Genomic DNA, 62,080 nt, shown 5'->3' with positions numbered 1-62,080 from the left:
CCTAAAGGCTTGCAGCTGGCACAAGGTCTGGGGCAAGGGATACCCCAAAATTGGCTTAATCCATCCAGGGCATAAGGAATGGGTTTTCCCCTTTAGAATCATGTCAAGGTAGGTAGCCCGAGTAAGGCATAGTTGGGTTTTTTCTCTTGAGACCTTGTATCCTTGAGATGCCAAAAAGTTTAAAAGGGATTCAGTTGCTCTGGAAACAAGAGGCTCAGTGGATCCTCACAAGAGTAGGTCATCAACATACTGGAGAAGGGTAACCCCTGGGTGTTGCCAATCCAGTAAGTCTTTGGTTAGGGCTTGCCCAAAAAAGGTGGGCACTGTCTCTGAAGCCCAAGGCAACACTGTCCATGTCAGCTTTTGTGAGGGATTGGTGGGGTCCTCAAAGGCAAACAAGGGCTGGCTATCAGGATGTAAAGGAATGCAGAAGGCATTCCTAGATACTTTAGATCCTTTAGATCTATCACAGAGTAGTATTGAGCTTCTGAGGGTATCTGGGCCAATAGAATATAGGGGTTTGGGGCAATCGGATGAAGGGGAACAACAGCCTCTTTAATGATTTGGAGATCCCGAACCAATCTCCATTTATTTGGCCCATTATGGACAGCAAGATTAGGAGTGTTATAAGGGCTTGAGCATTTCACTAAAAATCCCTGATGTTTTAGGGAGTTAATAATAGGCAATATACCCTGTCACCCTTCAGGCTTTAAGAGATATTGCTTTTGATGGGAGAACTGAAGAGGGTCCTTTAGCTTTATTTGTACAGGAAGAGACATTTTTGCTCAACTAACAATTGTGCTGTCAGTCCAAACTGTGGGATCTATCTGTTCTTCAATGATGGGGAAACAGAAATATTCCCCGGGGGGAAGTAGAATTTGAACTTTAAGTTGGGACAATAAGTTTCACCCCAGCAGGGATATTGGAGTTTCAGGGACCACAAGGAAAGAGTGACAGAAGTGGAGGTTCCCTTAGGAGCAGACCAGTGGCTGGGTGAAATAACACTGAAGGGGCTGGCCAGATATGCCTTGAATAACTATTTTAGTTTTGGACCTGGGACCTGGAGAGAAAGGGAGGACAGAGAAAAGGGCTCCACTGTCCAGGAGGAAAATGACCTTTTGCTTCTCTATCATGATGGTAACCTAAGTCTCCTCAGTTTCTGTATCAAGGAGTGGAGCCTGGACAGGAGGCTCTGGGACCCATCAATCCAAGGGAGATGGCACCCTGCCTTCATCTGGAGATGGGGGCACTTAGACCTCCAGTGGTTGCCCTTACATATGGGGTATGGCCCCGGAGGGGGCTGGGACTGTCTTCTGGGCTGCTCCCCCTCTTTCACACTCTCTATGGAAGTGTTCTTCCTGTCTGCATTGGTAGCATGTCCTGGGAGTGGGGCTCCATCGGGTGGGGAACTCCCTGAGTGTAGTGATAAGGTCCTGGTGTTTTAAATCCTCCTCTCTCTTTTTAGTTAGGCCCTGGTTGTATTACACCAAGGTGGCAAGCTTCACCAGTAGGTCCAAAGAGCTTTTTCCTTCAGCTACCACCTTTTGAAGTTTTCTATGGATGTCAGGTGCTGATTGAGTTAAAAATTTATCCTTGAGGAGAACCTCCCCCATCTGTGACTCTTGGTCCACAGTGATATGTTTTTTAATTGCATCCTTAAGATGCTGTGAAAAGGCAGAGGGAGATTCATCAGGGCCCTCTGTACAGTAGCCACTTGGGAATATTTTAGTGGCTTGACCTTGGCCCTTTTTAGCCCCTCCACTACTAGGTAGATAAAGTGGCACCTCCTCCATTCATCCCCCAGATTGTTTGGGTCCTAGCAGTGGTCTGCTTGGGGAACCGCTTGTGCCTCTGTTGGTATTTGGGACATCTCTGTTCCCTCATTCTCTGGAGCTCGGGGTATAGGGGCCTGTTGGAGGTGGAAATCATCTCCTATTTGGGTGGCCTGGGCCAAAACTTGCTGCTTTTCAAGGGAGGTAAGGGTTTGTTCCAGTGAGAGCATGACATCCTTCCAGGCCAAGTCATAGGTTTGGATTATGGTGATAAAGGCCTGGATGTATTGGTAAGGATTGTCTTTAGAGTTGCCCAGGTCCTTCTTAATTTCTTTTAGGACTTACGGTTGGAATGAAACATAGATCCTACCTCTCCCTGCCACTCCCTGTTGTAAGGGATAGTACCCATGTGGAGGCCCAGGATAGCTAGGTGGCAAGGAAGAGGATGTTAATTGGGGAGATCTTTTGATCCCTCATTTTGACTCTAGGGTGTTTGCAAGGGTTTTTGGTCCTGAATTTCCTTAGGGGGCTGGGGACCACAGACCATAGTCATGATCTGGGCATCCAAATGGTACTTGTTGAGCCATTCTGGTTGGTCTCAGAGGGAAAATAAAAGCTGGGCACAGGGAATTTCAGTCCATTTTTCCTCACTTCTACAGAAAAGATATGATTGTAGGATGGTATTATAATGTATAGAGCCCTCAGCGGCCGCCTCTGTTGCTCCCCCAAAGGATATTTGGGCCATGCCTCAGTATAGAGAAAGGTGAGGGTCTTCTGCTTAAGGTTGTTGGGGTCTAGGTCCTTCCAGTGTTTCAATAGGCAAGTCACCAAGGCTGGAAGACTGGAAGGAGTAGGTCTCACAGTCACACCTACTCCTCACAGTCAGAGTTCCCCCTTTATCAGCATCCCAGTGGGGGCTGACTGAAGGATGGCGGGTGTCCCCACAACATTGTGACTCCCTTCTGCCACCCATGGCTAGGACCAAAGGAAATAAAACTGTGACTCAGATTCCAGCCACCCTACTGAAGCCACTAACTGATGAGGTGCCTTGTCTCCTTACTCTGTATCCCAAGCATTTGTGACATTTTCACCAAAAGAAGCAAGCCAATTCAAATAGGATCCTATGAATAAATGGACTGATAACCACCATAAAGGTTCTGTACATGAGGGGAGAGGGCTGATAACACATCTTTCCCCTGGGGAGGTATAGTCCAGGAGGGCCCAAAAGGGAACGTTATACTTAAAAGGTTGGAAGGGGTGCCCTTCTTCCTCCCAGGAGCATTCTCCTAGACAAGCCCAGAGCAAAGGCTGGGCCACCATGGCAATGCCAAATTCCCTAGGCTCTTCCCTAATCATCACACAATCATGATGGTTGGGCCAGGGAGGGTGGTAAAGTAAATCCCAGAGGAAGTCAAAGAGGTCATAGAAAGACAGGGAGCATAGTTCCCATGGGAAAGTAGCATCACAGTAAGGAAAGCCTTGGGGAGGGAGTGGAGGACAGAGACAACATAGGAGGCAGCGAGAGGACTGAGGGAGTGTCTGTTCCCAAAGGTCTGGGAAAAATGTTCACCTCCTCTGGTGAGGACAGAAGGGGTGGCCTGACATTCTAGGTGAGGGAGGGTGAACAGAGCTGAAAGATATGACACACGTTCGAGGGATTAATGATTAGGTGTGCTTTCAGGTTGGAACATTGTCAGCCACACAAAATCTCCACTCTCAGGTCGCTGCTTCTGGCAGAAGGGTGTACCAACAGGTGGGGGAAGAAGAAGAATGCCAGGTACCGAAACAAAACAGGCCTCCTCCAATGTAGCATAAGGTGCACCCAAATCAACCCTGGGCTTGGTCTCGACTTGCCAGGAGGGAGCAGAGAGCACCCCCAGAGCTGGAATTGCATTAGGCTAGTGGTTTTATACTGGGACAGGAAAGTCCCTCAGGAAGACAAGAACAGAGAGAGAGGCAGGGGGAGTGGCACAGGGAAGTCTGCTTTCGACTAGTCCTCAGCAGGGGGATTCCATTGGCAGAAGTATACAGCAGGGCACTGGAAGCTCGTGGTTGCACCTTAAGCAAACTCCTGTTGGTTTGGTGGTCAGTTATACTGACCTTGGTCCAGGAGAGGGGTCTCTTCATGGTCGCCAGAAATGTTGAGGGCCGTTGTCAAGAGTTCTAGCCTTCATGGGTCAAAGAAGTGGCTCATGAGGCAGTGGATTGACTCATGAGACAACAAGGTCAGCACACAAAGTAGGATTTATTAGAGAGAAAGGAAAAGCTGCCCCTAGAGACGGACAGGGAGCCCGGAAAATTGGTAGCTCCCTGTTGTTTACATAGGGTATTCTTAAATTTGTTCCTTTTTCTTGGGGAGGGGAGTCAGGAGTCAGGGGTGGAGTGGTCTTTTGACATATCTCTGCAGGAACTTATACACAGTCCTGCCAAAGCCTCCTGTTTACTGGCCTTGTGGCGTTTTGAGGATCCCCAGGGGGCCATGACTTGTGAAGCCACCTGTCCCTTAACAGAATGTAGGGCTCACAGTGCTTTCAGGGGGGATGGGGGGCACTGGCTCATTTTGTCTTCTGATCCCCTAGATCCAAAAAGTTGACTTTATTTCTGAATTCTATTAGGCTTTTAAAGAGATCTAAAATAATTTTTCCTCTAACTAGCTAAAAAATAATAAAATTAAAAGGGAAAGAGTTCTTCTAAACTCATTCTTCCTGACCAAAATTACCTTGCAAGCAAAGTCAAAATAGGATACAACAGAAAAAAAACCACACTAAAGACCAATATCTGATGAACATAGATGCAAATATCTTGACGAAAACACTAAAATATATAACACTGCGTCAAAAAGGTTATACACCATCAACAAGTGGGATTTATCCTGAGGATACCAGGAAGGTTCAACATATGCAAATGAATGAATTGGATACATCACATAAACAGAATGAAGGTCATTGGTTTGATCATCTCAATAGATGCTGAAAAGGCATTTGATAAAATGAAAAATTACTTCATCACAAAAACACTCAGCAAAATAGATATGGAAGGAATGTACCTCAATAAAATTAAGGTCATTAATGACAAACACACATTTAACACCACACTAAATGCAGAAAACCTGAACACATTTTCCTTTAGGGTATGGGAAAAAAGCAGGGTATTCACTATCAGTATTATTCAGCATAATATTGGAATTCCTAGGCAGAGCAATTAGGCAAGAGAAAGAAGCCATCCAAAATGGGTAGGAAGTGCTGGGGGAGGGGCTCGTGGTAAAACACCTGCCTAGCAAGTGCAAGGCCCTGTGTTCAAACCCCTGCACTACAAAAAAAAAAATTAGAAGGAGGAGGAGGAGAAGATGAAGTCAAACTTCCTCTGCTTTTAGATGATAATATCTTTTTTATTTTGGTGGTCCTGGGCTTTGAACTCAGGGCCTCATGCTTGCTGGGCAGGTGCTCTAACCTCTTTAACCACTTCTCTAACCCTATAATATCTTTCATGTAGAAAAACCAAAAGACTCAACAAGCACCATAAAAAACTGTTAGAACTAATAAACTACTTAATGAACATTTCAGGATACAAGATCAGCATATTTAAAAAAATAATTACTTCATACAATTATAATGAATTAGCTGAAAAAGGAATGAAGAATCCAGTCCCATTTACAACAGGTAAAAAAATATAACCTAGCAATAAACTTAACAAGGGAGATGAAGATATTTACAATGAAAACAATAAAACATTGATGACCAAAATTGAAGAAGACACAAATAAATGGAAAGACTTCCCATGTTTGTGGATTTCAAAAATTAATATCATTAAAATGTCCTTATTACTAAAGCAATTACATAATTCAATGGAAGTTACTATCAAGGCCATCTTCATATAAACAGAAAAAACCCATTCTAACATTTCTTTGGTACGATAAAAAGCCCCGTTAACCAAAGATATCAGCGGCAAAAAGAACAAAGCTGGTAGAATCACATTGCCTGGCTTCAAAATATGCTTCAAAGCTTTAGTAACCAAAACAACATGGTACTGGCATAATAGCAAATGCATAGAACAGTGGAATAGAATAGAAAACCCAGGAATCTATGCATTTATTTCCAACTGATTATTGATTAAGCTGCCAAAAACACACATTGGGCAAAGAACAGTCCCTTTAATAGAGTGCACTGGGAGAACTATGTATTCATATGTAGAAGAATGAAAGTAGACCCTGTTCTCCCAATGTATACTCAAAAATTAATTAAAAAACCCAAGACATGAAAATAGTTTAAGATAACAGAGAAAATGCTTCATGACATTAAACAGAACAATGAGTCTTGGATAGGACCTCAGAAGCACAGGCAGCAAAAGCAAAAAAATGGAATGGTGTTATCTGGGCACTGGTGGATCACACATTAATCTAGCTACTTAGGAGAAGAGATCAGGAGGATTGCTGTTCAAGGCCAGATCAGGCAAATAATTTGTGAGTCCCTATCTCAAAAATACCCAACACAAAAAAAGGGCTGGTGGAGTGGCTTAAGTGATAGAGTGCTTGCCTAGCAAGCATGAGGCCCTGAGTTCAAACCCCAGTACCACCAAAAAAAAAAAAAGAAAAGAGAAAGAAAAGGTGTTATGACAAACTAAAAAGCTCTGCACATCAAAAGAACAGTCTACAGAGTGAGGAGACAACCTAGAGAACTGGATAAATCATTTGAAAACTATGTATTTGATAAAGGTTAATATCCAGAATAAAGAAGGAATTCAACTCAACAGCAAAAAAAACACATAACATAGTCAAAAGTGAGCAAAAACAGTGCTGGCTGCATGACTCAAGTTGCAGAGTGCCTGCCTAGCAAGTGTTAGGCCCTGAGTTCAAGCCTCAGTACTGCAAAAAACATGTACAAAACCCCTAAGCTGACACTTCTGACAAGAGGACATACAATGGACAGTAAGTATATGAAAAAAATCTTCAATGTGAGTTGTCATCAGAGAAAAGCAATCAAGCCACACTGAGATATCACCTCAGTTAGATGAGGCCCTGAGTTCAAACCCCAGTTAGACTGGATATTATGAAATAACAAAGGAAAAAATAATGACAAGGCCACAGAGAAAGGGTAACTTTTATATACTGCAGGTGGGAAAGTAAATCAGTTTTCTGGAAAACTATATTTTTTTAAATTAAGGCTAATGATACAGTAATCCCCCCCACATATATATATAGGACTTGGATCATTTTCACCTCTCCAGTGCCCTCTATACCCTCTAGCTGTTGTTGGTTCCCCACAACAGTTCCCCTTTGATAACCATGTAACATTATCTTAATTTTTTGTATTTTTAAAATGCTATTTTATTTATGCTCATGTATGGAAAATGGCTATACCATCTTGTTTACATACATATTGGAAACAGAATTTGATATCAAGTCATTTAAATTTTATAAAGAACACACAATCACTGAGCCACTGATTGGTTACAGAAGATAGAGCAGGAAGAAATACCATAAACTACAATTTTCTTTTTCATTAAAGAGCAGCACACTCTAAGAAGAATCCATTAGTAATGTTCATCTACACTGCAAAATAATATAAACAGCAAAAATTGAGTGACTGTACTGATTTTATTACTTTTACTAAACCATTTAATCTTCCTTATACCTTATACTCAATGCAAGGAAATAAAATATAATCAGAAATATGTCCTCATTATTATTCATAATAAAAAAACATGTGCTGCATTCTTGCAGGCCTGAAATTACTGTACAACAGGGAGAACTAAGTGGATCATTGTACCATTTTGATTCTGAACCACTACTGACTAGAATTCCATTCATACCTGGCGACTGCACCAACCTCATGGGAGCAGTGGTGGACCTGATCATTTTTTGTGGCATGGCCAGATATCACCAAATAAGAAAAGATGTTACAGAGCAAGTGTAACTGCCTGTCTATAAGTTACATCTATAACTTTTTAAAAAATACTGGAGTTTGAACTTATGGCCTCACACTTGCCTGTCAGGTGCTCTACCACTAGAGCCTCTCCACCAGTCCATTTTTGTGTTGGGCATTTTCAAATTAAAGTCTTGTGAAAAATTTGCTTGTGCTGGCTTTGAACCATGGTCCTTCTTATCCTGCCTCTGGAGTAGCTAGGATTACAGTGATGAGCTACCGGTGCCCAGCAGTTTGTTTCTTTAGTATTGGGGCAAAAGAGGTCCTTTACCTAAGTAAAGGATTACTTTTTCTATCTGGGTCTTTTATGTTTTCATATGAGTTTTTGACTTGATTTTCCTATTTCTGTGAAGAATGACATTGGAATTTTCATGGGAATTGCATTGTATCCATGGATTGCTTTTAGTAGTATTGACATTTTCACATTATTAATTCTGACAATCTGTGAACATGGGAGATCTTTCCATCTTCTAGTGTCTTCTTCAATTTCTTTCTTCAAGGATTTATGGTTTTCATTGTGGAGTTTTTCACCTCCTTTTTAAAGTTTATTCCTAGATAATTAATTTTTTTGAGGCTACCGTGAATAGGATAATTTTCCTGATTTCTTTCTCAGCCTGATTTTTATATGTTGATTTTGTGTCCTGTTACTCTGCTGAAAGTGTTTATCAGCTCTAGGATTATTTTGGGGGAAGTCTTTAGGGTCTTTTAAGATCATATCATTTGCAAATAAGGATAATTTGACTCCTCTTCCTATTTGTATTTTCTTTATTTTTTTTCTCTTGCCTTATTGCTCTGGCTAAGAATTCAAGCTCTTTATTGAATAAGTATATGCAGAATGAGCAAATTGAATTCTGTAACTCTATTATTTATTTAAACTGTGAAAGGGCAATCTAATAAATTTCAAAGGTTGAAGGCTTAGTATTAGTTTCTGGCATTATTCCAAAAACTAATGTGGTTTTGCTAATAAAAGAAGACATACATACCTGTTTTTGATTCCCTGACATTTATCTATCTATCTATCTATCATTATCTAGCTATCTATCAAGAATGGTGAGGGAATGAGAATAAACAGAGAAAGAGATCTTTTTCATATTTTAGAAATTGTGCCAGAGTCTCACTGCATACTATATCTTATTAGTGGTGATTTTAGTTTAAATTGTTTAAAATTAAATACTTTCTAAATGCTCACTGTGTGGCTAGTGCCTACCCATTGAACAGCACAGGTAGAGGATAGCTCCTTCATGATAAAAGTTCTTTTGGACAATTCTGGAGCAGACATTTTTCTTCCCCAAAATAAAAAAAATAGTCATTATTTTTCTTTTCAGAAGGGGATCACTGAAGTTCAGAGAACATATATATATATATATCCAAATTTACAATCATTGTCACTGGTAGACCAAAGACATTCACTCAGTCTTAATGATTTCCAAACCTCTGCTTTTAAATTTAAGGGAAACCTAAATAAATCCTTTAGTTTCACTTGCTCTTGTTAACTTTAAGAATCATTGACCTTGGAGGTCACACAGCTGAGCAATATATTATTAATCTCCTACTAGCTCTGCTATAGATGACACCTCTGTCATGTAGATTATTACAATCATAAAGGTTGTCTAGGTTACTTTCCAGGTACTTGAAGTTTTTTTATTGCTGAGAGCACTGATTCTTCACTTAGGTGTGCAGATGTTTGCTGGGTGACTAAGAGAGGATGGCATTTCTGCCTTCATATTATGTCTGTCTCCTTTGCTACATCTATCTTTGGGTCATATTTCTGCTCAGTTCTGCATATAGACATGCTAGTCACTTAAAGAATGTTTGCCAAGAACTGGCAATGTAAATTGACGTACCTCAGTCTCCCTAATCTTCCTCTTCCTCCTAGGTTGTGATGAGATGAAAGTAATGGAAATAATTTTAAGGTTCATAGGGCATGACAAGCCATATTTATGTGTGTACAAGGAGCCAGATTTCACAATGTCTTATCCCAGTGGGAGTGATGCCTGAAGTCTCCAACATTAGTACTTTTCCCCACCTAAGCCTCCCTTGTTGAAGCATAAAAGGAATTCGAAACTTATGCTGGATTTAAAATGTTCCACCCCTAGGGTGCTAGATTTCAATATTCTTTTTTTTTAATATCTTCAAAATGTATTTTGTCAGATATCTCATACTCACAAATATAAATAAATATTAATGTACACCATTAAAATATAAATATAATACGCATGTAAGTAAATAGTATACAACATACAAATATAAACAAATATAAGCATGCACTGAACTTTTAAATCCAAACATTGATGTCATAAAAGTACTGGAAAAACCCGGAAGACTTAAAAAATTAATTAATTAAAAAATTAGAATGGCATAAAGCCATTTTAAAAAGCCACTTTAAAAATTAATAAATGCAAAAATATTTTCATGGCCAGAAAATGCCCCAAGTAAAATCAAGAAACAAAAGGAAAACATTCAGAGACTAATGTCTCTAACATAAAATAGCTTCTACATGTCAAAACTGAAAAGGTAAATTTACTATTGAAAAAAGAGCAAAGAATGTTGTATCAGTTAGTTATTACCACAATAATGCTGCTTTTTTTTCCTTTTTCTTTTATTATTCATATGTGCATACAAGGCTTGGTTCATTTCTCCCCCCTGCCCCCATCCCCTCCCTTACCACCCACTCTGCCCCCTCCTTCTCCCCCCTCCAATACCCAGCAGAAACTATTTTGCCCTTATTTCTAATTTTGTTGTAGAGAGAGTATAAGCAATAGTAGGAAGGAACAAGGGTTTTTGCTGGTTGAGATAAGGATAGCTATACAGGGAGTTGACTCACATTGATTTCCTGTGCGTGGGTGTTACCTTCTAGGTTAATTCTTTTTTAATCTAACCTTTTCTTGTTTTGCTGGCATTATGAATAAAATGTTTTACTTGCTCCAACAATTTGTCCTCAATTCATTGGGACCCTTTTCAAACAGATACTTTTTCCACTTACTATGTAGAACTGATTGGAGGAAAAAAATGGTTCACTTCAGGAATGGTTACTGGAAATCTGTGCACTAAGCAGGTCACAGACTCCAAAATTTCACCAGAGTTGACATTGTCCCCAGGACACTTATCCTTTTTTTTTTTTCCTGTACTGGGGCTTGATCTCAGGACCTTGAGCTTACTAGACAGGTGCTTTACTGCTTGAGGCACTCCACCAGCCTAGGATTTGCTTTCTTGAGTGGATGAAGGCTTGCCATTCCAGGGGCTGTTGGCACTTAGTACAGGGGAGTTGTTAAAGCTGTTCTCGTCATAATGTCGCTGGCCACATAAACTGGGCATTCTCCAGCCGGGTGATGAAGTTCCGGTCCTTGTCCCAGAACTCCCTGCCCATCGGGGTGCTCCCCCACCCCCACCCCGCGTTACAGCAGGTACCTGGCTGGAGAGGGCAAAGGTGCAGGCTGTGCTCTTCCTGCTGTTGGTGGTGTTTCTGTCCCCAAGCTCATGGTGCTGTGGGTGACATCTTGTTTCCGCTGTTTGCTGGCTGCTGCAGTGCAGGCTCTGTGGGAGGTGCTGCCATGATCTGCCACTTCTAGAACAGGCAGGTGTTGAGGCCGTCGCGCAGGCTGAGGCTATAGGTCTTGTGGCGGGACGTGAGCTCCTGCATGGCTCTAATATCACACAGAGTCGGAAGTAGCTGAGAGTGGAATTGGATAGTTCACACTGGGTAATGTTTTTGGAGAACAGATCCAGTGTCTGGGGGGTACATGAACAGGATGCTCCAGGGGATTGAGCTCACGGTACTGCTGGATGCTAAAGTGCCACGTCTGTTTTTGGTACTGAGGTTTGAATTCAGAGCCTACACCTTTAGCCGCTGCACCAGCACTTTTTCCATGAGTTTTTTTCAAGATAGGATCTCTCAAAGAATTTGTCCGGGCTGGTCATATATGGCCTTCATTGTTTTGCGGTATGTGATTTCTATATCTAATTTTTTGACAGTTTTAATGATTTTTTTCTCTTAAGTACATATTAATTTTACAAAATAATATATTTCATTGTAATGTTTTCATACAAACATATTAAGTATTTTGGGATTTTTGTGTTTGGTTTTGTTTTAGAGACAGATTTTGGTATGTAGCCCAGGCTGGCCTGAAACTTACTGTGGTAGCTCAGGTAAGTCTGAAACTCATGATCTTCCTGTCTCAGCCTCCTCACTGTTGGGATTACAAGGGTGTACTACCACACCCAGCCCGTTATATACTTTGATCACATTCACACCTCTGTTCTCCTTTCTTTTGCCTCCTCCTCATCCCTCTATTCCTCCTCCTCTTTCCTAGTATTTTCCCTGCTATGTTCATGGCCCTCTCCAATTCCACATGTGAGAGAAAACATGTATTACTTGTCTTTTTTTTTCTTTTCTTTTTATTTATTTATTATTTTCATTATTCATTTATTCACATATGCATACATTGTTTGGGTCATTTCTCTCCCCTGTCCCCCACCCCCAACCCCCTCGCTTCCAGGCAGAATCTGTTCTGCCCTTATCTCTAATTTTGTTGAAGAGAAGACATAAGTATAGTAAGAAAGACAAAGCATTTTTGCTAGTTGAGTTAAGGATAGCTACACAGAGAGATTCCTAGCATTGCTTTCACGTACAAATGTGTTACAACCCATGTTGATTCATCTCTAACTGACCTTTGCACTATTTCCTGATCCCCTTCTCGTGTTGACCTGTGTCGCTATAAGGTTTCTGTGTTAGTTTCTCTTGATGGGGACATCAAACACTTTCATGTTTTGGATTTTCTACCTATCCCCATACCTCCCGTATGTCCTCTCCCCTTGTCATGTGACCCAACTCCAACCATATTGCTGTATTTTCCCTAGATCTAAAGTCCACATATGAGGGAGAACATAGGACTTTTGGTCTTCTGAGCCTGGCTAATCTCGCTCAGGATGATGTTCTCCAGTTCCATCCATTTACTTGCGAATGATAAGATTTCATTCTTTTTCATGGCTGAGTGAAATTCCATTGTGTATAAATACCACATTTTCTTAACCCATTCGTCAGTAGTGGGGCATCTTGGTTGTTTCCATAACTTGGCTGTTATAAATAGTGCTGCAATAAACATGGGTGTGCAGGTGCCTCTGGAGTAACCTGTGTTGCATTCCTTTGGGTATATCCACAGGAGTGGGATTACTGGATCATATGGCAGGTTTATGTTTAGATTTTTAAGAAGCCTCCAAATTTTTTTCCAGAGTGGCTGCACCAGCTTGCATTACCACCAGTGGTGTACAAAGGTTCCTTTTTCTCCACATCCTCAGCAACACTTGTTGTTGGAGGTGTTTTTGATGATGGTTATTCTAACATGGGTGAGGTAGAATCTTAGTGTGGTTTTGATTTGCATTTCCTTTATGGCTAGAGATGGTGAGCATTTTTTCATGTGTTTTTTGGCCATTTAAATTTCTTCTTTTGAAAAAGTTCTATTTAGTTCAGTTGCCCATTTCTTTATTGGTTCATTGGTTTTGGGAGAGTTTAGTTTCTTAAGTTCCCTGTATATTCTGGTTATCAGCCCTTTGCTGATGTATAGCTGGCAAATATTTTCTCCCACTCTGTGGGTGGTCTCTTCAGTTTAGAGGCCATGTCTTTTGTTGTGCAGAAGCTTTTTAATTTAATGAAGTCCCATTTGTCTATTCTTTCTCTAAGTTGCTGGGCTACTGGGGTTCTATTGAGGAAGTCCTTACCTATACCTATTACTTCCAGAGTGTTTCCTCTCCTTCCTATACAAGCTTCAGAGTTTTGGGTCTGATATTAAGGTCCTTTGATGCATTTTGAGTTGATTCTCGTACAGGGTGATAAACATAGATCTAGTTTCAGTTTCTTGCAGATGGATAACCACTTTTCTCAGCAACATTTGTTGAAGACGCTGTCTTTTGTCCATCTTATATTTTTAGTGCCTTTGTCAAAAATAAGGTGGGCATAGTTGTGTGGATTCCTATCTGTGTCCTCTATTCTGTTCCACTGGTCTTCATATCTGTTTTTGTGCCAGTACCATGCTGTTTTATGGCTATTGCTTTGTAATATAGTTTGAAGTTGGGTATTGTGCTATCTCCAGCATTGCTCTTTTTGCTGAGTATTGCCTTGGCTATTCATGGTCTCTTGTGTTTCCAAATGAATTTTAGGGTAGATTTTTCAATCTTTGTGATGAATGTCATTGGGATTTTGATAGGAATTGCATTAAACATGCAGATTGCTTTCGGTTGTATTGCCATTTTTACTATGTTGATTCTACCAATCCATGAGCACAGGAGATCTCTCCACCTTCTGTAGTCTTCCTCGATCTCTTTCTTCAGGGGTTTGTAGTTTTCCTTGTAGAGGTCATTCACATCCATTTTAAGTTTACTTCTAGGTATTTGATTTTTTGAGGCTATTGTAAATGGAATTGTTGTCATATATTCCTTCTCAGTTTGTTCATTGTTGGTGTGTAGAAAAGCTAACGATTTTTGTAAGTTGATTTTGTATCCTGCCACCTTGCTGAAGCTGTTTATGGTGTCTAGGAGTTTTTGGCTAGAGTTTTTCAGGTCTTTAAGCTATAGGATCATACTGTCTGCAAATAGGGATATTTTGACAGTGTCTTTACCTATTTGTATTCCTTTTATTCCTTCTTCTTGCCTAATTGCTCTGGCTAGGAATTCCAGTACTATGTTGAATAGGAGTGGGGAGAGTGGGCACCCTTGTCTCGGTCCTGATTTGAGGGGAAATGGTTTCAGTTTTTCACTGTTAAGTATGATGTTGGCTGTAGGTTTGTCATAAATAGCCTTTACAATGTTGAGGTGCATTCCTTCTATTCCTAGTTTTCTTAGGGCTTTTATCATGAAGTGGTGTTGGATCTTGTCGAAGGCTTTTTCTGCATCTACTGAGATGATCAAGTGGTTTTTGTCTTTGCTTCTATTAATGTGCTGTATTACATTTATAGATTTGCATATGTTGAGCCACCCCTGCATCCATGGGATGATGCCGACTTGGTCATGGTGGATGATCTTTCTGAGGTGTTGTTGTATTTGGTTTGCCATTATTTTATTGAGGATTTTTGCATCAATATTCATTAAGGAAATTGGCTTATAGTTCTCCTTTTTGGAGGTGTCTTTGTCTGGTTTTGGGATCGAGTAATATTAGCTTCAAAAATGAGTTAGGCAGTGTTCCTTCCCTTTCTATTTCATGAAACAGTTTAAGGAGGGTTGGAATTAGTTGTTCTTTAAACATCTGATAGAATTAAGCAGAGAATCCATCAGGTCATGGATTTTTCTTTTTTTGGAGACCCTTAATTGCTGCTTCAATTTCATTTTGTGTTATAGATTTATTCAGGGAATTAATATCCTCTTGGTTAGGTTTTGGATGGTCGTAAGTATCTAGAAATTTGTCCATTTCTTCAAAATTTTCAAATTTATTAGAGTACAGGCTCTCAAAGTAGTCTCTGATGATTCTCTGGATTTCTCTGGTGTTTGTTGTTATCTCCCCTTTTGCATTTCTGATTTTACTGATTTGGGTTTTTTCTCTCGTCATTTTAGTAAGGTTTGCCAGGGGTCCGCCAATCTTATTTATTTTTTCAAAAAACAAGCTTTTTGTTTCATTGAGTCTTTGTATTTTTTTTTTGTTTCTATTTCATTGATTTCAGCCCTTATTTTAATTATTTCTCTCCTTCTGCTTGTTTTGGGATTTTCTTGTTCTTGTTTTTCTATGAGTTTGAGCTGAAGCATTAGGTTATTGATTTGAGATCTTTCTAACCTTTTAATATATGCACTCATGGCTATAAGCTTTTTTCATAGGACTGCTTTGCTGTGTCCCATAAGTTCTGGTAGGTTGTGTTTTCATTTTCATTAACTTCCAGGAACCTTTTAATTTTCTCTTTTGTTTCATCAATGACCCATTGACCATTGAGCAATGTGTTGTTCAGCTTCCAATTGTTTGCATGTTTTTCACTGCTGTTTTTGTTGTTGATTTCTAGTTTTAATGCATTGTGGTAAGATAGAATGCATGGGATTATTTCTACTTTCTTATATTTGCTGAGGCTTGCTTTGTTCCCTAAGATATGATCAATTTTGGAGAAGGTTCCATGGGCTGCTGAGAAGAATGTGCATTGTACAGAATTTGGATGAAATATTCTGTAGACATCAGCTAGGTCCATTTGATCTATGGTGTGATTTAGTTCTAAGATTTTTTAATTGATTTTTTTGGGTAACCTATCTATTCGTGATGGGGGTATTAAAGTCTCCTGCTACCACTGTGTTGGAGTCTGTATATGGTTTTAGGTCCTTCAGAGTATGTTTGATGAAATTTGGTGCATTGACTTTGGGTGCATATAGGTTGATAATTGTTATTTCCTTTTGGTGTATTTCCCCTTTTATTAGGATTGAGTGTCCTTCTTTATCTTGTTTGATCAATGCAAGTTTGAAGTCTACTTTGTCCAAGATAAGTATTGCTACCATTGCCTGTTTTTGGGGGCCATTGGCTTGGTGAATCTTCTGTAATGGTGGATTGGTGGTCATACATTGTTTCTGTTTCTGTTTATTGTGGTAAACCAGGCATTGTGGCCAGGGGTTCCAGTAAAGATTTCATAAACATACACATTTTATTTGAAAATATGAGGAGTATTTGTTTACTGAATGAAATGTCTAATATTATCATTTTAATAATGATCATAATATCATTTAAGATGATTCTAATGATCTTAAAATGTCAGTAGTAAAAATATTTTATTCATCAATTTTAAATAAAAAGAGAACGTTGAAAATCATATTTAAAATATCTTATGTTCTGCATGTTTTGCTGAGAATCTATTTTTTTTTGTGGTGCTGGGGTTTGAACTCAGGGCCTACACCTAGATCCACTCCACCATCTCTTTTTTGAGATGGGTTTTTCAAGACAGGATCTCATTAACTATTTGCTCAGGGTTGCTATGAACTGTGATCTTTCTGATCCCTGCCTGCTGAGTAGCTAGGATTACAGGTTTGACACATTGGCACCTGGCTTGTTTTTATTTTTCATGTTTTTTTTTTTACAGTACTGGAGTTTGAACCTGGGTCCTTGGATTTGCTAGGCAGGTGCTCTAACACTTGAGCCATACCTCCAACCCTTTTTGCTTTAGGTATTTTCTAACAGAGCCTTGAGTTTATGTCCAGGCCAGCCCTATGATCGTTGTATTTATAGTCACCACCATGCCCAGTTTTTTGTTTTTAGTGTTTGGGAAAGTATCTCATGAACTATTTGTCAAACCTGGCCTTGATTCATGATTCCTAGATCTGCCTGCTGAGTAGATAGGATTATAGGTGTAAGCTACCGTGCTTGGCTCAAATTATTTAACATTAGATTAAAATACATTGAAAGATCTTGATGATAATATATCTTCTCAAATTTCTTCCTTTTTCTAGTTATTTTTAAATTCAGAGAAGTTTGTGAATGGCAGAGTAAATTTTCTTCCTCTACATCATTTCTATCAGATCCAACTTCAGACTGTCTTAAGATCAACTTAGGGTCTTCTCCCATTTTTGTGTTATTAAAAAACTACAAAATATTGAGACCTTATTTGAAAAATAAATAAGCAAAAAAGGGCTAGGGGCATGGCTGAGGTGGTAGAGCATACCTCTTGGGTCCTGAGTTCAAATACTAGTACTGCCATAAGAGAAAAAAGAAAAAGAAAAGACATTTGGCCTCAGAAGTAAAGCAATGTTATCTTTTCAGCATTCATATTTTTATTATTGTTTTTAGAAGCATTATTAATAGTAAAAAGAGGCTTCATTATGATATTTCCATATGTGCATGTAAAGTCCTAGATCAAATTCACCCCCTCTGTTACTCTTTTATTTTTGAATTAGCATACATTAATAATATAAAAGATTTCATTATGATAATTCCATACATGCATCCAGTGTACTTTGAACAAGTTCACACCTTCCATTATATTTCTATTATCTTCCTCTTCCATCCCCTTTTCAGACAGTTTTTTGTGGGTTTCATCATTCTGTCTTCATTTGTATATATGTAACATACTTCAGTCGCTTTCACCCCTCATTATCTTTTCTTTTCCTCCTCCCCACTCCCACTGACCATCCTTAGATCATCCCTTATATACATTACTGTCTCATTATCATCATTATCATAATCATCATTATTTTAAGTCTAGGTTCCACAATGCATGAGAATATGCAATATTTGGCCCTTTGAACTCACCTTATCCAACTCAGCCTGATGATCCATCCATTTTCCTGCAAATGACATAATTTCATTTTCTTTTGTGGCTGAATAATAATCCATAGTATATATACATATGTTCATTATCCATTTGTCAGTTGTTTGGTCCTTCAGCTATTTCCACAGTTTGAACATTGTGAAGAGTGCTGCTAAAAGCATGGGTATGCAGGTATCTCTCTTGTATATTGATTTATGTATGAGTCATAATGTAAGTCTTTGTGGTACTGGAGTTTGAACTCAGGGCTTTTCATGTGGTAGGCAGGCACTCTACCATTTGAGCCATGTCTCTGGCCCAAAGTAGGTCTATTTTTAGTTTTTAAGGAGCCTTCATACTTATTTCCATAGTGGTGTTGCTAGTTTACATCACCTACCATGTATAAGAGTTCCTTTCTCCACCTATCTTCACCACCATTTTTGTTTGTTTTCTGGTGATAGCCATTCTGACTAGGTGAGATGGAATATCCTTGTCAGTTTGACTGGAATTTCCTTTGTTGCTAAGGATATCTAATATTTCCTCATGTATTTTTGGCCATTTGTACTTTAAGAAGCAGTCAATTCATTTGTCTATTTATTAATTGGATCTTGTTTTTTTATGTTTAATTTTTTGAGATCTTTACATATTCTGTATTTAATCATTTAACCAATGAATAGTTGTGAAAGATTTTGTACCATTCTGTAGGCTATCACTTCATTCTGGTAATTTTTTCCTTTGCTGTACAGAAGCTTTTTAATTTAATGCAATCTCATTTGTTAATTCTTGCTTTTGTTTTCTGAAATATTGGAGTCCTAGTCACAAAGTGTTACCTATTCCTATATCTTCAAGTGTTGTCCCATAGTAATTTAGAGTTTGAGGTCTTACATTTAAATATTTAATTCATTTTAATTATTTTTTTCTACAGTCTGAGATAGGGGTATATTTTCAGTCTTCTACATGTAAGTATCCAGTTTTCACAGCACCAGTTGTTGAAGAGGCTGGCTTTTATCCAATGTATGTTTTGCCACACTTGTTGAAAATCAGATAGCTGTAGCTGTGTGGGCTTATTTTGGGGTATTCAGTTCTATTCCATTGGTCTACATGTCTGTTTTAGTGCCAGTACCATGCTGTTTTTGTTAATACGGCTCTGTAGTATAACTTGAAATTGGGTATTGTGATACTGCCAGCATTTCTGTTTGCTCAGGATTTCTATGGCTATTCAGTATATTTTATATTTTAGTATGAATTTTAAGAATGATTTTGCTATTTCTCTGAATAATGGTTTTCGAGTTTAGATGAGGATTTCATCGAGTCTGTAGATTGCTTTTGGTAGTAGGGCCTATTTCACAGTATTGATTCTATCAATCCATGAGCATGAGAAGTCTTTCTGTTTTATAGTGTCTTCTTCAATTTCTTTATTCAAGGAAAAAAGTGTCATTGTAGAGTCCTTTTGCCTTCTTAGTTAGATTTATTCTTATGTATTAACTTTTGAGGCTATTGTGAAAGGAACCGTTTTTCCTGATTTCTTTCTTAACCTGTTCATTGTTGGTGTATAGAAAAGTTACTGATTTATGTATGATGATTTTGTATCCTTCTGTTTTGCCAAAAGTTTATCAGTTCTGAAAGATTTCAGGTAGAATCTTTAGAGTCTTTTATTCTTTTTTGGTGCTACTGGGGTTTGAACTCAGGGCCTCATTCTTAGCTAGGCAGGCACTCTACCCCTTGAGCCACTCTACCAGCCCACTTAGGGTCTTTTAAGCAGAGGATCATACCTGCAAATAGGAATAATTTGTCTTCTCCCTTTCCTAGTTCTATCCCTTTTCTTTCTTTCTTTTTCATTATTGCTATGGCTACGAATTCAAGTACTATATAGAGTAAGAGTGGACACCCTAGTCTCATGTTTAACTTTAGAGAAAATGCTTCCTGTTTTCCCCTTCTGGTATGAGATTGGCCATAGGTATATTGTACATAGCTTTTCATTATTGTGGGCCATTCCTTCTATTCCTAGTTTCTTCAGGACTTTTATTATGAAGGGATGTTGATTTTGAAATTATTTTCAAATTCAACATTTCTGATTTTGAAATTATTGTATGATTTTTGTCCTTTATTATGCCTATGTGCTATATTACCTTTCTTGATTTACATTTGTTGAACCATTCTTTATCCCTGGAATTAAATCAGTTTAACCATGGTGAACAATTTTTTTTACTGTGTTGTTGAATTCAGTTGATAAGTCTTTTATTGAGAATTTTTGTATCTATGGTCATCAAAGAAATTGGTCTACAATTTTCTTTTTTATCTTGTCCTTATCTGGTTTTGTTATCTGGGTAATATTGAGTTCACAAGATGAGTTTGGTGATACCTCCTCCTCTTGGTTTAATTTTGTTGGATCATATATATCTAGAAATTCACCCATTTCTTCTAGATTTTCCAGTTTATTAGAACATGTTTTTAAAATATACTCTAATGATTCTCAGAATTCCACTGACATTATTTTGATATTCCCTTTCTAATCTCTAATTTTGTGTATTTGACTCTTCTTTTTTCTTTTGATTAATTTGTATAAGGGTTTATCAATCTTATTTGTATTTTAAGAGAAGCTTTTTTTTGTTCCATTGATTATTTGTATTAGTCTTTCAGTTTCAATTTCTTTAATTTCTGCCCTAATCTTTATCATTTATTTCAAGCTACAGGTTTTGGGTTTGGATTGTTCATGTTTTTCTAAGATTGTGAAGTGAAAGATTAGGTTATTTATTTGAGATTTCTCTGATTTTTCAATATAGACACTCATAGCTATATTCTTGCCTCTTAGCAAGGTTCTTGTAAATTTTGTTTTCACTTGCATTCGATTCTAGAAATTTTTTATTTCCTTTCTTATTTCTTTAATACCACTGATCATTCAAATTGTTCATTCTCCATGTGCTTGAATATGTTCTTTAGTTTCCCTGGTTGTTGATTTCTAGTTCTAGTCCATTGTGTTCTCAAAAAATATATGAAGTTATTTTGATTTTCTTCTATTTGTTAGTATGAGCTTTGTGTCCTAAAATAACATCTGTTTTATAAAATGGTCTGTGGTCTGCTGAAGAACTGTGTATTCTGTGGCTTTTGGGTCAGTTAAATACCCTTGAACTGTATTGTCATTTAGTTCTGAAGTTTCTTTGTTGTTTTTCTGTCTGGATGACATATATATTGGTGAGAGTAGGATATTGAAGTAACCCACTATTATTGTGCTGGGGTCTATCCATGCTTTGATTTGCAGTAGTATTTATTTTATAAATTTGGGTGTGCTGACTTTCAGGGAATATATGCTTGTAATTGTTATATCCTCTTATTAGACTGTTCCTTTTATCAATATGAATTGACCATCTTTGTCTCTTAATGACTAATTTTGATTTGAAGTCTGCTTTGCTGAAAAGTGAGTATAGCTACTCCTGCTTGCTTTTGGACTCCATTTACTTGAAATATCTTTCCCCATCCTTTCTCTTTAAGCCTGCATTTGTCTTTGCCAGTGTGGTGTATTTCTTACAGGCAACAAATGGGGCTTGGTTTTTAATCCAATATGCCATCTGTGTTTTATGATTATAACATTCAGAGATATTACAGAAAGGTATGCAGTAATTCATTTGCGTAGTGTTTGATTCTTCCCTATTCCTCATTTGCTAACCTATTTATCTAGTAAGATTTATTCTTTCTCTGTTTTCATGATTTAATTTATCTTCCTCTTCTTTGTGTGTAGAATTGCTTTACATGTCTTCTACAGTGCTGATTTAGTGGTCATAAATTGCTTTAGTTTTTGTTTATCATTACAGGTGATAATTTCTCCTTTAATTATAAAGGATAGCTTTGGTAGGTTGGAAGTCATTTGCTTTCAGGGCTTGAAATACATCATTCCATGCCCTCCTTGATTTTAATGTTTCTGTTTAGAAATATGTTATTTTGATGTATTTGTCCTTATTTGTGACATAGCAATTCTCTCTTGCAGATTTCAATTTACTTTCTATGTTCTGTATATCTAATGTTACAATTGTAATATACCTTGAAATGATTGTTTTCTGGTCTTGTTTGCTTGATGTCCTAAAACCATCCCCTTTCTGAAGGACCATCTTTTTCTCAAGATTGAGAAGTTTTCTGCTATTGTTTTATTAAATGTGTTTTCTGTATCTTTAATTTGCACCTGTTCTATTCTCATGATTTGTAGGTTAATGGTGTCCCAGCGTTCTTGCATATTATTTTCAGTCTTCTTTATTTCTTATTTGAATGTCCTAATACATTTATTTTGTATTCAAGCCCTAAAATTCTGCCTTCTTTTTAATTTAATTTTTTTGGTAGAATAAATTTATTCAATTATTTTTAAAATTTTATTTTATCATTTTTACGTTTACTTACATGTGTATACATTATTTGACCACACTTCCAATCCTCAACTGATGTTTTTATTTGACTTATTGAGCTTTTCATTTTCAGAATTTCAATTTGATTTTTTAAGACTTCCATATCTTTGTAGAATTACTCTTTCATATCCTGAGTTATCTTCCTTATTTCACTCAGCTGTTCATTTGAATCTTCTCAGAATTCATTAAGATATTTATTTAGCTCCTCTGTAATTTTATTAATCATTGCTATAATCATTATTATGAATTCTTTGGTATTTCATCCATTTCACTATAATTAGAGTTTGTTACTGTGGAATTGTTGAATATTGGAGGAGTTATGTTGAGTTGTTTGTTCATGTGTTTCTTGTGTTTTTGCATTTGGACTTGTGCATCTGAGTTTGAGTTGTTCGTTTGAAATTTTAATCATCTTTAGTTTTTCATATGATGTATTCTCAATGTTCAGGCAGGACTCTGTAGTGGCAAGGTTGTGGTGCAGTTTCTCACCACTGGACTGGGGATATACCTCAATGTAGTTTGAATCTCTCACTACTACTTACAGGACAGAAAGAATAGAATAGTAATTTAATCATCAGTTCAAAACAAAACCAGATATTTAAAGGTGGTAAACACAATTGGAAATGTCAACTACATTCCCAATATAGTTATAGAGGAAAGGACATTGGGCTGTCATAGGGTAAACCAGAAGTTTAAAAATTATTAAAGGCATCAGTATTAAAAAATTAAGTAGTAAAAAGAAGAGCTAGGGGTGTTTCTCAAGTATCCTGAGTTAGAACCCCATTACTGCCAAAAACAAGTTTGTCAGAGAAAGAAGAAAGATTAGGGAAGATAGAGAAAATGAGGAGAAAAATACAGAATGAAGGTAAACAATAATGTGTGAGAGTCTAATAATTATAATGAAAGACAAGGCAGTCAGGGAAAGAGAAAATCACAAAAAATAAGAATAGAGAAGAAAGTAAAAAAATAAAAATCTGTACTTCTTCCTTGCTGAGGAGGACAGTGTTTAGCAGCTCAGTTTTGTCAGAACAGTAGGTGTTTTCCAACAATCTGTGGTCCTCAGAGTTCTGTCTGTGAGTCTTCTGATGTGCTCATTCCTGCTTCCCATCAGTGTATGGGATAACTCATGATTCCCCTATGGGGATAGCCTGAGTATGGTTGTTGTTGGTTGTCTAAAGTTCTATGACAAGTGCAGTCCATTATTTTTATTGATACATAATAACAGTACTTATTTATTGGGTAAAATGCAATAGCTCAACTCGTGTACATTGTATAATGGTCAAATCAGGGTAATTAACATATTATTCGTCTTAAACTTTTAATATTTCTTTGTGATGAGTATATTCAAAACCTCTTCTATTTTGAGATATACAATGCATTGCCATTAATTATATTCACCCAATTGTTACGTTAAATACACTATAGCCTTCTTTTCTCTCCCAATGTCCTGGTAACTAATATTATAATCTCAGCTTTTATAAGATGAATCATTTTAGGTTTCACATTAAATGAAATTAGGTGATATTTGTCATTTTGTGCCTGGCTTGTTTCACTTAACATAATGACCTAATTGTCTCAAGTTTCAGGACTTCAACTTTTTTATAGTTTAATGGTATTCCATTGTGTATGTGTGTGTGTGTGTGTGTGATTTTCTTTATCACTTCACACATTTAGGTTCATTCTGTAGATTGGCTGTTGGGAACAGAGCTTTCCAGCATGGGATTGCCGAAGACTTTTCAACATGCTAATTCCTTTTCTTTAAAATGTTCATAATATCCCAAATTATTTACAGATCCAATTCAAAATTTCAATGTCATTATTTACCCAAGTAGAAAAAAATCCTAAAATTTGTATGGAACCACAAAAATCTTGAATGGCCAAAGCAATCCTGAGCAAAAAAAAAGGTATATAGAGGTATTATACTCCCTGACTTAAAATATATATAACATAAGGTTATAATAATTAAAAATGGACAATACTGACCAACACATGGAGACCAGAGGAACACAATAGGAAGCCTAGACATAAACACTCATATGGAAGCCAATTGATTTTTACAAAGGTGCCAACAATACATGAAGGGGAATGGATAGTCTCTTCAAAAAACAGTGCTTGGGAAAGTGGATATTCACATGCGAAGGAAAGAAACTATACTGCGATCTCTCACCTTACCAATAAATAACACAAAATAGATTAAAGACTTCATTGAAAGACCATGAACTATAAAAATATTATCAACAACAGGGGAAATGCTTCAGGACATCAGCTTGAGCAAATAATTTTTTGTATATGGTCCTCAAAACACAAGTAACAAAAATTAAAAATGACAAGTAAGATTACATCGTATTAAAAATTTTTGATCAAACCATAGTACTACTCAACTTTGCTAAGATGCACTTCCTTCATCTAAGACAGGAGACTAGAATAATGCCAGGTTCATGAGTCTGCTTAATAAAAATGCTGCCAATAAATTCTGAAGTGCAATGGAAATCATCAATAATAATTTGAATGTTCTTATACTTATCATTTAAAAATAATGGTTAAATATTAAAATTTATCATTTTGCCTAATTTATTAAAAATGTCATCAATGGATTTTTAAACTTTTATTTTTGACTGACAGAAAATAATTGTTCTTATTTATGGGCACAACATAACACATGAATACACTACATAACGTTCATTTTAGGGTAATTAGCCTACCCATAGCCTTAACCATTTATCATTTCTTTGTTATAAAAACATTTGGAATTCTCTGTTATAGATTTCTTTGAAACAGTCTTTGTTGATGCTAGTTACCCTACTATGCACTTAAATATCAGCCAGAACTTCTTTATTATTTTTTAACCCTTATCTCAATTCACTGACAATGTCTACAGGTACCTATCTACTTAAATATAAAATTCATATCACAATGAAATCTCCTCATATTATTAATATGATGCATAAACAAGATTTAAAAATTAAAAAATGTTCAGAGTCCTTTATATGTTTTTTTGGAGAATAGTAACATAATTACAGAATGTAATTCAATCAGCTTTCTTACTTCCCAGCCAGTCCGCATGTAGAGATATATTTCAATCATTTACAACTTGGTTAAGTAGTACAGCAAAATAATCTTCCAGATTTGTCTGTATTCTTGCCCTCAGTTATTACCATGTATCAAATTGCAAGGAGAATAAAAGACAGGAAGCAAACTGGGGAGCAGATAGTTGTATGATAAACCCGGTGATTCTTATTCACAGTAAAGCAAACTCTGAAAATAAACAGCGAAAATTTATTCATGTTTAATAGGTGACTAAACTGAATCTCAAGGAGTTTGGGTACCTAGGTACAAATCATATAGCTATAAGCTTTAAGACTGGAAGAGTTTAACTGAGCCACCCTCATTTGGAAGAATAGCTTTCAGGGCAAGATATTTCTAAAACTCTCTCTCCTGCATGTAATTACCAGATATTTCTCAATACATGGGTTATTACTAAAGCACATAATTGAATACATTTCCAAGAATGTGATAATTCATTTACTTACATTATTACATTTAATAGTATTAAAAAGCTGGCCTCATGGGCTGGTGGAGTGTCTTAAGTGGTAGCATGCCTGCCTAGCAAGCATGACATCCTGAATTCAAATCCCAGTACTGCAAAAAAAAAAAATAGCAAAAAGCTGGCTGGCCTCAATTTTATATTGGTTATATGCCAAATAGGTCATTTCCTTTAGGGATCAAATATCCTGAGATTTGGAAATTAACTGAAAGGAGCTAATATATGGAGAAACTATTTGGCCATCACTATTCTACTAAATGTGTTCTCACTGAGATTTCCAGAGCAAGGTTAGATGTAATAGGACTATGAACAGGTGCACTTCATTTTAACAAAAGGCCGAAGCACTGGTGAGTTCCATACAGCAATAAATGGGGCAAAGCCATGGAGCATTACGTGTGACCTGAAAAAGAGCTGCTCCTGAGGCAAGTTAGTGCTAAGACCTGCACTGAGTGCTTAACAAAGTAAGATGGTGCTTCCTAAAGCACTGTTGAAGTCTGTTTTCTTTCCGTAATTTTAACGACTATATTATAATTCATAGCATTTTGAAAATGTAGAAATTAAAGTACCTGAATCTCACCCAGTAACCTTGCAAGTATTCTCTTATATTCCCATATACATTTTGTAAAATTTGCAAAACATGGCTTTGCCTCTACCAACAAATATGGTATCAAAGACCATTCTGGTTGTCATATTGTGTGTCATGTGAGCAATTTCATAGTTCCCTAATAGTTTTTCTCTTTATGCACTTTAGAGGAACCTGAAGAAAAACTTTTGTATATATAAGTTGTTTTGCCCTTTCTTAAGTGTTATTTCTTACAATGAAATCCAGAACTTGTATCAACGGTTCCCAGGTACAAGACCAACTCTATATTTTTATCCCATATTTATGAACAGATTATAATTATTTTTTAATTAATTTTCAGTCTATTCCAACAGATAATGCATAGTATAAAGAGAAACTTAAACCTGAATTTGAGCGCACATCGTATTTGTTTTAATCTGTCTTTAAAGTCTACCAAAACTATACATTTTCTGTGCTTATATGGAATAAACTCATCTTACGAGTTGACATGCAAACAATGTAGATGAGGTTTGCAGGACTAGGAGTTAGTCATATCCCAACTCCAAAATGGATGGATGGATTGAAATTCATCATTTGAATTTTCCAGGACCTTTCTCTGGGATCAGTGAGTTTTTCAGTACATGAAAGCAATAGTTTCTACTATTTATGGAGAATGTACTCAATAATAGTAATTGACTAAGCATTCTATGTAAACTACATTGTTTCTGTAATATAGTTAGTGTTCCCACTTGAAAACACTAACTGGAGACCCTTTGGATGTAAGAATGTGTCTGACTTTGCAGAACTTCTAGTTGGTGAAATACAAAGTAGACAGTTCTATCTAAGGCACAAGTCCAAGTATTTGATCTCAACACATTCTGATTAAATGGCAGAATCCCTGGCTTTTATGACCTTTAATCTACAAATACTTGTTGATTCCTTTGGTTAAAATGACACTACTATATTCATTTATATAGATTTCATTTACTTGTGAGTTTTTTAAAATATTGAGGAGAGTGTGATGAAACACACACTTGTAATCCCAGCATTCAGGAGGCTGAAGCAGGATTGTGAGTTCCAGACCAGCCTGGGTTACATAGCAAAATCCTGTTTGAACAAAATAAAACCATAAAGTAAAATGAAACAAAACAAAACAAAAAGTAAAATTATTCCTTCTTTTTTTTCGAATAGGATACTTATAATAGCAAAACGGGGCCTGGACCTGATCCACTCAGAATGATGATTGAGTCAAACATTGAGCCTTACTTGATTAACTTACATGTTGCATGAAAGCTTATCATTTCATTTAGCCTAGGAATTTGAGAGTTCATATTTTTTAAGCTCTGGTGTTGATTTTTTAAAATTCATTTATTCACATGTGCATACATTGTTTGGGTCATTTCTACCCCCTGCTCCCCAACCTCTTCCTCCCTCCCTCCCCCTTGCTTCCAGGCAGAACCTGTTCTGCCCTTATCTCTAATTTTGTTGAAGAAAAGACATAAGCATAATAAGGAAGACAAAGCATTTTTTCTAGTTGAGTTAAGGATAGCTATACAGAGAGATTCCTAGCATTGCTCCCATGTACAAATGTGTTGCAACCCAAGTGGATTAATCTCTAACTGATCTTTACACTGGTTCCTGATCCCCTTCTCATGTTGACCTCTGTCACTTTAAAGTTTCTGTATTAGTTCTTCTGGAGTGGGGAAAGTTCATATTTTATTTTAGTTAGCTTTCTTTAATCAGTATGTCTCTCTTGACACTATCATGATAATAGTTGCAGCAAACCCTGAGAAACAAAAATAAATAAGTGATCCAGGCATGGCAGTGCATTTCTGTATTCCCAGCCACTTGCAGAAGGATCTCCAGTTCAAGACCAGTTCAGGCACAAGTTAATATGAACCTATCTCAAAAACAAAATAAAAACAAAAGTCCTGAGCTGCTTGCAAAAATGCCGTGTTTTTCTTACTATCATTTATGTTTTTTCTTCTACAAAATTGGAGAATAAGAGGGCAGAACAGTTTTGCCTGGAGGTGTGTGTGTGGGGAGAGATAGCCCAAATAATGTGTACACATGTGAGTAAATGCAAAAATTATAAAATAAAATAAAATATATTAAAAAATATTCTTAGGGCCAGAGTGCAAGTGGCAGAGCACTTGCCTAACAAGTACAAGACCATGGGGCATATCACAGTGCTTAAATAAAAATAAAGAACATGGGAAGGAACTTTACTCTCAAGAAATGACTTCTCTGCTTGATTTTCACAGAAAAATTAATTGAAACATAATTTTTAATATCTGAAATTCTAAAATACAAACAAAGTCTGCTTCATTTACTTGTGAAGTTGGATGAGAAGATGTATAACAAAGATACAGTCAGCAGTGCTCAGGGCAATATTTGCCATGATTATTATCATCCTTGTTACAACTCACTTGTACCTCTGTAGCATGGACAGGTGGAGTCAGGTGAGATTTCAGATGTGGCATTCTAAGATCAAAGTGAACAAAACTACCATTCTCAGTCCAGAGCAAATATTGGTTTGCAAGATAGGTAACATGTGCATAGTTGGAAAGATTATCATTTTGCTAAGTCTGTGGAAACCACATTGAACTAGAGATGCAAATGCTACAGTGGATCTGAAGGGCTCTGTAATCAATATTTTCTATAACAAAACAAATGAAGTCAAGCATGGTGGTGTAATCATGTAATCCCAACACTTACGGGAGGCTGAGGCAAGAGGATTAAGAGTTTGAGGCCAACCTGGGATGCACAGTAAGACCCTATACAAAGGAAAGGAAAGAGGGAAGGGTAGAAAAGGGAAGGGAAGAGAAGGGATAGGAAGAAAAGGAAAGAGAAGGGAAGAATGAATTTATTCTGGTTTCTGATGTGTACAGGGTAGAAAACTGGCAATTCTTCTGGCCTCCAAATCTGTCTTGAATTTTGATTCTATGGAATCACATATAATTATGAGCCTGATGCACTGCCTACTGCACTAAGGGGGCAGATGAATCACATCTAGTTATATTCACTTGGGTACAACATCATTTTTGTCATGACAACAAATTATAAGTAAAGATCTTATTGTTTCCAATTTTGAAAGAACTTGCAAATTTATTGGACATATGAATATGTTCATGATATATTAACATTTTGATAGCTTTTAAAGTATGTTAATATTAAATATATAAGAAAAGCTTTTAATGACAATAATAATAAAGAACCTAATACCTTAGATGACTAAATTAACTGTGATTTTGTAGGATTGCTCTATATTAAAAAGAAATTCATAAGATATTGGTGAGTTGAATAGTCCAAAGAGATATTGAAAAATATTGTGTGTTTTATTAAAATATAAGTAAAATTATAGTGCAAGGTAGTTTTGAAATAAAAATATCTTTTTTTTCTTCAAAAATTTTTTAGTAAAAATATTTTTTGTAAGAGGCAGGGCATGGTAGTTCACACTTGTAATCCCAGCTGCTTGACAGACAAAACAAGAGTATTGTGAGTTCAAAATACAAATAAAATGATGAGGTATATCTTAAGTGGTAGAGTGCTCATCTAGCATGTACAAAGCCCTGGTTCAATTCCCAGTACCAAAAAATATTGAGTATGAATCATGTATTTCTGGATAATTATAATTTTTATGTTACTGGGATTGAACTGAAAGTTCCAAACATGTTACAAACTGTAACATCAGTCCAATAGTAATATTTTAAAATAAAAAGTATGGGGAATCTTTGTAGAACTATACCGGCATGTCATACTGCTGATACACATTTAATGTGTGTCTTTTCTTGTAATCATTAAGTAGTCATTAAAGAGGCGGATATTATTATCATAAATACTATTTCTCCCTTTTTCCACATAACAAGTGAGTTTTAAAGTCCTTTGAATTTACTAATTTTATTCAACTACTACTAGGAGATACACATTTCCAGGCCTATGTACCTAAAATCTGTGTTTCTATACTAATGCAGTTAAATAAATAATTCTACTGAGCCAGAGACAGGCAGACAACGAAGACATCCATTCTCCAATCTTTACAAATGTGTATTGTCCAATGAGATGCATTTATTTCTGGATTTTAGAGCTCCTGCTGGTTAATGTCAAATATACAGGTATTTCACATGACACTTCATTTGGAAAGGAAGGATCTGTTCAGTGAACGAAGTGTTCCAACACAGGGGTTGTTTTTCAATGCCATTTATGTAAAATGGTTTCATTCTTCTCCTGTACAGAGAGACTTTAAAAATACATTTAAGATGTTTTATAATCTGAAAATTAAATGGGAAGTAGGCTGTAGCACAGACATTACTTGTTTTGATTCAAGTATGGAATAGAAAGTGAACTCCAGCGGAGGCTCTTGAGCCTGCATTGCTGCAAGACACCCTAGCATGTGCACGAATTTCCAAAGTTTAGAAACAGCAATGGTAAGTCACTAAGAGTGGTAGTGAGCTGGTAAAAATCACAAGAATATGTGCCAATAATTGTGTACAGGACTTCAGTATTTTTATCCTTCACATCTTTATGTTTTTAAACTAAGCTGTGCTTTGTATCACCATCTCCATTGCACTCTGGCTCTGCCTGGCTTAACTGGAGGAGGTTTTCATTTCACTGTCTGTAACTGAGCAGGTTTATAAACATGCAGACCAGTCAGTCCTCACCATCAAACACAGGCCTGTGACTGACCATATCCTTAAACACCCAGAGCTGTCTATCCTCACTTTCCCTTCACTGTGTGTGACTGAGTTGCCCATAAACACCCAGACCTGCTTGTCATCTTCACTTCACTGTCTGTGATTGACCATGTACGTTAACAAGACAGTGGAAACTCACCCTAACTTGTCTGTGACTGCACATGTCCACAAACACATAGACATGTCTTTCTGTGCCTTCATTTCATTGTCTCTTACAATGTTTCTAAACACCTTGACCTGTCTATCATCATCTTCATTGCACTGCTTGTGACTGAGCACATCCATTTTCTCCCAAATCTGTCTATCCTCATTTCAATGCCTGTAACAGAGCACATCTATAAATGCCCAGACCTGTCTATCACATCTTCAGTTCACTGTGTGTGACTACATCTGTCCATAGACACCCACACCTGACTGTTTAATCTTCACTTCACTGTCTATGAGTGAACATGTACATAAATGCCAGGCCATGTATGCTCACTCTCACATAATTGTCTGCGACTGAGCACAAGCATAAAAACCTAGATCTGTCTATCACATCTTCAGTTCACTCTCTGCGTCTAAGCAGAGACCTCATCTTCATTTCACTATGTTAAATAAACCATGTACAAAAGCACCAAAACTGTGGATACTTACCTCATTTAATATTCTGTGACTGAGCACTTCCATAATTACCTGAACTAGTCTATTCTCACCATCATTTCACTGCCTGTGACTAAGCATACACAATCACTCAAACCTGTCTATCCTCACCTTCACTTTTCTGTCTTTGTCTAAGCACAGACCTGTGTACTATACCATCTTTCATTGTGTGCACCTGAGCATGTCCATAAACCCTCAACCTGTCTGTGCACATGTTCACTTCAAGATCTGTAATTGATCATGTCCATTAACACAAGGACTTGTCTAACTTCACCTGCATTTCATGCCTGTTACAGAGTACATCCATAAATATGAAGAACTGTCTATCATACCTCCATTTCTCCATCTGGGACTGAATATGTACATATACACCAAGACTGCGTATCCTCACCTTCACAGAAAGTGAAGTGAGCAAGCATGTCCATAAATACCCAGATGTGTCAATCTTCACCTTCCCTTCACTGCCTGGCACTGAGCACCACCATAAAAACCCAGACCTGTCTATCTTCATCGTAAATTCACTGCCTGTGACTGAGCATGCCCAGAAGCATCCAATTTGTCTATGCTCATATTCACTTCACAGTCTATTATTGTCCAGGTACATAAGCACCAACATTCTGTATGCTAATCCTCACTTAATTATCTGTGACTGAGCACATTCATAAACACCTAGATGTGTCTTTCCTTACTTTCACTTCGTTGTGTCATTGTCTCTCAGTATGTCTGTAAACATCTAGACCTGTCTATCCTCATTTTCATTTCACCTGCTGTGACTGAGCAGACCTGTCTGTTCTCATCTCCATTTCATTGTGTATGACTGAGCCTGCCTAAAAACACCCACACTTGTCTATCCTCATCTCCATTTCACTGTCTATTATTGACCATGTACATGAACACCAAGACTGTGTATGCTCACCCTCATTTAATTTTCTGTGACTTAGCTTGTCCATAAACATCCAGAGGTGTCTATCCTTACTTTCATTTCACTGTCTGTTACTATCCTCATCTTTGTTTCACTGCCTGTGACAGAGCACATCCATAAACACCAAACCTCTTTATTACATCTTCAATTCACTGTGTATGACAGCAAGTTCGTAAACACTCAAATCTGTCTGTCACAACTTCATTTCACCACCTGGGCCTGAGAATGTCCATAAAAACCCACACCTGTCTATTCTCAACTTCATTAACCTGCCTGTGACTGAGCATGCCCATAAACACCCAGCGGTGTCTACTTTTACCTTCATTTCACTGTCTCTTACTATGTCCATAAACATCCAGACCTGTCTATCCTCACCTCCACTTCACTGTCTTTAAGCAAATCCATAACCATCCAGACCTTTCTATCACATCTTCATTTCCCTGTTGTGACTGAACACATCCATAAATGATCACAGATAGATTTTTCTATCCTTTTCTCCCCTTCATTGTCTGTGGTTGAACTTGTCCCTAAATACTCAAACCTGTCTTTCTCCATCTGTTTTCATTCTCTGAGATTGAGTATATTTATCAATACTCAGACCTGCTTTTCCTCATCATTCAGTGAAATGATGAACTCTAATCATGATTTTTAAGGGAAGATATTTCTTAAGAATAGTGTGGATTGATAATCAAAATAATACTAAATTTATGGTGATCATAGTTATAATTTATGTATTGATAATTATTAGCATTATCTCAATACTGTGCATATCATTTAGATGAGAAAATCTATTAATGAAATTAAGTCCTTTAACATTATATAAATAGTAGCATATAGTTTTCCCAAGTATATATAGCATTCATTTTGTAATGATGTAAAAATTTAAAAATGTATAAAATAGGTTGGAAAAAGTATTCACAATGTATGTAAATAACAATATAGATCATTTTGTAAAAATCACAAGATAGGTAAGAAACTTTTTAAAATAGAAAATATGGGAACAAGACCTCATGCACAGTTTACAATGAAATCCAGAGGTCAAGTAATAGAAATTTTTTTGCCTTAGTATCAGTAAGACTCATGTGATTTAAAACAAAAATCACTTTGCTGTTGTATGATTGGTAATTATTATTGCACATGAAAATACCTAACAGTGTGACACAATGAAGGTATTGGAATACAGAACTGACAGCTGATGGTAGTGAAAAAGTAAAGAACTCATTAAGTCTAAAGAAAAAACAATAAGCTGGGCACCAGTGGCTCATGCCTGTAATCCTTGCTTCTCAGGAAACTGAGGTCAGGATGATCTCTATTCAAAGCCAGCCTGGGCAAATAGTTTATGAGACGACATCTCTAAAATGACTAGTGCAAAATGGACTGGAGGTGTGGCTGAAGGAGAAGAGCATCTTCTTGGCAAGTGCAAAGTCCTGAGTTCAAACTGCACTCCAATAAAAAAAAATAACAGAAAAAAAAGAAAAAGACAAGTTTATTTGGGCTTTTGTACTAGAGAAACTCTTGTCACATGTATAGGGCAGACTGTTAAGATCACATTAGCAGTATATAAAAAAAGAACATTAATATTTGTCAATAATTAAGAATCACTGAATATATACAACTAAATACATACATTTATATGCATATATACTTATATATTTAATTAACAGAGTATAATAGAGTAATATGTTCAATATTTTATCATAATAATAACTATTTTTATAAACAGTATACCAAGAACATGGGTGTTATACACTAGCCACTGAAAACTGCTGGTATTTAGTAAGATATGATGTCTACTCACAAATTTAGACTTGCTTTACAATTAAGTGAAAGAAAAACTGAAAAATGACTGAAGTCCACCATAATTCTTTTGGTAATTACTAATCTGTTGCTCTTTCAACAATTTGAATTTGTAATGAAAAGATAAATTTCATGTAACTAAAGAAGAAAGTCTTTTGCCTACAAGTCAGCATCTTACTAATGTGATATTTATAGGAAAGAGAAACAAAATGTACTCACTGATACCTCTTAGTGAGTAGAGAAACTATCTCTGGGATTAAGTGAGATGCTGTATGTTTTGTTTGTAAGTGATGCTAGATATTCACACTAACCTTGTGTGAAGAAATTTATTTGGTCAAGTCTAAATCAACTGATTAGGTTTTGTGAATGTAGGATTACAAGGAATTTATGTTCCTCTAGATTATATTCCTTTATGAAATTATTAAGTTAACTCTTCAATTAAATTTACCATTATTTTTAGTATGTACTAGATATAAATGTAAGTTGTTTTGAGGGATCTATACTGACAGGTGGTACCTCTAATCAAGAAGAGAAGTAGTGATAATCTGAGGCCCATGGTAGTGGGTGTTGTGGAGCAGCGTCTTTGATAACTAGACCCAGGCATAGGGTATAGTTGAGGAATAGGGGAATTCAGTCATGTGTGTTTTCCTTGATGGAAAAATGGCTTTAATAGTCATATATTTTATTTTTCTTGTTTTAATTTCAAATTCTAATTCATAATGACCTTAAATAAATAGGAAATTACATTAACAATGAGAAAAGTACAAAAGTTGTAATTATAAGATCCACTACTATACATGAATTTATAGTTTTTTCAACTGAGAAATACCCAAACTGTTGAAAACTGAAGTTGCATAATACTTGATTATTAAGTTTTGTGTACCACATGGGCAAAGATTTTCTGAGGTAGCAGACATTTTATTTGGGTTCCTACATGTACATTTTATTTACTTTAGTTGTAATTAAAAGCATAGTATAGTAACAACAGATATGGAAATAGAATGCTAGGGCAAACATTTGGTTGGGTAGTGGAAAATGAAAACATTATCCACCATGATGAGACTTTTCTATGCAATTTACCTAAGTATTTTACTTTATTTTTTTGGTAGCACTGGGGTTTGAACTCAGGGCCTCACACTTGCTAGGCAGGAACTCTTGTTGCTTCAGCCATTTCACCAGACCTTTTTTGTACTGAGTTTTTTTGAGCTATGATCTTGTGGCTTCAAACCACAATCCTCCTGATCTCTTCCTCCTGAGTAGCTAAGATTACAGGCATGAACCATTGGTGCTGGGGTTACCTAAGTATTTGAAAAGAAATTACAACCCCCCTTTGTAAGCAGACATCACTTCTATACCATTCTTATGTCTTCCAGGTTTGACTAGAGTCATGGAAAATTCAAGTGACACCACAGGGATGAATTTTATTCTTCTAGGGCTCTTTGACCACACACAGACTCATGTAATCCTGTTTTCTATGGTGTTCATTATCTTCATTGCCTCCCTGATGGGCAATGCCTTGATGATCCTTCTCATCTATGTGGACCCCAAACTCCACACACCCATGTACTTCCTGCTTAGCCAGTTGTCCCTCATGGATGTGATGCTGGTCTCCACCATCGTTCCTAAAATGGCAGTTAACTACCTCATAAACACTAAGACTATCTCCTCTGTTGGTTGTGGCTCACAGATCTTCCTGTTGCTCACTCTGGGAGGGGGTGAGTGCTTTCTCCTAGCAACCATGTCCTATGATCGCTATGTGGCCATATGTCACCCACTACACTACCACATTCTCATGAATCAGAAGCTGTGCTTTCACATGACAGCAGGTTCCTGGCTTCTGGGAGGGGCTGATGGACTGATGCAGGCTGGCGCCATTTTGGGATTCCCTTACTGTCAGTCTCGGGAAGTCAATCACTTTTTTTGTGAGGCACCTTCACTAGTGCGCCTCGCCTGTGCTGACACAACAGTTTTTGAAGTTTTCATGTATGTTTGCTGCATCCTGATGCTCTTGATCCCCCTGTCTCTCATTTTGGCCTCATACAGTTTCATCCTGGCTGCTGTGCTCCGAATGCAGTCCACTGCAGCTCAAAAGAAAGCCTTTTCCACCTGCTCTTCTCACCTGGCAGTTGTGGGGCTGTTCTATGGCACCCTCATATTCGTCTACATGCGACCCAAATCCTACCGTGCAGTGAATAGTGATAAGGTGGTCTCTGCATTTTACACCATCTTCACACCCATGTTGAACCCCCTTATATACAGTGTGAGAAGTAAAGAAGTCAAAGGGGCTTTGAGAAAGTGGTTGGAGAAACTTGTGTGATGTCAACGCCAAATTTGCCAACATGGTACTACCCAAATTAGATGCTGGGTGCACTTACAAAAAATTTAGGTTATTCCTCCTATTGAACTTGTTCTTTTATGTTGTGTCAACTTATTTTTCTCTCATTTTGCTACTTTGACTTCTTAATTTTTTAAAACTTGTTGCTTCAGTTTAAATTATTTTTTTCCTGCTGTCATCCCTTTTGGTGGTATATTTGGTCTGAAATAATGGTCTTAGCAATAAGAGTGAGTGGTTGGAGGCATGGCTAGCACACAATCTACTATACTGCAGACACATAATTTGGTTTTTGTTATATTATGTAAAACATCAGCAGCAATAGAAGCAGTTTATCCAATAAGTGAGTAATAATATTGAAAAAATATAGTGCCCATCTTAATAGTATTATAATGAAATAAATTTGAAATGAAGTAAGTACATGAAAATTGAACATGAATACATAAAATAGTTGCAAAAATATGTCTTCAGTGTTTCTGGGTAGGGTTTTTAGAGGTTAATTGCAATTTAAAATAAATTCTTATAAAATGGATAAGCAGATTTGACTATATACGCACCATAAAATGGGAGGTCAACATCTTTATCAGAAGAAGAAATATAATGAACCCCAGATAATTCAAACATGATGAAGTTTGCCCGAATATGATTATTTGCAATAATATTTAAGCAAACACAAGCATCCAGGTAACATTTTAGCACATGAAAATGAATATCTACGTGTCATTAATTTTTATACAGATGAAAATAAATCATCAGTGATCACCACAAAAATCTCAGAGGCTTTAGATTTTAGCTTCCTGGCAATAAATGAAGAACATTACTAAATGTCCTTTGAAAACATAATACCACCACTGAAAAGTGGCTGGGAGTAGACAAGATCCACTTCATGGCTTTAGTTATTGGAGGGTTTTGCTCCTTGTAGAAAGTCAGATTCTTAAAGTGACAATGCTGAGATAAAATTTTACATCAGACTCTTTTCTGCTCCATTATATTAATCGAATTAAATTGGAATAAAATGAGATAATACTATGCTAATACTATATCAACAGATATTCAAACATCATAATTATAAATTCATACAGACTAGGAACTGATAATATAAACAAGATCAAGGGACATTTTATGCTTTAGGTTTTCATCATTTAAGAAGTATTTATGGAAACTGTTCCAGGAATGGAGGGTGGGGGATAAAGGAGAATAATAGAGAGGGTGAACTCAAGTAAGATATGTTATAAGAACTTTGGTACATGTCACACTGTACCCCCAGTACAACAATAATAAAAATTTTTTAAATAAGTACTTATAAAATATTCTTGTGATATGCAGATGAGAATTTGAGTTTTCATGAAGGAATTGCTGCTTATAAGTACTTATATTTTTATATATAGTTTAGATGACTAATATAAAATTATGTAACATAAATATAATTATAATCTGTAATCTGTCTTAATTATTTCACATAATTTCTATAAAATGTGTGTTCTTCCATGTGCATAACATACACAATATACCTATTGCATAAATATGTAATATATATAAAATACACAAAACCATTTAGGATATAAAAATATTCAACATATAACATATATATGGACTTTTGTATACATATTCTGTATATGTCTATATATAAATGTTAATACATAAAATATTATGAGCATAATTATTTCATAAAATCACAAATTTTAAACCTCAGTTTAGCAAGAAGATACTATTATGCTACCGAGATCGTGTCTTCCCTTAATCCTCACGAAACGACCTCTTCTAGCCTCCTACTTTACTTCTGCAGCTTCCTTGCCCCTTTCAGGCTTCATAGAGTTGAAGAGTCAGGAACATGCTCCAGATTAGACTTCAACTTTAAAGGGAGTGTTGTGGTCAGTTTGATCTTCTAGGCAGACCATGAAACCTTTCTGTATGTCATCATTCATGTGTTCGCTGGAGTAGTACTTTTATTTTCTTTCAAGAGCTTTTCCTTTTCATTCACAACTTGCTTAACTGTTAGGTTGTAAGAGTCTTAGCTTTTGGCCTATCTTGGACTTCAACGTGTCTTCCTCACTAAGTTTAGTCATTTCTAGCATGTGGTTTAATGTGAGAGACTGTGGCTCTTCCTTTTATTTGACACTTAGAGGCTTCTGGAAGGATCAGTCATTGGTCCAATTTCAATGTTGTTCAGGGAGCAAGGAGGCCTGAGGAGAATGAAAGAGATGGGATAACAGCTGGTCAGCAGAGCTGTCAGAAGCTAACACAACATTTATCAATTTTTCTATCTTTCATGAACATGCTTTGTGACACTTCAAAACAATTGCAATAGTAATATGAAAAGTCACTAATCAGACTTTTCACTATGACAAATATAATAGTGATGATATTATTTGAAACACTGTGACTGTTACAAAAATGTGACACAGAGACATGAAGTGAGCATGATACTGGAAAAAATGGCATTGACAGCTTGGCTGGACAGTGTTGGCACAAACCTTCAATTTGTAAAAATGCAATATCTGCAAAGCTCAATGACGTGAAGCACAATAAAATGAGATGTACCTATATTTAGGCAAAATTATGACTTTGTTAGTGCTCAGGAGAAATAGTAAAACCATTGTCTTAGTCTGTTTGCATCACTGTGATGCAATTTATTGTCAATGTGAACACATTTAGAAGCACCCAGGAGATCACTAAAGCATCCCTCTGGGATTAGCTAAGAAGAGAAAACCAGTCCTGAATGTGGGTGGCAGCAGCACATAGAATGGCATAAAAGGGGAAAACAGAGAAAGCCAGCCCACTGCAGTCACCCTCCTCTCTGCTTCCTCGCTGTCATGAGTTGAACAGTTTTGCTCCACCATGGACTGAATTCTATGAAACCATGAGGCAAAATAAATCATCCTCCCTATATGTTTTTTCTGTCAGGTATTTGGTCACAGCTATTGGAAAAATAACTAATACAACCATTGTAACAAATTGCTTAGACTGGGCAGTTTACAAGCAGATTTGGTGAAGGTTGTTTTATACTTCATGAATGACCTTGCAGTTAGCAGAAGAGACAAACAAGCTCCCTTCAACTTCTTTTATGTAAATTCTAATCAATCCATAGGGTTCCCATTTTAATGTTACCACAAAGGGGATTAAAACTTAATACATTAATTCTGAGGGATAAATCACTAAGACATAGCAATAATTTAATATTAAATACCTTTTTTACATAAAGTGAGACATAGACTAAAATATCATTATCAACAAACTTAATAAAATTGGGTATGACTGAAAATGAAATAGAATAAAATTCTGAAGTTCTCATATTTCTTTGGGATTTTCAGGAGACCCACAAAGGAGTTAGAGAAATTATTCTTTTCCTTAAGGTCTCTTTCAGTCTATTTTACTTCAGTATTTAAACTATTGGCTTGGAGAAAGGATTCCAAGATGGTGGCTTGCTGACAAGAACCACCTTCCATGTCTCCACGAACAGAAATAAAACCTCAGATACGTGGCTGCAAGGAGAGGTGGGCAAGTTAGAGGTTGCCATTATAAGGACAGATAGTAGCTAGAGAAAATCAACTCCAACTAAGCCTCCAAAAGAGCCTTATACCATGATCACAGATTTGCTCCATCCTGAGCCCAACCAGCCCAGATTTTTTCAAATGCTCTGGTTTGAATTGCTTCCACTGAGAACCTTGTGTGTGAGCCACCCTGTGAAAAAGAAAACAAATGCACAGAGGAATATGAGCAGGTCAGCAAGCCTTGCCTCAGCTACTGAACAGAAGCCAGCCTGTATCCATACGCCACTGCCCAAGGCAAAAAGACCAGTATGTAATGAGCCAATGGAATAAACAAGAGTCAGGATGCAATTCATGTGACCCCCTGAGAAAAAATTTAAATTATGAAGGGTGATTAAAAGTCCCTATATGTGGCTGTGTACAAGTGGAGAGAGGGTGAAGTCACCTGGCCCAGGGTCTCTAGCCAAAAGAGAGGTGTGGAAGGGTGAAGGCTAGCTAGTTAGCGCTCAATATCTATGTCTCTATTCCAAGACAAGGAAGCCACAGGAGTAAACTGGCCAGCTAGCTAGAACTCTGAAACCACGGCCCAACCCAGTAGAGTATCTGTAAACGCAAGTGAGCTATTCATCCCACACACCCCAAATGAAACATTAAAACAGTAGGCCTAGTTCGGAAAGGGGATTAAAAACTTCTTGTGGACAAGACAGAGCAACCACTGGACTCCCAGAACAGGGAAAAGCATTTCTGGGTGGCAGAGCGCTCTCTGATTGACCGTCTATGCTCAGGGCCCCACCACCTATCCCCAAATGCTTCATTACATCTCTGGAACTTCCTTATTTTACTGCAGCAGCTGCACTAATCCAGAGCCTCCCACCCAGGCTACCTAAGGTTAATCCAGGCCCCCAAATACAAAAGGAGAATGGCACACAGAAATGTGAGGACCAGAGATTGGATGGGAGCTTTCAGTGTACTGAGAGAGTCCAGTAGATATTCACTCTTGAACAAGGCAGAAATACTGACCTTTTAATTTAAAAAAATTTAGTTTGTTTATCTCTTTTCATTGTCATTTCAACCACTTTTTTATTTCTTCCTTTTTAAAAAAAATTTTTATTTTATTCATATGTGCATACAATGTTTGGGCCATTTCTCTCCCTTCCCCCACTCACTCCCTTACCTTCCTGCCCCATCCCTCCCCCCACCCCCTCGCTACCTGGTAGAAACTATTTTGTCCTTATCTCTAATTTTGTTGAAGAGAGAGTATAAGCAATAATAGGAAGGACCAAGGGATTTTGCTAGTTGAGATAAGGATAGCTATACAGGGTGTCGACATGCATTGATTTCCTGTGCATATGTGTTACATTCTAAATTAATTCTACTTCAACTAACCTTTTCTCTAGTTCCTGGTCCCCTTCTCCTATTGGCCTCAGTTGCTTTAAAGTATCTGCTTTAGTTTCTCTGAGTTGAGGGCAACAACAAATGCTATCTAGTTTTTTAGGTGTCTTACCTATCCTCATAGCTCTCGTGTGCTCTTGCTTTATCATGTGATCAAAATCCAATCCCCTTGTTGTGTTTGCCCTTGATCTAATGTCCGCATATGAGGGAGAACATACAATTTTTGTTCTTTTGGGTCAGGATAACCTCACTCAGAATGATGTTCTCCAATTCCATCTATTTACCAGCGAATGATAATATTTCATTTATCTTCATGGCTGCATAAAATTCCATTGTGTATAAACACCACATTTTCTTAATCCATTCGTCAGTAGTGGGGCATCTTGGCTGTTTCCATAACTTGGCTATTGTGAATAGTGCTGCAATAAACATGGGTGTTCAGATGCCTCTGGAGTAACTTGTGTCACAGTCTTTTGGGTATATCCCCAAGAGTGGTATTGCTTGATCATATGGTAGATCAATGTTTAGCTTTTTAAGTAGCCTCCAAATTTTTATCCAGAGGGGTTTTAGTAGTTCACATTCCCACCAGCAGTGTAAGAGGTTCCTTTTTCTCTGCATCCTCGCCAACACTTGGTGGTGTTGCTAATGATGGCTATTCTAACAGCGGTGAGGTGGAATCTTAGTGTGGTTTTGATTTGCATTTCCTTCATGGTTAGAGTTGGTGAGCATTTTTTCATGTGTTTTTTGGCCATTTGAATTTCTTCTTTTGAGAAAGTTCTGTTTAGTTCACTTGCCCATTTCTTTATTGGTTCATTAATTTTGGGAGAATTTAGTTTTTTGAGTTCTCTATATATTCTGGTTGTCAGTCCTTTGTCTGATGTGTAGCTGGCAAATATTTTCTCCCACTCTGCGGGTGTTCTCTTCAGTTTAGAGACCATTTCTTTTGTTGAGCAGAAGCTTTTTAGTTTTATGAAGTCCCATTTATCTATGCTATCTCTTAGTTGCTGTGCTGCTGGGGTTCCATTGAGAAAATTCTTGCCTCTACCTATTAATTCCAGAGTATTTCCTACTCTTTCCTGCACCAACTTTAGAGTTTGGGGTCTGATATTAAGCTCCTTGATCCATTTTGAGTTAATATTGGTATAGGGTGATAAACATGGATCTAGTTTCAGTTTTTTGCAGACTGCTAACCTGTTTTGCCAGCAGTTTTTGTTGAAGAGGCTGTCTTTTCTCCATCATATATTTTTAGTGCCTTTGTCAAAGACAAGTTGGTTATAGTTGTGTGGCTTCATATCTGGGTCCTCTATTCTGTTCCACTGGTCTTCATGTCTGTTTTTGTGCCAGTACCATGCTGTTTTATCATTATTGCTTTGTAATATAGTTTGAAGTCAGGTATTGTGATACCTCCAGCATTGTTCTTTTGACTGAGTATTGCCTTGGCTATTCATGGCCGCTTGTGTTTCCATATAAATTTCACGGTAGATTTTTCAATCTCTTTAATGAATGTCATTGGAATTTTGATGGAATTGCATTAAACATGTAGATTACTTTTGGGAGTACAGACATTTTTACTATGTTGATTTTACCAATCCATGAACATGGGAGATCTCTCCACCTTCTATAGTCTTCCTCAATCTCTTTCTTCAGAAGTTTATAGTTTTCCTTGTAGAGGTCATTCACATCCTTTGTTAAGTTTACACCTAGGTATTTGATTTTTTTGAGGCTATTGTAAATGGAATTGTTTTCATATATTCTTTCTCAGTTTGTTCATTATTAGTGTATAGAAATGCTAATGATTTTTCTATGTTGATTTATATCCTGCTACCTTGCTGTATCTATTGATGGTGTCTAGGAGCTTTTGAGGAGAGCTTTTTGGGTCTTTAAGGTATAGGATCATATCATCTGCAAAGAGGGATATTTTGACAGTTTCTTTACCTATTTGTATCCCTTTTATTCCTTCTTCTTGCCTAATTGCTCTGGCTAGGAATTCCAATACTGTGTCGAATTGGAGTGGAGATAGTGGATATCCTTGTCTAGTTCCTAATTTTAGAGGGAATGGTTTCAGTTTTTCTCTGTTAAGTATAATGCTGGCTGTAGGTTTGTCATATATAGCTTTTATAATGTTGAGGTACTTTCCTTCTATTCTTAGTTTTCTTAGAGCTTTCATCATGAAATGGTGTTGGATCTTATTAAAGGCTTTTCTGCATCTATTGAGATGGTCAAGTGTTTTTTGTCTTTGCTTCTTAATGTGGTTTATTGCACTTATTGATTTTCGTATGTTGAACCACCCCTGCATTGCTGGGATGAAGCCTACTTGGTTGTGGTGAATGATCTTGGTCTATAGTTCTCCTTTTTGGAGGTGTCTTTTGCCTGATTTTGGGATAAGTGTAATACTGGTTCATAAAATGTGTTAGGCAGTTTTCCTTCCCTATCTATTTTGTGGAACATGTTGTTTAAGGAAGGTTGGTGTCAGTTCTTCTTTAAAGGTCTGATAGAATTCAGCAGAGAATCCATCAGATCCTGGACTTTTCTTTTTGGGGAGACTCTTGATTGCTGCTTCAATTTCATTTTGTGCTATATTTCTATTCAGTTTATTAATATCCCCTTGGTTCAGTTTTGGATGATCATATGTATCTAGAAATCTGTCCATTTCTTTAAGATTTTCAAATTTATTTGAATATAGGTTCTCAAAGTAGTCTCTGATGATTTCCTGGACTTCCATGGTGTTTGTTGTTATCTCCCCTTTTGCATTCCTGATTCTACTAATTTGGGTTTTTTCTCTTATTTTAGTCAGGTTTGCCAGTGATCTGTCAATCTTGTTTATTTTTTCAAAGAACCAACTTTTTCTTTTACTAATTCTTTGTAAGTTGTTTTTGGTTTCTATTTCATTGATTTTAGCTCTTATTTTTATTATTTATCCCCTTCAATTTTTTGGGATTTGCTTGTTCTTGTTTTTCTAGGAGTTTGAGGTGTATCATTAGGTCATTGATTTGGGATCTTTCAGTCTTTTTAATATATGCACTCATGGCTATAAACTTTCATCTCAGGACTGCCTTTCCTGTGTCCCATAGGTTCCAGTATGTTGTGTTTTCATTTTCATTGACTTCCAGGAACTTTTTGATTTCCTCTTTTATTTCATCAGTGATCCATTGTTCATTAAGCAATGAGTTATTCAATTTCCAGCTGCTTGCATGTTTTTTATTTTTACTTTTGTTGTTGAGTTCTAGTTTTATTGCATTGTGATCAGATAGAATGCATGGTATGATTTCTATTATCTTATATTTGATGAGGCTTTCTTTGTGCCCTAGGATATGATCTATTTTGGAGAAGGTTCCATGGGCTGCTGAGAAGAATGTATATTGTGTAGAAGTTGGATGAAATGTTCTGTAGACATCAACTAGGTCCATTTGATCTATGGTATATTTTATATCTAGGATTTCTTTATTGAGTTTTTGTCTGGATGACCTATCTATTGATGATAATGGAGTGTTAAAGTCTCCCACTACCACTGCATTGGAGTTAATATATGCTTTTAGGTCCTTCAGGGTATGTTGATGAAATTGGGTGTGTTGACATTGGGTGCATATAGGTTGATAATTATTATTTCCTTTTGGTCTATTTCTCCTTTTATTAGGATGGTATGTCCTTCTTTATCTCATTTGGTCAATGTAGGTTTGAAGTCTACTTTGCAGAGATAAGTATTGCTACTCCTGACTGTTTTCGGGGGCCATTGGCTTTGAAAATCTTCTTCCAGCCTTTCATCCTAAGCCTATGCTTATTTCTGTTGGTGAGATGGGTCTCCTTTAAGCAACAAATTGTTGGATCTTCTTTTTTAATCCAGTTCATCAAATGGTGCCTTTTGATGGGTGAATTAAGTCCATTAACATTAAGTGTTAGTACTGATAGGAATGTGGTGATTCCTGTCATTTAATTGTCTTAGTTGTTTGAAGGTTTGATTGTGTGTACCTAAGTTGAGGTTACTGTCTACTTTCTTGCTTTTTCTTTTCCTGTAGCTTGGTGCTTTCTGCCCTTACATGGTTATGTTGGGTTTTACTTTGTGTGTGCAGAATCCCTTGAAGAATCTTTTGTAGTGATGGCTTTGTGGTTACATATTGTTTTAGTTCTGCTTATCATGGAAGACATTTATTGCTCCATTTATTTTTAATGATAGTTTTGCTGGGTAGAGTATCCTGGGGTTGAAGTTATTTTCATTCAGTGCACGGAAATCTCACCCCAAGCTCTTCTTGCTTTTAATGTTCCTGTTGAGAAGTCTGCTGTGATTTTGATGGGTTTACCTTTATATGTTGTTGTTTTTTTCTCTCTAACAACCTTCAATATTCTTTCTCTGGTCTCTGTATTTGTTGTTTTAATGATAATATGTGATGGGGTAGTTCTATTTTGGTCTGGTCTATTTGGTGTTCTGGAGGCCTCTTGCATCTGTATTGGAATAGATTTCTCTAGATTTGGGGAATTTTCTGTTATTATTTTGTTGAATATATTACATATTCCCTTTGCTTGCACCTCTTCTCCTTCTTCAATGCCCATGATTCTTAGGTTTGGTCTTTTGATGGAGTCAGTGAGTTCTTGCATTTTCTTTTCACAGGTCTTGAGTTGTTTAATAGTTCTTTGGTTTTTTCCTTTAATTACCATTTCATCTTTGAGTTCTGAGATTCTGAATTCTGTTTGTTCTATTCTGCTGGATGGCCTTCCATTTTGTTTTGCAATTCTGTTTTGTTCTTTTTTCTGAGGTTTTCCATATCCTGTGTCACTTACTCTTTAATGTTGTCTATTTTCATCCTGAGTTCATTTATCCCTTTATTAATTGTGTTCTTTGTTTCACATTGGTGTTTATACAGTGCTTCTATTGTTTCTTTTATTTCTTCTTGTGCTTTTTCATATTCTCTATTTTTGTTGTCTTGGAATTTCTTGAGTGTCTCCTGTACATTTTGTTGACCATATCCAGTATCATCTCTATCAAATTCTCATTAATAACCTGTAGGATTTCTTCTTTTAAATTATTCTTGTGTGCTTCATTGGGTTCTTTGGCATAGTTTATCTCATTTTGTTGGAGTGTGGATCTGAGTATCTGTTTTCTTCATTTCCCTCTGCTTCCTGTACTAATTTTTTGCTGTGGGGACACTGTTTTCCCTGTTCTTTCTGTCTTCCCATCATTGCCCTTGGTGTTCTGATTGTTCCTGTACTGTGTGCAATTAAGTATTTTCTAGCTTGCAATAATAACAATGGTGATATTTAGAATGGAAGGGTGAGAGGAGAAGGAAAGCAAAGAATTTAAAGAAAAATGGAAAAACAAATAAACAAGTAAAAAACAAACAAGCAAACAAAAAGTTTCAAAGACATAAACAGGGAGAGATAGTGTACTAATCAACAGTAAGCTAACAGGCATTAGAGAGACTGAGAGAGGATTGAAATATAAAAAAAACCCTCCAAGGTCAAATGCAATAAAGTTTCAGTCTTAATAATTTTTGTGTTAGTCCCTCAGCCTCCAATCCTGGAGATGGTGTCTCAGAAGTAGTTCTGTCATCTCATCAATGGGGAAAAAAACCAAACCAAACCAAACAAAACAACAACAAAAATACCAGAAAGTGTCCCAAGTTCAAAGGCAATACAGTTTCAGTAAGTTTTTCAGCATGCAGGTGTAGTTTGGTTGTTGTCTCATCAAAGGAAGAGAGAAAAAAAAGTGTCTGGGACAGTTCTGTGAATGGCTATCTGGGGCTGTGGCTGACCTGCCCACTGGCTGCTGTCAGCCTGCTGTTACTGGAGGCTTCATTTATGCAGATCTGAGGAGTGAGCTAAACAGTCACCTAGTCCCTCAGGCTTTGTTTAGAGTTCTCCTGGGTGCAACCACCACTGATACAAGCTTTCCCCTTTCCAAGCACACTGGGGGAGGTGACACAGCACCCATTTTCTTAGGCCAGTGTGTTTATTTACAGTTCACATGGGAAGTGGGCCTTCCCCCCTCTCCTGTGGAGTTTTCCTCCCACTGCCACTTTTACAAGCTTTCCTGCTCCTGGTTTCTGGGCATGTGCTGCTGCTCCTGCCTTCTCTGGCTGGCTTGTTTATTTACAGTTCCATGAAGGATTGCCCCTCCCTCCCTTCAGCACTCAGGGCACCCCACCCTTTTTGCTACATGTCTTTTTTGTTGTTATTGCTTATTACTCAGTGTTTTTTTCTTTTTTCCCTGGGTGTTGGTTGGTCTGTCCAGGGGGCTATGCTGATCTGGCCTAAGTTTTCTGTGGGAGTACCACATGCTGCTTAGCTCACCTTGTGGTCTGCGTCTTCCCAAGCAGTCTGGGTGCTGGCGTCTGGCAGTGTGGAAGCCCTCCTGGTTTCTCAATTTAAGGTGAAGTGGGGATGCTATGCATGGGGTGGGGGTGTGGAGTAATCAAAGTTTTGCCTCTTCTCGGTGGTTTTTCATGTAAGATGTATCTCCAGCATCTCTCCAAGATTTTACTTTAGGAAGCACGCTTTCTGTTTCCTCTCTCTAGCTGCCATCTTGGAATCTCCTGAAATTTAAGGGTTACTTCTACAGCTGAGGGGAAGGGCCGGTTGGACCCCACTGGTGTGCAGTTCTGCCTCCTCTATTTCTTCTTTACAAACTATTCTACAGGTGGTTTTTTCAACCCCTCTCTTTTTTTTAAACTTTCTATCCTTCAATTCCTGAAAATAACACCCTTCTCCACAGTAATTGAAATACTTTTCTACACACTAATATATTGCTTACCAAAATCCCTCACAGTTCACTCCTCTTCTTCTCTACTTTATCGTTACTTCTTCAGACACCTCCCTACATTTTAACTCCTATGCAATCAATTTTTATTTTTACAAACCACTACTCCACCATATAAGAACATTAGTCCCATTTATATATAACATGATTGGTTGTATTCATAATGCAGTCAGTGGTATTTTACTTCATGTAAATATCTGGTTTGGAATTGAATTGGTGAATTTGTTACTCATGAGTTATGCACCTAAGCCAGTGGTTAGAAAGAGCAGATCAACTCTGACACTAAACAGGCCAGCTGGAATATAGAAAATAATTCAAGGGAAAGACTTTAGGTTACTAACAACTAATTGACCCCCAAACAACTAATTGACCACAAATGAGCAAATCTCAATAGAAGAACAAAAACATGAAAAGGCAAAGGAATATGACACCTCAAACAGTCCACAATCACACAACAAAACATCTAAAAGATAGTGAGGGGGATGAAATCTCAATTTTTGAGCATTCAAGATTAATGAGGAGAATGAAGACATGCATAAACACCTCAAAAAATCAAGGGGAATACAAATAAACAGCTAAATGAATTAAAAAAGAATACAAATAAAGAACTAAGTGAACTCGAAGAAGATAAAAAAACAGTTGAATGAAATCAAGAAGAATACAAATAGCTAAAATGTAAGAAAAATGATCTTTTCTATCAAAGTATTTGTTTCCCTCTTGGATTACTTAGAAATTCCTCAGTTCTCCATCTTAGGTGACTTGCATGTTTAAAGAGTCTTTGCTTCTTCTTCTGGATTCCTGTACAATTCCATTGCCTACCAAACTGCATGCCCTAACCCATCCCCCAAGCCTTTTAGCCAATTGGGAGAGATTGTGAACCTTTGACCTGGACAAATCCCAGATAAGGGGCAGGTAAAACTACATCAGGGATATAAGGAGGAGCCACTGACAGCAATTTTGTGCTTGCCTGTTTGCTCAGCTGGAGTGTGTGTGTGCTTACACCCTCTTGATCAAGAGAAAATTGCCATCTCAAAATTTTCTGTCTTGAAACAGTACCTAGTGGAAATATGGGAAGAAGAAAAAGGGATGGAAACAATTCTCCCCCCCCCAAAGGTAAAGTAGTGCAGGATTTAGAGTGAATTGAAGAAAATGGGTACCCAGATCCAGACTCCAACAAAACAAAGATAAACTATACCAAGGAACCTAACGAAGACCACAAGAACACCCAGAAAGAAGAAATTCTACAAGTAATTAATGAGAATTTCATAGAGATGCTACTAAACATGGTCAACAGAAATGTACAGGAGGCACTCAAGAAATTCCAAGACAACAAAATGAAGTAATATGAGAAAGTACAGAAACAAATAAATGAAATCATAGGAGTCCTAAATAAACACCAAACTGAAACAGAGATCACCATAAACAGAGAGATAAACGAATTAAGGGCAAAAATTTATAATATTAAAGAGGAAATAACCCATGATATGGAAAACCTTAGAAAAAAGAATGAAACAAAAATACAAAACAAAATGGAAGGCCATTCCAGCAGAATAGAACAAACAGAAGACAGACTCTCAGAACTTAAGATGAAGTGGCAATTAAAGGAAAAACTGAAGAACTGTTAGTTAAACAACTCAAGATCTGTGAAAAGAAAATGCAATAACTCACTGCTGACTCCATCAAAAGACCAAACCTGAGAATCATGGGCATTGAAAAAGGAGAAGAAGTGCAGGCAAAGGAATGTGTAATATATTCAACAATAATAACAGAAAACTTCCCAAATCTTGACAAAACTATGCCTATTCAGGTAAAGGAAGCCTGCAGAACACTGAACAGACCTGACCAAAATAGAGCTACTCCACAACATATTATCATTAAAAAAACAAGTACAGAGAGAAGAAAATTGAAGACTGTAAGAGAGAAAAAACAAATAACATACAAAGGTAAACCCATGAAAATCACAGCAGTCTTCTCAACACAAACATTAAAAGCATGAAGAGCATGGAGTGAGGTCTTCCAAGCACTGAATGAAAATAACTTCTATCCTAGGATACTCTACCCAGCAAAACTATCATTCAAAATAGATGGAACAATAAAAGTCTTTCATGATAAGCAGAAACTAAAACAATATATGACCACCAAGCCACCACTACAAAAGACTCTCTGAGGAATTCTGCACACAGAAAATGAAAGCAAACAAAACCATGAAAAGGCAGGCAATAATAAACCACAGGAGAAGAAAAGGCAACAAAGTAAAGAGTAACATTGATTCAGCTACACATAATCAAACCCTTAATCAACAAAGACAACTACACCTAAAAAACTAGCTAGCATTTGTTGCCCTTAATGCAGAGAAACTAAAGCCGATACCTTAAAGCAACTGAGGCCAATAGGAAAAGGGGACCAGGAACTAGAGAAAAGGTTAGATCAAAAAGAATTAACCTAGAAGGTAACACCCACGCACAGGAAATCAATGTGAGTCAATGCCCTGTATAGCTATCCTTATCTCAACCAGCAAAACCCCTTGTTCCTTCCTATTATTGCTTATACTCTCTCTACAACAAAATTAGAGATAAGGGCAAAATAGTTTCTGCTGGGTATTGAGGGGGGGGGAGCGGGAGGGGGGGAGTGGGTGGTAAGGGAGGGGGTGGGGGCAGGGGGGAGAAATGAACCAAGCCTTGTATGCACATATGAATAATAAAAGAAAAATGAAAACAAAACAAAACAAAAAAAAACAAAGACAACTACATGACAAGGATCACAACATAATAATCAATACGAACACTGAATGTTAATGGACTAAATTCCCCCATCAAAAGACACCGACTGGCAAACTGGATTAAAAAGGAAGATCCAACAATCTGCTGCCTACAGGAGACCCACCTCATTGACAGAAATTCACACTGGCTGAAAGTGAAAGGCTGGAAGAAGATTTACCAAGCAAATGGTTCCTGAAACAGGCAGGGGTAGCAATACTTATCTAGGACAAAGTAAATTTCAAACTTACATTGATCAAACGAGATAAAGAAGGACACTCTGTACTAATAAAAGGGTAAATACACCAAATGGAAATAATAATTATCAGCAAATATGCACCCAACATCAATGCACCCAATTTCATCAAACATATTCTGACGGACCTAAAAACATATATAAACTCCAACACAGTAATAGTGGGAGACCTTAATGCTCCCCTATCACCAATAGATAGGTCATCCAAAGGAAAAAATCATTAAAGAAATTCTAGCAGTAAATCACACCATAGATCAAATGGACATAGCTGATGTCTATAGAATATTTCATCCTAATTCTGCACAATACACATTCTTCTCAGCAGCCAATGGAACCTTCTCCAAAATTGATCATATCTTAGTGCACAAAGCAAGCCTCAACAAATATAAGGAAATAGAAATAATTCCATGCATTCTATCTGACTACAATGCATTAAAAGTAGAAATCAACAACAAAAACATTAGTAAAAAAACATGCAAACAATCGGAAGCTGAACAACACATTTCTCAATGACGATGGGTCATTGATGAAATAAAAGGGGAACTAAAAAGTTTCTGGAAGTTAATGAAAATGAAAACATGGCCTACCAGAACCCATGGGACACAGCAAAGGCAGTCCTAAGAGGAAAGTTTATAGGCATGAGTGCATATGTTAAAAGGACAGAAAAATCTCAAATCAATGACCTAATACTACAGCTCAAACTCCTAGAAAAACAGGAACAATCAAATCCCAAAACAAGCAGAAAGAAAGAAATTATTAAAATAAGGACTGAAATCGATGAAGTAGAAACAAAAAAAACCATACAAAGAATCAATGAAACAGAAAGCTGGTTCTTTGAAAAAATAAATAAGATTGACAGACCCCTGGCAAACCTGACTAAAATGAGGAGAGAAAAAAACCCAAATCAGTAAAATCAGAAATGCAAAAGAGGAGATAACAACAAACACCAGAGAAATCCAGAAAATCATCAGAGACTACTTTGAGAGCCTATACTCTAATAAATTTGAAAATCTTGAGGAAATGGACAGATTTCTAGAAACTTACAACTACCCAAAACTGAACCAAGAAGATATCAATAACCTGAATAGATCTATAACACTAAAAGAAATTGAACCAGCAATCAAGAGTCTCCCCAAAAAGAAAAGACCAGAACCTGATGAATTCTATCAGACAAAACTGTTCCATGAAATAGAAAGGGAAGGAACACTGCCTAACTCATTCTATGAAGCCAAAACCAGACAAAGACACCTCCAAAAAGGAGAATTATAGGCCAATTTCCTTAATGAATATCGATGCAAAAATTCTTAATAAAATAATGACAAACCAAATCCAATAACACATCAGAAAGATCATACACCATGACCAAGTCAGCTTTATCCCAGGGATGCAGGGATGGTTCAACATACACAAATCTATAAATGTAATACAGTACATCAATAGAAGCAAAGACAAAAACCACTTGATCATCTCAGTAGATGCAGAAAAAGCCTTCAACAAGATCCAACACCACTTCATGATAAAAGCTCTAAGAAAACTAGGAATAGAAGGAATGTACCTCAACACTGTAAAGGCTATTTATGACAAACCTACAGCCAACATCATACTTAACAGTGAAAAACTGAAACCATTCCCCTAAAAATCAGGAACAAGACAAGGGTGCCCACTATCCCTACTCCTATTCAACATAGTACTGGAATTCCTAGCCAGAGCAATTAGGCAAGAGGAAAAAATAAAAGGAATACAAGTAGGTAAAGAAACTGTCAAAATATCCTTCTTTGCAGACGATATGATCCTATACCTTAAAGACCCAAAAACTTCTACCCAAAAACTCTCAGACACCATAAACAGCTACAGTAAGATGGCAGGATACAAAATCAACCTACAAAAATGATTAGCTTTTCTATACACCAACGATGTTGTTCAACAATGAACAAACTGAGAAGGAACACATGGAAACAATTCCATTCACAATAGCCTCAAAAAAAAATCAGATACCTAGGAGGAAATTTAACAAAGCATGTGAATGACCTCTACAAGGAGAATTACAAACTCCTGAAGAAAGAGTTCGAGGAAGACTATACAGATGGAAAGACCTCCCGTGCTCATGGATCAGTAGAATCAACATAGTAAAAATGGCTATACTACCGAAAGCAATCTGCATGTTTAATGAAATTACCATCAAAATTCCAATGATTTTCATCACAGAGATTGAAAAATCTACCCTAAAGTTCATTTGGAAACACAAGAGACCAGGAATTGCCAAGGCAATACTCAGCAAAAAGAACAATGCTGGAGGTATCACAATACCTGACTTCAAAATATATTACAAAGCAATAGCAATAAAAACAGCATGGTACTGGCACAAGAACAGACATGAATATGAGTGGAACAGAATAGAGGACCCAGATATGACTTCACATAGCTATGTCCACTTTATTTCTTACAAAGGTGACAAAAACGACAATGGAGAAAAGACAGCCTCTTCAACAAATGTTTCTGGGAAAAGTGGTTATCTGCTTGCAGAAAACTGAAACTAGATCCATGTCTATCACCCTGTAGTAGTATCAACTCAAAATGGATCAAGGACCTAAATATCAGACCTGAAACTCTGAAGTTAGTACAGGAAGTAGCAGGAAACACTGTAGAACTAAAATGTATAGTCAAGGACTTCCTCAATAGAACCCCAGCAGCCCAGCAACTAAGAGAAAGGATGGACAAATGGGACTTCACAAAATTAAAAAGCTTCTGCACAGCAAAAGGAATGGTCTCTAAACTGAAGCGACCACTCACAGAGTGGGAGAAAATATTTGCCAGCTATACATCAGACAAGAGACTGATAACCTGAATATACAGGAAAATTAGGAAACTAAATGCTCCTAAAATCAATGAACCAATTAAAAAATGGGCAACTGAACTAAACAGAACTTTCTCAAAGAAATTCAATTGGCAAAAAGGCACATGAAAAAATGCTCACCATCTGTAGCCATAAAGGAAATGCAAATCAAAGCCACACTAAGATTCCACTTCACCCCTGTTAAAAATAGCCATCATCAAAAACACCACCAACAACATGTGTTGGCAAGGATGTGGGGAAAAAGGACCCCTAATCCATGGCTGGTGGGAATGCAACTTGTGTAACCATTCTGGAAAACAATTTGGAGAACTTGAAAATCTAAACACAGACCTGCCGTATGATCCAGCAATCCCACTCCTGGTGATATACCCAGGAAGTACAATACAGATTACTCCAGAGGCACCTGCACACCCATGTTTATTGCAGCGCTATTCACAATAGCCAAAGTATGGAAACAACCAAGATGCCCCACTATTGATGAATGGATCCAGAAAATGTGGTACATGTACACAATGGAATTTTACTCAGCCATGAAGAAGAATGAAATCATATAATTTGCCGGTAAGTGGATGGAACTGGTGAGCATCATTCTGAGCAAGGTAAGCCAAGCTCAGAAGATCAAAAATCCTATGTTCTCCCTCATATGTGGACTTTAGATCTCAGGCAAATACAGCAATGTGGTTGGACTGGGATCACATGACAAGGGGAGAGCACATACAGGTGATATAGACATAGGTAGAAAACCCAAAACATGAAAGTGTGTGATGTCCCCACTCCAGAGGAGCTAATACAGAAACCTTAAAGTGACAGAAGTTATCATGAGAAGGGGATCAGTAATCAGTGTAAAGATCAGTTAGAGATGAATCACCATGGGTCAATTCTAGGAATTCTAGGAATATTTCTGTATAGCTATCCTTAACTCAACTAGCAAAACCACTTTGTCTTCGTTATTATGCTTGTGTGTTTTCAACAAAATTAGTGATAAAGGCAGAACAAGACCTGCCTGTAACTGAAGGGGGAAGGGGGAAGGGGAAAGTGGGTGGGGGGAGGGGTACAGGGGAGAGAAATGACCCAAACAATGTATGCACATGTTAATAAATGAATAGCAAAGAAATATAAAAAAAAGATTTTCTGCCTCTTGTGTGTCTGTTTTCGGCACCAGAGGGTTATCAATTTCAACAATTTGGGGGCTCAGTTTGGGATTTTACATTCATCTGGGAAGGGGGGGCTCCTGGCCCTTCCCCAGGGAAATGTGTCCTGCTGCCTGATTGTGGTGGCCCCGAGGTTCAGCCAAGGACGGCAACTTTGTGTATCTGTGAATGAACTCAGACTGCAGAATTTCTTGGCAACACTGGTAAAAGAGCTCTGAAGACAAGGACCTTGGTGACCATGTAAGTTTTGTGCAAAAACCAAGACAAGAAATGTCATGGGAGTGACCAAATAATGTCTTGGTGTTCGGGATACTGGAGGCTGTGTGATGTGTGAATGAGATGTGTCAGGTGACATGCAGGAAAAATGGAGTCCTGATCTGTAGTTCTGAGGTGACCTCATACTGTTTAAGGTGAAATTAGATTCTTGAATCTAATCCATGTCAGCAGTTTATTCTGACCCACTGGCTACCAAGAGGTGCCTCAAGATGCCACAAATGATGTGGGTGGAGACATGGGCTGAGGCAGACAAAGTGAAAAAGAATCAGAGTCCAAGAAACCTCCAAAGCAAAGGGGTGGTTGAGCTCTTGATAGACAGAGCACAGTCAGCCAGAAGGGACAAATGGGAAATAAAGGCAACAAAGAAGGGGGCCAGAAAACAAAAGCCCAGGATAAAATGCCCTCTGGGAACCCCCTAGGGAAGATGTTAAAATATTGGGATGATAGCCCCCATACTAAAGGAAAAATAAACAGTGAATGGTTAAATACGGTTGTTGTATTTGGACCAAAGAACTGATCTTAAGACCTTTGGGGTTTTTTTTTGGCCAAAATTTTGGTCTGATGAAGACTTGTCTATCAACTATTAATTGAGCATGTTAATGACAAAAGCTCAGTCACTCAAGAGGAGATGGAATATGCTCTCTATTGGAGACAGAATCCTGTAGTTCTGTTTCCACTAAAAAAAACAAAGCAAAACAAAAATCAGAACCCCTTTCTGACTGGGATTTACTCTCCTCCCTTCCCTCCCCCTTTTGCCTGCTGTTCCTCTGGCTCAGATGCCAGAGATGGCCCCAGTCCTGGCCTCCAGGTGTCCACCCCTCCACTTCTACCCTCTTCAACTCCCAGTCCCATAGGCTTCTGCTTAAAATTTCAAAAACTAGAAAACTGAAAAAATAGATCCATAGAGGAATTATTAGGGAAGGCACAAAAGATATATGTAAGGACAGAGAAAGAAAAACAAAACAAAAAGCGAAGATTATGTTATCCATGTTAGAGCAGGTTAATAGGGAAAGGCCAAACCAATATTCTATTGGACCTCAACCAATCAGGCTTCCCTCTTGGGGTGTAAGAGACCAGGAAGTCAGAAGATGAAACAAAGGAGAGGCGAAAATAAATGCTTTAAGTGTGGGGAGACTGGACACTTTAAGAGCGAATGTCCAGAATGGGAAAGAAAGTGTAGGAAACTGTACCCTTAATGATCTTTGATGAAGAATAGGGGGCCAGGGGCTCTTTTTTCTTGAAAGGTTCCACTCAGAGCTCTTGATAATTTAGAAATGGGAGCACTTTCAGGAAGTTGTGACCTTCCTGATTGACTCAGGCACTTCCAAATCCTCCCTCTGTCTTCTGCCCAGGGGCTTAATCTATTCCCTGGAGAGAGGATGCTAACTTCTGTGGTAAAGGGAGAAAGCTTTTCAGTTAAAATATTACAAGAAACAGATGTTTATTTCTAAGACAGGAACACTAAGATACAATTTCTCCTAGTCCCTGAGGCAGGTACCAACCTATTTGGAAGAGATCTAATGACCCAATTAAGAATCGATTTACATGTAAAAAAGGGATAATATACAAGCAAGCCTTTATCACAGCTCTAGTGCTTGCCTTGTCCTCTCTTGAACAGCCTTTTCACTTCTTTGTGAATGTAAATAAGGGAATTGCCCTCGGGGTGCTAACCCAAAGACATGGGGGTGAATGTCAATGTGTGGCCTTCTTATCTAAATTCCTAGATTCTGTCACCAGAGGTTGGCCTGAGTACATTCAGGTAGTAGCAGCTACAGTCCTTCTAACCGAAGAAGGTAGAAAAATCACGTTTAGGGGAGACCTAATTGTTAGCACTCCCCATCAAGTTAGGACAATAAATCAGAAGGTGATAGATGGCTGACGGATTCCAGGATCCTAAAGTATGAGGCTATCTTGCTAGAAAAGGACAACCTAACTTTAACAACTGATGAGGCCCTAAATCCAGCCACTTTCTTTGCAGGAAGGCAGGAGAGAGGAGCCACCAAACATAAATGTTTAGATATTATTGAATGTCAAACAAAAGTGAGTCCAGATCTTGGGGAAACTCCTTTCCAGACCCAGTTCAATTTCTATGTGGATGGATCATCTCGGGTAATGGAGGGAAAAAGGCATAATGGATATTCTATAGTAAACAGGGAGGCCATGACTATAATTGAATCAGGCCAACTCCTTAACAATTGGTTGGCACAGACCTGTGAATTGTTTGCCCGAAATCAGGCCTTAAAACACTTAAAGGACAAAGAAGGGACCATACACACTGATTCAAAATATGCAAAGGTGGTCCACACCTTTGGAAAAATCTGGATGAAACAGGGCTTAATCAATAGCAAGGACCAAGACTTCGTTCTTGCTATTGGAGAACTAATTCAATAAATATTAGAGAGCCTAAAACTACCTGAAGAAATAGCCATAGTCCATGTGCCAGGTCACCAAAAGCAGGTAAATTTTGAGACTTGGGGAAATTCTTTTGCAGATGAGTCAGCAAAACAGGCTGCTGTCACCTCTGAGGCCCCAGTCTTTTGTCTCATTCCACACCTCCCTGCTCCTCATGTCACCCCTATCTTTACTCCCTCTGAGGAAGAACAACTAAAGAAACTTGGGTCAGTAAGAACTGGGCAGAGAAAATGGGTTCTCCCTGATGGAAGGGAAATGATTTCAAAGCCTCTAATGAGAGAGCTCCTTACCTATTTCCATCAGGGGAGCCACTGGGGACCCCAAGCAATGTGTGAGGCAGTTTTGTGAGCCTATGGGTGTATAGGGATCTATACGCTAGCCAAACAATTATCAGAAGGATGTCTTACTTCTTGAAAAATTAACAAGCAAGCTCTGAGACCGAGACCAGCTAGGGGTAGAAACCCAGGGTTGTGACTTTTCCAAAGCATTCTGGTAGATTACACTGAGATGCCAAAATAGGTCATCTTAAGGACCTCTTGGTTATTGTAGACCATCTCACTCACAGGGTCGAGGGCATCCCTCTCACTGGGGCCACTGCTACAAATGTAATTAGGTTATTACTAGAAAACATAATCCTGAGGTTTGGGGTTATAGAAAATATAGACTCAGACAATGGGAGTCATTTCACTGCCAACATCCTTAAGGGACTTAATGAAGGCTCTAGAGATCAAATGGGAATATCATACTCCCTGGCATCCACCTTCCTCATGGAGAGTTGAAAGAATGAATCAGATTCTTAAAAACCAACTCACTAAATTAGTTTTAGAGACCAGATTACCTTGGATTAAATGTCTTCCCATAGCACTACTTAGAATTAAGACTGCCCCTCAGAAGGAAACATGGGCTATGCTCTTCCATCCAGGCAGCATCAAAGTGACTTTAAAAAGACTATAGTTAAAATAGTCTTTCCATTTCATTTGGGAAATGACATGCTTATTAATGCAACTCAGAGTACATTTCCCTTAATTGTTGAATTCAAGGTATGCCAGATCCTTCCTTGTAGAGGTCTTATGTCCCAACTCCAGCTCCAAAGATATTCATTTTATATGTGCTCTATCCTGGAACCCACAGGGAAGCTGGTATCTGTCCAGAGTGGATGGATGTGGGGTGAAACATTGGGTGTAGAGGATACACTTTTCCCTTTTATGACAATCCTAAGGGCTGGGCCAGACTCCAGAGCACTGCAAAGACTCCAATTTCTACCATCCAGAACAATAAACAGTCTTTTAGCAGACTACAGTCAAAATTGCAGCTGTTTCAGACACACCCCTCTCCTACTTGTAAAGACAAACATGTAACCCACTTAAATAAGTCATAGAAAGCCCTTGGAGTATGACACGAGAACCATCTATATTTTGTAGATATGGGTTGGGGCAGATGTCTCAGAGACAGACTTGTTAGGTGCCTTTGAGCCCTATCTAGCTCCCAACCTCTCCTAGGTGACACCCAGTTCTACCTCCATACCAGTGTTATCTCCATGTTTGTACAACAGTCAATCTCAGGTAACTGTAGTAGAAATCAAGGACCTAGGACAAACTGTGGCTATTGAAATTGGGTACAGGGATACAATTGCTTGGATGGAATGGATAAAATGCTGTCTTCACATTAAATAAGAGCGATTGCTATGTTTGTACTACTGGGAAACCAGAGTCTCAGGTGGTCCCATTTTCATTAGGATGGTCCTCAGATCCAGATGGAATGTATTGCATGTTGGGTCTGTTTCAGGATGCCAAAGCTTAGGGCAATGAGTCCTGCTGAATGCTATCACTACTGTTCCCAGAGGCCAGAGGTTCTATGGGTCAGCCCCTGAGGACTGTTAGGCCACCCACCTTAAGTGTCAATTATACCCCATTTCTCACCAGACCAGGGGATAATTGACAAATGTGGGAAACCTGACAGGATGCAGTGAAAGCTGGTCCTTCAGCAGCTTCACAAACCAGTCCATACTCTAGGTGGGCAGAGTCAATGTCTGGTGGTACTGCAGAGGACCTTTACTTGAAACTCTCCCAGGTTACAAGACAGTCACCTGTGCTTTGGTGCAGCTGGCAATCCCTTTCACCCTAGCATTTAGATCCCCAGCCTGTGCCACAACATCTTGAAAAAGGAGAGACATAGACATAGACACTGCAGCCCACTGCAGAGGCTCCTTTGCTGTGGGGAAACTGGTTTCCCTGTTTTTTCTGTCTTCCCATCATTGTCTTTTGTGTTGTTACTGTCCCTGTACTGTGTGCAATTAAGTATTTTCTAGCTTGTAATAATAACAATGGTAATATTTAGAATGGAAGTGTGAGCTGAGATGGAAAGCAAGAAGTTAAAGAAAAGGGAAAAACAAATACACAGACAAGAAGGAGAAAACAGAACAAGGTATCAGACAAGAAAGTTTCAAAGGTATAAACAGGGAGTGTTAGTGTACTAATTGACAGTAAGCTGAACAGACATTAGAGAGACAGAGAGAGGATTGAAAATCAAAAATAAAAAAGATAAAGATAAGAATAAAAATAAAAAATAAGTAAATGAAAGAAATATCTATATATAAAAATGAATTAAAATAAAATGAAAAATAGAAAATAAAAAAAACCCCCAAAAACAAAAAAACCAAAAAACCTCCAAGTTCAAATGCAATAAAGTTTCAGTCTTAATAATTTGGGTGTCCATCTCAGTCTTCAATCCTGGAGATGGTGCAAAGAGTCTGGAGACAGTTCTGAGAATGGTATCTGCTGCTGTGGCTTGCTTGCCCACTGCTGTCAGCCTGCTGTTGCTGGTGGCGTTATTTATGCAGATCTCTGGGGTGAGCTTAGCACTCACCTGGCCCCGCAGGATTTGTTTGCTCAGAGTTCTCCTGTGTGGGAGCCTCTGCTACAAGCTTTCCCCTTTCCAAGCACACTGGGAAAGGTGACACTGTACCCACGTTCTCAGGCCTGCATGTTTATTTACAGTTCATGTGGGAGGTGGGTCTTCCCCCCTCTCCTGTGCAGTTTTCCTCCCACCACCACTTTCACAAGCTTTCCTGCTCCTGATTAGTGGGTGGTGCTGCTGCTCCTGCCAGCCACCATGTTTGTTTACAGTTCACGTGGGAAGTGGGTCTTCCCTCCTCTCCTGTGGAGTTTTCCTCCCTCCGCCACTCTCACAAGCTCTCCTGCTCCTGGTTGCTGGGCGTGCGCCCCCCCGCTCCCACCAGAGCCTCTCCAGCCCACCCGGCTTGTTTATTTACAGTCCCAGGAAGGATTCCCTTCCCCCAATCTTTGGCACTCAGTGTGCTCCACCCTCTTTCCCGCATGTCTTTATTGTTCTTATTGCTTATTAGTCAGTTTCTCTTTTTTCCCCAGGTGGAGCTCAGTCTGTCCAGGGGGCTATGCTGCTCTGGCCCAGGCTTGTCTGTGGGAGTACCGCAGTACCATGAAGTTCACCTGGTCCGTGTCTTCCCAAGCCATCTGGGCGTGGACGACTGGCGGCCAGGGGGCCCTCCTGGTTTCTCCGTTTAACATGAAGTGGAGATTCTCTGTGCCAGCTGGAGGTGTGGAGGGGTCAAAGTTATGCCTCTTCTCAGTGATTATGCCTGCAAAGTGTGTCTCCAGTGTCTCTCCAAGATTTCACTATAGGAGGCTTGCTTTCTGCTTCCTCCCTCTAGCCACCATCTTGGAATCTCCTGTCCTTTTGAATTTCTGATTTTACTGATTTGGGTTTTTTGTCTATGCATTTTAGTTAGGTTTGCCATGGATCTGTCAATCTTATTTATTTTTTCAAAAATCAGCTTTTTGTTTCATTGAGTCTTTGTATGATTTTTTTGTTTCTATTTCATTGATTTCAGCCCTTATCTTAATTATTTCTTCCCTTCTGCTTGTTTTGGGGTTTGTTTGTTCTTGTTTTTCTAGGAGTTTCAGCTGTAGTGTTAGGTCATTGATTTAAGATCTTTCTGTCCT

The 62,080-nt window shown here is 37.7% G+C and overlaps 1 protein-coding gene and 1 pseudogene across 1 annotated transcript; one reads left to right on the top strand and one right to left on the bottom strand.

The window, feature by feature from the left end:
- Window positions 1–10,840: 10,840 nt before the first annotated feature.
- Window positions 10,841–17,918, bottom strand: LOC109700476 (LIM domain-binding protein 1 pseudogene; annotated as a pseudogene).
- A 16,847-nt stretch (window positions 17,919–34,765) lies between these two features.
- LOC141417438 (olfactory receptor 2T33-like) lies at window positions 34,766–36,794 on the top strand. Its single transcript, XM_074056078.1, has one exon. The coding sequence runs from the start codon at window positions 35,823–35,825 to the stop codon at window positions 36,750–36,752; it is 930 nt and encodes a 309-aa protein (XP_073912179.1). The 5' UTR covers window positions 34,766–35,822; the 3' UTR covers window positions 36,753–36,794.
- The last annotated feature ends 25,286 nt before the right edge of the window (window positions 36,795–62,080 follow it).

The sequence above is a fragment of the Castor canadensis genome, chromosome 15 (assembly GCF_047511655.1).
Source record: "Castor canadensis chromosome 15, mCasCan1.hap1v2, whole genome shotgun sequence".
Classification (NCBI taxonomy): Eukaryota; Metazoa; Chordata; class Mammalia; order Rodentia; family Castoridae; genus Castor; species Castor canadensis.
This window is presented reverse-complemented; position numbering and strand designations above follow the sequence as displayed.

What these genes read in the sequence shown, in the direction of transcription:
- LOC141417438 (XM_074056078.1), top strand. Translation starts at nt 35,823, where the DNA reads ATGGAAAATTCAAGTGACACCACAGGGATGAATTTTATTCTTCTAGGG.